This window comes from Leptosomus discolor, chromosome 15 (assembly GCF_034619465.1).
Source record: "Leptosomus discolor isolate bLepDis1 chromosome 15, bLepDis1.hap2, whole genome shotgun sequence".
In the NCBI taxonomy this organism is placed as follows: domain Eukaryota; kingdom Metazoa; phylum Chordata; class Aves; order Leptosomiformes; family Leptosomidae; genus Leptosomus; species Leptosomus discolor.
Genome location: NC_141405.1, coordinates 3,635,949 through 3,708,037, shown reverse-complemented (window position 1 = coordinate 3,708,037; position 72,089 = coordinate 3,635,949).

Here is a 72,089-nt window from a genome sequence, read left to right as displayed (position 1 = left end):
CCAGGTAGCAAAGCTGTGGAGAAGAACAGAACCCCCCCTGAGTCCCAGCTCAATACTCTGCTGACTGCCTCCTTCTTTCTGGCTAATCCTGTAACACATTTCCATGTTCTAATTTTTAATTAAGAAAGGTCCCAGCATTCCAAGGTCACAAAAGAAAGAAATGGAGAGGGAAATGCTTTGGAGGAGCATACAGTTATATTAAGAAGGAAGGTAAACACCAGTTTTCCTCTTCAGTCGTTCATTATTTGCATATTAAAAATTCTAAAATCCTTCTGTGAAGGCCCAAGTTATGTTTGGGACACAGTATTTTTCCTCTTTGTTGTGTTATAAATTGTGCTTGGTAATTAATTGCAGTAAACGGTAAGACTATTCCTCCTGGAAATTTTGCATTTACACTTGTCAAAACGTCATCTGTGAATTACGCATGCTGAGGAGCTGCCTAATTTTGCTTTGATGCTGTGTTTAATTCTGGCCCTGGGTAAGCTGCCTACTTGTGCCCCAGGGTCACAAGCAAGCACATGGGGAAAGGAAGGCACACATATGTAGACACTAGCGATGTCTGTGACAGAAAACTCAAAGAAACATTTGGAAACAGTGAAAGCGAGAAATCATTGTATAAAGATGCCTCTTCACCCATGGTGTACAGAACAAAAATGAATCACGAAACAAAACCTTGTTGAACAACCTGACATTGCTCATTAGCTCGTTTCATTTCGATCACAGTATTTCTGCTCTCCCAGTTCTCTCTTACGGGTAGAAGACAGCTCTAGCTGGCTCTGCACGGGTCTTACTAGGAGAGTGATAATTTAGTTCATAAATTTTGAATCCTTTACATGCTTAATGAGTTTAGATGTGCATATAGATATACACTACAAGAGCTCCTATGCATTCTTGCCTGCCATGGGGACAAATTGCTACTGCAATCATCCTGTCTGGGGAGCAGAGCACATCTGACTTCTCTCCTAAGCCCTGGCTTTGCATGAGGAATCATTCTCCATTCAGAACCTTTATTAGGCATCAGGCAGCTCTTTGCTCACCTTATTCTCGCTTTCTAGTTCCAACTTAGCGAAATTTGCAGCATTACAGGAGTTTTCCTGCTTTTCCTACCCCTGTTGTTCTCAGGTTCCTCAGCAAAGGTGGTGCCTCATCTCTTCCAGCTATCCTCTTTCTACTCCTCAGTACAGACCCCTCTGTAGCATTTCAAGAGGCTTCACAGTCCTTTTCCCCCGCTACTCTCATGGTGCTTCTGGTGAACAACTTTACACCAAGAAAAAAGGAATAACTAAAATAACGGGTTTGTCTGGAGCTGTTTAACACACAATACATTACATCACAAACCAGAAATATTAAGGGTCTCCTATCACCTGCACACAGCATTCATGGAATAATTGATTTCCATTTAACACCACTGTCACCCTTCGAAAAGTATTTAAAATCTCTAAGTCTTCTAGAAGCTAAAATGAGAGCTGTTTAGCCATTGAGCAGAAGACAATAAGCCTCTCTTCAGACCAAACCAGTAAATCCTTTAAGAAGTTAGAATACATTTATAAGAGAAAATAAAAAGTTATGGATGTTTCAGAGGTCAGGCAGAAATGCCCAAGAGAACCCCTCCATTTGATCCACAGAGGTCAATGTTTATATTTTTGCTATTTATGTATGAAATGTTATATGAACGAGGTGTATTATCTGACAATTTACTGCTGCATTTTGCCTGATTTTCTCTAAGAGGTGAGAAAATGTATATTCCAAAGGTCTGGCTCTACAGACAAGAAACTGGCATTGAAATCAATTGAAAGAGCTTTTGCTTTGTGACCAGGTTTCCTCCCGGGAGCTGCGGATCATTTTCATGGGTGGAAACAAAGAAAAAAAAAGAAGTGAGCCAGGAAGGAAGGAAACATGCCAGAGAAGCATGTTTTTCTGACTGAGGAGGTATGTGGGGATGATGCTTTCCCTGTTTCAAAACACTTTCTGTGAGGGCCAAAACTTGCCAGCAGTTGGACCGAGTGATGTGTTTGGTACCAGCTCTGTGTTTAACAAGCTGTAATCTACTGACTGCCCTCCTTGTTTACCCTAGTGATAGGACTGTTTGGGAAGCAGGAATGGCAAAGATCACAACAATGCTTTGGAAGACGACATTTGTGGAAGGATGAACAGCAAAAGAAGTTAAAGAGAAACAAAGCTTGATTTTTATTTTTTAAAAAGGCAAAACCCCCTCTGTATTAATGTTCATTGCAGAACAAGGTAAGACAACCTAAAACTTAGAAAAAGCAGGGACCCATCTCCAAATGCCAGTCAACTGTCGCTCTTCTACAGTAACGTTATCAGCTTCCAACTGCAATGTCAGTCAATTTAATCATCTTGGCTAGATGGGAGGACCAAGACCAAGACATCTTGGCTAGATGGGAAGTGTCCCCTTGGGATGTGGCCTTCTCTGCCGTAGAGTGCCCAAGGAAACGATGTGTCTCTGAAGTACTTAAAAACATGTTTTCTGCTCCTAGCATATCCTCAAGGAGAGTGGGGGGAGATTTAGGAAAACACTGACCTGATGCTACAGCAAGAAAACTATTAATTTTCTTTGTATACCCTGCCAGTTTTCTTCTGAGGATAGTTCTGCCCAAGCATGAAGGAGTTGCAGAGCTGGTGGTTAGGGTGCATTATACAATGGGGACATGGAAAATCTCTGGTGAGAGATTTTTTTCCCTCTAGCATAGCTGTTCTGGGAAAATGATGTAGATTTGTAGATGTGGCCTTATGTTTCAATCATAACAAACCTTACAAGGTCCAGAATGCTACAGAATTTGGATCAAACTGCAACAAAATAATCGGCAAGAAAGGAGCTCTTTCAGAAGCGAACAACAGAGCAACAGAGTTTTCTGTTATTATTTGGTCTGATCTTTTTTTATATGAGGATGTTCTTTATAAGGTTTTGGATTTTTTAAAATTTTGTTTTATAAAGCAAAAGAAAAAAAATCACATTGGACATCTAGATTTCTCCTTTAGAGCATTTCAAATCTCTACTTTCATGTTGCTAAACCAGAATAAAAATAATTATGACATAAAACAATTTGCAAACTTTTTAATTAACAAAACTGGAAAAAAAAAAAAAGTGAGGGAGAAAAAACCCCAAAATATCAAGAAAACTTGCAACAGGTTTTCTCTAAGCATGGGTGGAGTGGAAAAAGTGAGCCAAGATAATTACCCACACTTAGTCATAAGGAGCAGGAAACACAGTAAAAGAAAAAAACCTCTAATTGGAGCTGGTTTTCATATATATATTAAGGTGTTAATTTCCATCACATCATACAATGCAAGAACATATGACTTGAAGTACAGGATCCTTCACCTGCATTATGAAACGATTAAAAAAAAGAAAGTATATATGCAGCTGTTGATATACACATGCACGCGCTTCCATACACACACACAAACTTCTGCAATACTCCGTGTGCATGGAAAGTGTTTCTTTGCTTTCAGCCATAGGCTGCGAGCACTTCTACAGAGGAGTACAGGAAAGGCAAAAACCAAAGCTGCAAAACCATCAGGCTGGAAGCCAGTTGCAGAAGCTGACAGAAAAGAGGTCTCTATCTTGTTGTAGACCAGGTCTGACGAGGTGTCAGATAACCACAAATCCTCAAGGTAATTAAGAATGACCACAACAAATCCTAATGGAAAATTCATCTTTATGCCACAGGCTTCCTTTCTTCCAAAGAGCAGGGGAACAGAGGCTGGACATACTATGCCATTTGAGGGCTGGAGGTATGTATTCTCAGTATGCTCTGAAACAACTTCATTTCAAGGGAAATTTGACTGATCAATCTAGCTGGTTTTTCTTCAGTTTGAAATCATTAGTATGACAGAAGTGTGTGAGAATTTGAGCGGCCAAATCTACCTGCTGGTGTAAAGTGACGTAGTGTATCCAGCTAAGAGACTGGACCTATGGATCATCAGGAACCCCAGTGCCACAGCCTGCCTTTGCTAACTTTGGGTGTTGCCCTTGTTCATCTTTATGTCATGCCATGTCAGGGCTTTTAGAATTACACGTACTGATGGGTTTGTTGTTCTAAAGGGTGGTGATGTTACAGGCACAAGTTCTGCTGGAGCAGAATCTCCTTTCAGAGCTGCACAAGATGTCAAATGGAAAGTCACCTAAGAATTAGCATGGAAAAAAACAGAAGTAAGCAAACAAAAAACCTCATATATTTGTATTTGCAGTGAGAGTGTCTCTCCCCTCCCATTTCTGCTGTCATTGTTGTAGAATGGCATTCAATAACACTAAGTCATTAACCTCTAAAGAGGGAGAATGTTAATTTGGGTGGCAACATGGAAAGACGCCAGCAAAACTAGTATGGGTTAAGAAATAGATTTGACTAGGCAACATAATGTCAGAGACGATTCATAAAGTGTTCCATGAGTTCATGTCTCTTACCTTCTCCTCTTCCTCTATGCTCCATCTAAAAATAGCAAGTGCCTATCCACATCCCTGGGAAGTGGCAACACAGATACCTGTCAGTAATACCAGAAGTCTAGCTGTCTCCAAAAAGTCTAAGAAACACCCATTGACTCACAGGGCTCCCAGATGCCAATCAACCTAGGCAATTAGGTATCCTAATTTTCCTCCTGTCTACTCTAGCGAACTAATGTATAAAGGGAGGTGATTTCCACTGGAACTGTCTCATTCCTTATCTTTGACTTCCAAAAAAGGAAGATCACACCAATCCATAACTTGCTGAAAAGCTGATGAGATCCTCAAACCAACAAGCTACTCAGATACCCTTTGGACTTAAGACAATCACTTATGTAACAGCCACAAGAACTTCAATAGTGACATCTCTATCAAAAAATCAAAAGCATAAACACGCTAGGCCTGACAAGGTAAGAATTACTTACTCTTTAATTACTCTTTAACCTGACTTTCCATTATTCTCCAAGACCTAGCTGTGGCACCTAGTCTGATATATTCACTAGCAGATAAACAGATGAGGAATCACGCTAGATGCCATATGAGCTCTGTAATACTAAACCAGACCAGTCCTCCCCAGAATCACCTATCTAATCCAAGAAGAAGGGCTGCTAAAACAAGTTTGGAGGCGAGATGTTGAGATTTGGTCAGCCATGTGGCCAAGGACATAGTTTGAGAAGCTTATGTGATGCATTTTCATGTATTATAGTTTTATAATGTCATCTTAGTCATCTCCTTTCCTCCTATGAGTAAAGGTATTTACAACTCATCTACCGTCTACAACCAGAAGGAGTGCTCATGGGGCAGTTGATGCGCTCTCCAAAAAATACAGTAAGAACAGAGCCCAGCCCAGAAACACAGCCAGTAGTCTCTTGGCCACATGCTGAGGATTAGGCAGTTTCCACAAATCTTAATAATGTTTATGAGATTTATAGGTGAATGAGTTTTGATTAAAAATTATATAATGCACTACTAATACAGCTCTGCTTCAGAATTAAGTTCCCTTAGACCAGAGCAGTACTGGGCTTTCTCACTGTTCAAGTAAGAACCTAGAAGCTCACCTGATATTCGAAAAAATTCCCTTGCTATTATGGTAAATAGTTTTCATTCCTTAGATCAGCCATACAAAGCGATAAAAAGTTTTAATGATTTTGGCAGCAACTGAGACTGTGGTTTAGTGGTAACAGACTTCAGGGGTAAAACAGAACTCCCAACGCTTGCTCAGTACCAGCTTTCCAATGATGGCAAGAAGCAGATGCTTCAAAAGAAAGGGGCAAAAAACTTCCACACACTTTTTCCCACCACCAGGAGAGACATATTCTGATCTGCTATTACATTTCATACTGATGTTTAAATCTTTGTGATTCCTTTAGGCTGGAAGCTTGATTTCCCTTCCAATGAAATATATAGGAATTTATAGCTTGATGTTTTCCATAGAAATATCCAGTCCATTTAGGGATATCTGTATGCCCCAAATCAAGGTAATGAAACATTTAGCTAACAGTAAACATAGGGCTATGCTTTGTTTGTTTGACAGCACTTTTTGTGCCACATAGCCAAATCATCAACGTAATGATTTATGCATTTTGCTACTCACAAGTCAAAAACTGTGAACAGAAATGTCAGAGTACATGCCACCTTCTCCTGCCATGCCCAGCACTTGGGCCATCTGAGCTTTGTGATGCCACTTCCTCTTGCTGCTCCTCTGTTCATCAGAGGACTTGTGACAGTCTGGCTGGGGCAGGGCCTGAGTCCATCATTCATCCTCCTTACGAATCAGCTACGCCACCGTGGAATTTTTATTGGCCATAAATACTTTATTGGCTAGATTACTATGATTTAAAGTGTTGCACCTAGTAAATACTGTGTGCTATTTGCTTTAGCAATACCTGTGGAAAAGGGCAACCTGGGGACCCAGGCAATGCTGGGACTAGTGGAAGTAGGGGATCTGAATGACTAGAGGGGGGCCTGGATGAAGAACGATCTGAGGTTGGTCTTGGAGGGAGGTCCATGTAGTGAAGGGACTCTCCATTGGTGTGTGCTGCTACCATGTGTTGTAATGTTCCACTTCACTGACTGTCAAAGCTTTCGACAGCCTCGCCTGCTGACTTGTGACCAGGGGATCCCTTTCAACACAGGGAAAGTCTGCTGAGAGAAAGAAAGAAAGAAACACTTTTAAAAAGAAATAAATGGTAGTTGGTTTTCTGGTGGTCTCATTTTTATTGCCTGTGGATTTGTTGCTGGAGTCTCGCCTTCATTGTAGAGGTCAAAGCTGATGTTATCAGATGCAAGACATGGCTTATACCCGCTTCGACTATTGTCATAATAAATAATTGGAGGGGGAAAGGCATATTCATTAAAAGGTTTTCATAGTTTTGTAAAGGTATGTGGATTTCTGGCCCAAAGAGAAAGAAGAAAAGACCAATTTACTTCAGAAAGTGAACTGAGAATAAGTAAACAGGACAATATGCTAAGGACCATCTGTTTTCCTTTCCCTGCCAAATGTTTGCTCACAACAACTAGGAAAAAGTGACCAACAGGGACTGAGGTGGTTCATTTCAGACAAAACTGGCATGTTCAACTGAAAACCTATCTGAAATGGCAGCCCTCCTGTCCTACGTTTCCCTAGGGACCTTGCTGTCACTAACACGTTTCTGAGCCATGGGAGCTGAAGGGGTCCTGGCATGTTCTGCACTACTTGATATTTCACAAAGACAGTTTGCTTCTTACTTCTTGAGTAACCTGCCAGGAAAAAAAAAAAAAAAAGAAAAAGAAAAAGAAAAGAAACTTGAAATTACAAATAGAAAACTGGCTGAAACATTACAAAAGATGGCACCAAAAGACCCAGCTGTTAAAATACACAAACACAAATGGAAGAGGGCACAGAAATGATATCACCATGTCTGTTAGCGCATCTTCTTTAATGGAGAAAAGCTGTCAAGAAGGAAGTCAAACATGCTGTGATGCATCTGAGTTGGACAACTCTTATATTACAAAAGTTTTCTTGTGAGTCTTTGAGTGGGTTTTCTGGCCACTTTGTTCCTACATGAAGTACTCACTGCATGCTAGTGTCCCAGCAATTCAGGGACTCCTGAGCACGGGGACTTTGCAAAGTCTGTTTCTTCATTCACTGCCAACATCTCCCTCCACAGGTTGTCTGACACAAGACAGGAATATGTGGAGACAGGAGACAGCCTCTTTTTCTTCCTTACCAATCAAATTTAAAGATCACCCAGGTGCGCCACAAAAAGGTATGTTTTCATAAAAAAACCTCTGAGGCTAACAAGGTGAAAACAGCCTTCCCAAACCCAGCGAAGTTTGGGACAGCTCAGGCAGAAAATTGTCCTGGTATCCTAACTGTAAAACATGTGAAGCCCAGCAAAGGAAGGCTGAAAAGGAGAAAGAAAATCTTTGCTAAACAGAAAAGAACGGTGGTTTCGTTTGTACAAACACTGCCGCTGGCACTGCTGCAGTGCTGCATGGTACTTTGTCTGGCGCTCTGGGGGAGCAACAGTAAATGTTGCATGTGGGTACAGGTATAATCTAAAAGGAGAGAGGATACCTGTGAAAAGGTAATGCCTGAGGGTGGAATAATCAGAGCTGCCTGGAAGCACATCTGCATTAGGCAGAGAGCCTGCACTCTACTAACGGGAGGTATTAGTGTTACTTAGACACGATCAGAATCACATTGCATGTAAGTGCTTTTGCAAGAGACTTCTGTAAGATTCTTAAATGTGACATATACTAGAACATACAGTTGCAATATCCATTAAAAATAAAAATACCACAGTGCAGAGGTATTTCTAGGACTAGACAAGCACAAGCTTCATGAACTCCTTACGACACAATAAAAGAAGTAAATGCAAACTTTCTGCAATGCATAGAAGTAAAGGACTGCATTGTGAAATGATGATAAAATATTGCCATCTGTTGGCATCCTGTGCAAGAAGATCCACATACACTTGATGTTTATTTTGCTTGTGTATAGTGAGAGGAGAGATGGTATACCAGAATGCCAAAAAAAGAGTGATTTCAAAAGACAACTCTCTTTTTTTTTTTGCAACTTTCTTTTTTGGCTTTGGGTATTCATCTCCCTCCACTCCTTCCCAGCTATAGTATGTGGCCACACAGGTTTGGCCAAGTCCAGCATCTGGATATCCAGGGTTCAGGGTCTACACTTTGGAAGTTGTCTATCCAGAAAACAGCCCCTCAGAGAGAAGCATTTTGATATTATCATTAAAGACAAAATCAGATTGCTGTAAGCAGCTGGAACACTGAGGGGAGTTTTGGGAAGCTAAGATATTATCACCTCAAGTGAAATGGAAGGCAGCAGAAAGGACCTTCTTCCCCTGCTATTGTACAGGCTCCTTGAAGGAGAGCAGAAGGTAATTGGTTTTATTGAAAGGGGGGGAAATTTGGAGTGCCAGCGCACTCACCCATGCAATGAGGCAGGTTTCAGGAAAAACAATAAAACTGCCTGCTGTTTCTTCCAGTTCGAGATAGAGAAAACCCTTTTAGTCAGACATTCCACATGATCTCAGTGCCTGGTGTGCCAGGAAAGCGCATTTCATGCGACCGTGGGGATTTCCAGTGTTGCTAAGGGGCCTCTTGCTGGAGCTTGCAGAAGGATACCATGAGACACACGGTATCCTAAGGCCTTGACACTCATGTTGTAATTCTGAAAATATCAACAGCACAAGCCTTGTATCAGATCCACAAACTTCAGGGCTTGGTTACCAACCAAAATGACTCTTTAGTTCTATTAAAATATTGACCTTACTCTTGACAATATCCAGCTCGAAAGTTAAAGACAGGAGAACCAACCTGCAAAATACCATATAAAGCTTCGCACCTTGCCCACAGGAAAAACGCCTGAATGCCGTTGCTCTATCTCAGAAACCTTGAGCTGAATGGGCAACTGGTTCTGAAGCCTGCTTCCATGTTTATCCCAAGGACATATCTGTCCTCAGCCTCTTCATTTGACATCTCTAGCTAAGGGCTCCAAAATGTTGTTAACCATCACTTGCATTCACTCCTCCAGTATCAGCATAAACACTGTCTGCCTGAATTTTACAGCATCACCTTGCAAGAGAAAAATCAAATTTGAACAAAGGTTCCTATGGGAATAGGAAAGACAAAGGGTGTGCAAGCAAAATATCATTATCTTTCTAGCTAGAAAAGTGAAATTATGTTTTAATTGGAAAGAAAGACAAATTTTTCAACCTCGGAATCTGGCACTATTAGGAACAGAGATATTAGTTTGAGCAAAGTCACAGAAGAGGTTGATGGTGTCTTGTTTGTGGCTGGAAGCTATGAAAATAATGGGCAGGCAAAAAAAAAAAACCCACCAACAAAAGAAATCAGAATTGTAAAAATGTCTAAAATTCATATGAATTTTTTGCAAAACATTTAAAATAAGTGTTAGCTTCTTTTTTTTTTTTTTTTTTTCAAATATTTTGAGTTAGACAATCTGCTTCAGATAATCAGATTTTTGCACTGAGTGGTAAAAGAAAAATGCCTTGTAATTATTTTTCAGTGAAGAAAAGTTTTGTTCAATAAAAAGTTGATGTGCCTAAGTAAAATTTTAAACAAAATATTGATGGTGCAGACATGGACTTTATTCTAGGAAACTGAAAACATGAAAAGTTATCCTTTTGCAGTTTTGCAAAAAAATGTTTATTCTTATCAATTCTTGCAGCTATTTCCATAGATTTCATTCTAAGCAAAATTTGATGATTTCCCTCAGAAATACACAAAACCTAATCTCCTCCATCTGCTTTTAGTTTTAGCTAAAAGTATGTCTAAAACAAGAAGAGTGATGCTTCAGAAAAATATTCCTGCAAAAAAAAGAAAAAAACCTGAGTTCTGGATAAAATCCAAAGATGCCTGACAGTTTTCCCATCCCACAAAAGCTTGAGATTTCAAAAACATCTTTGCTCTGCATTAGGAATAAATAGTTTAGAGAAAAAGAAAAGACCCACCCAAGAACATATAATAGCCCAGTGGTGAAAGCTCTCACTTGGGACCTTGGGTATTCCAATTCAAATATTCTGACTGTCTGTTAGAGACGTCTCTCACTGTCAAAAGCCAGGAGCTATCCTGATCTGGGAAGCTTTGGTCCAAATGGATTCGTTCCTGCAAAAAGTTGTGGTTTGATGAATCATGATGAAAAAGTTTCCTTCAGAAATTTTCAACTTATTGTAGAACAAGTTACTTCGACTAAAAAGCTTCATGTACTGTAAGGACCACAAGCTGCCAGTACGAATGTGCCACCTAAAATTATTAGGATCTTCATTGTTTATCATCAGCAGAGTTTTATGGAGTAGGATAGTAAGAGCTCTGGTCTCTTTGTGGAGGTCTGTAGCCCTCCAGAGGCAGAGACAGCACCAGCTGAGTGCAGTCCTCAGTTAGGGTGTACTCCAGTGGAGAAAACACATTCTCTTCTAGCAAAGGTCTCAGCAGGCAGGATGGCTGATGTGGGCAGGAACTGGCACCGCTTTATAGGAGTTACGAGCTCACCTAAATACAGGTTCTGCTTAGTTTTTCAGTGAGGGACAGACCCTGCCACTGGGCACTCAGGGGGGGTCAAAGTGGTTCAAGATAACAGAACTGACAACCCGTCCCTAAATTCAATCTGTACAGGTAGAATTAGAACCTCAAAAAATTAGTATGCTTCTTTGAGCGAAACTTCGTCCAAGGGAAATGATCCAACTCCTATCACTGCTCCATTGTCAGCGGTTGAAACATTAATGGTGGCAAGCAAGAATTGGAGGTGAAATTACCATTTTTGACTGACACTTTGGCTTTTGGAAATCTGGAGTTTGGCTCTGTCACAAAAAGATCTCATCAGGCAAAGAATGCACCAGGGTGCGGCTGAACTTGCAGGTAACAGGCACTTTCTCCACCGCTTCCCTTTTATTTTTAGACACATTAGCTCAAATGTCACATTTGCTAGAAGACACAGGAGGCCGGGCTCTCCTATTAGCATTGAGACTGTCAACAGCGTTGTTTTTTTTTTTTCTTTTTTCTGCTTGCTTTGAAGTAAAACCAATAATTAAGAAGGAGGGCTGGCCACATAGGCTGAGGAATCCATATCTTGACTATTACTGTGTTACTACTGTGTTACTGCGTTACTACTAATAATAGTATATCTAAATTGTCTACAGAGATTTTTGTTGGAATTAGATCAGTGATCTAAAGAAGACTGAGTTCTTCTCAAATCCATTAGAGATTAAGTCATCTCTCTTCTTGTTGTTGAAAAACAACACGCAAAGAAGTCAAGCGCCTTGTCCAGCCTCGTCGTATGAGCTAGCAGCAGAGCTAGAAATGCGACTTGGGAGTTTTTGAGGCTAGATTCAGAATCACTTCCCATGCTACAATGCTGAAGGCTACAATGCTTAGATAACTCTCAGCTGTTTGGCTGCTGGCATGGGATCTAGAAGGCTCCATTATACTCCTTAAACAATTTCCAAGGGCAGAAAAGCCCCCTAGGACAGGATCCAACCCAACCAGCCAGTTCTTGGCTCCTGAAGGAATGCTGTGGCTCTGGCAGTATTTGACACTGAGCATTGCTCCCTTGTGCCCTACGCCCCCTCCCAGAACAAGCTGACAGCGCAGGGGAACGCTTGCATCCTGAAGAGCAACAAGGCGTATGCATGAAGGCTGCGCCAAGCTGCTAAGCACAGACAAGACAGTGTGTGGGCAGCAGCAAAAATTTGATGCCTGGGGAGCTCTAGTACCTGTGGAGTTCCAGCGTTCTGAGTGTCCATGGGCAGAGAAGAACTGAGGTTTAGGACGCTAGTTTGGGATGCAGGTGGAATATAAACAACTGAGCCCTATGGTGTATTTGATTCATTCCATTTTCTTCCTAATCTGATAGTTTCCACTACTACTTCCTCCAACTTGACATATTTTTAACCTTTAAAGTGAGAAAAGTCTAATCTTGTAGCTGTTGGAAGTGTCCCCTGTAGATGAAGGGACAGCTTCCAGGTAACTGAGCACACCTGGCACAGCTGTCTGGAGAAAGCATAGGTCGGGACTTCCACCCAGCATGACTGGGCAGACACTGGAGTGCTCTGTACACAGAAGGGGCAGGGATACTGACGCTTGCAGAGCAGAGCACGGTGCTGGTGATGGGAACACTGAGCTACCTTAAACCACATCAGTGGAACAGGTGTCAGCAGCTCAAGATACGTACAAAGTGTATTTTTTTGTTTATTTTGACATTTGCTTTATGACCCTTGCCAACTCCTTAACCCCTGCTTGATCTCAACAAGCTCCAGGCTGATCTCAGAGCTGCACGTTCATAAAGCTTCAGTGGAGATGACACCCATGTTTGAAATTAAAAATACAAATGGGGTTATTTCATTTTGCAAACCCCTCTCCCTGAGCAGACTGGCTCCTTGATGTTCTTAAAGAAGTGCGTGTGTGTGTTTGGGGGGGGGGGGGGGGATTCACTTGGTAAATTTTATGGTCAACTCAGTTTACCTAAATCATTCCTTTGTACAAAAACCTGGGAAAACATAGCAGAAAGTCAACTTCAGAGGATGTGGTTATCATGAGATAATCAGGCCCTGGGGAAATCAGACACACCTGGCTCTGCTGTGCCTTGTTGTGCCCTTGAAGAATGATTAACTCCAGAAGCCACACACCCCTTCCACCCCCAGTCCCTAGTGCAAAAATGAACCACTGTCCTCTGATTCCCTGTCATATTGCCCTTCACTGCACAAGTGACAGCCATCCACAAAAACCAGTACTGGGGAGATGCACGCGAAGTCACAAGCCCATATACATTTGCTTGACCAGCAAAACACTTCTTCACAAACATCTTATTTAAGCCAGAGCTTAGTGTAATGAGAAGCAGACATGGCTCATCTGGTTTCCAATATGATTCAAACTTCCACCATCTTGGGTGGACCCACCTGTATGTCAGACACCCACAGTTTGCAATCTATGCTGGAAATACAAGTGTTACCCTGAAGCAGGAGATGGGAGTGACAGCCTCTCCCTGGCTGAAATTTTGCATTGTGATCCTTCCATGTTTAAATTTAGGGTTCTGTAACATGAATGCATTATCTGGCTATCATTGGCCTAAAATGAAAACCAGACCAATGCAACTACAGCTCCCAGCTGAGCCATGCCTTCGGCTGAAACAAAACTGGACTGACTTGACTTCCTGATATGGACAGTGGAGAAAGGAATAAGAAGGGTTTTCTAGCAGACAAGGTCTGCAGACTATAAGGCTCTTGAAGCAACAACAGTTATACCAGGGTGGGTGGTGAAAAACATAGAATTAGGTCTAAATGGAGGGAAGGGAAGGGAAGGGAAGGGAAGGGAAGGGAAGGGAAGGGAAGGGAAGGGAAGGGAAGGGAAGGGAAGGGAAGGGAAGGGAAGGGAAGGGAAGGGAAGGGAAGGGAAGGGAAGGGAAGGGAAGGGAAGGGAAGGGAAGGGAAGGGAAGGGAAGGGAAGGGAAGGGAAGGGAAGGGAAGGGAAGGGAAGGGAGCAGGGAAACAGGAGTGGAGCATTTTGGGTATTTCGACAGTTGACCCATGTCTGCTTCTCCCAAGGAAAAGTCTTGGCTACCTGTAATACTGGTGCTGTTGGCACGATACACACCCTTCTTGCCTCTGGAAATCTGGAAAGTGGTCTTAAAGGAAAATATTTTCATTGGAAGTCATCAGTTGATACCTAAGCAAGGTGGAAGTAGATCTGACACCTTTTGCTTTGAGCCTCTTGGCAACTGCATCTCCTTCCTGTTTTTGTGCTCAACCCAACATGCCCCAACCAGTGACAGCCATGATGGCTCACCACGATCCCTTCTGCTCCCCTGACCCAGTCTCAGGAATTTTGTTCCCCTGCCTTTCAGTCAGGCAGCACAAAGAGATTAATTTGACTCTTCAACTTCGCATCTAGTGGAATTAATTTCAAATGTTGCTACATTTGGAAGAGAATGACACACAGTACATTGCACGTGAAGAGAAGATAAAGCCGGCTCAGCGGCAGAGCCCAGATACCTGACGTTGTTCGCTGAAGCGTGACTGGCATTTTCTTGCAAGACTCATCATGAAAGATGTTTTTCACAGGCCAGCCACCCTGAGTTTCCCCACCTCACATACTTCAACTGACATAGTGTACTTTGGAAGGTCGCCAGATTCTATTAATTAAACTATTATCTTCTCTCACTCCTTGTTGTTTTTTTTTTTAAACTTTGGTTTATTGAAAATCTCATAGCTCTGAGGAATCCATTGTTTATTTTAATTAGAAACACGGATTTGTCTGGAAAAATGTCCTCAACGCTAGCTTCCATAACCATGCTGTGGCTGGATTTTTGTAATATTCCCAGGTGAAAATGAAAATGTTGCTAGTTTGAAATTAAGGTCACAAAAGCATCTTTCATTTCAGCACAGGCCTTAAAAAAACCCCAAAAGTCTCCAGTTAAGACGAAACTGAAGATCAGCCTCATTAGACATACATTTATTAACTCAAATTCATTCATGGCTAGTCACCTCCAGGACACAAGGGTACAATCATTGCTATAAACTTAACAGGATTTCTTGTTATTTGACAGATACAATGAAAAAAAAAATGAAGGTAGTGCTTTACCCTGACTTTACAGTGAAGTATTTGCACACGCTCATGCTTCTGATATTTAGGATCTCGCTAAATGCATTACTAGCCATGAGACAAAAGCTATTGCTACTCCCTGGTCTTAGTTACTGTAGTTACTCTGTAATTAGACAGGTTACTCAGTTACTCTAAAATCTTAAGAGAATCTGCAGAAGCCCCCCTCTTCCTCACATGCCTGGGTTAGGAGCGCTGCTTCTTACTCACGGCTTCTCTCCAACCCACTTTGCACTTCAGGATTTCTTTATCCCACTTGCCAGGCACAAAAGAGGTGCACACATCCCAGGCCAATCCTAAAGGCTGTTTGGGGCTGTTAAAATGTTTGAGACGGATGCACAGAATTCAGGATGTCAGTAAAGGCAGCCCCTAACAGCACACTTGGAGATTAACCTGCTTGTCAGACAGGGAAGCCCCGTACCATACTGGCCTCTGGCTAGGTGCTTGTGTTTGCCTAATGAGCTGTCTAGTTTTTGGAACTGGCTTTAGAGCAGAATAGACAATTCCCTCATACCGGTTATCAATCACTTTATACAGTTTTTAATTCATCCTCTTAGGGAAGTTCATTTGGGGGTGAAACTATCACTACCTCCACGAGAACGTATTACGACTAACTTTTTTTTTTCCTCCCTTAAAAACATTGAACGTTGACGTAGGGAATTCTCTGAAAACCACAAATACACATTTGAAGAGTTTCATCTAGTCTTGGCTCAGCCTTAGCATTTCAATTACCAGAGAGAAGAAAGGAAGGAGCATGAATGAAAGATTGCCACTTAGGATCTTGCTACTTAGTAGAATGACTGATCCGTACTGAAAAGGGTTAGATCAGTTTCTCCGGGAAGAGACAAAGAAGTTGTAATTACTAGCCATAACGTCAGCTAAGAAAGGCAAGTTGGTTTTGTTTTGCATTTATTCCATAATATACACAAGCACAATAAGCTTCGCGTATTGTAAACTATCAGACCCTGTCTCTCCCTCCTCTTTCCCTTAGTGTGTGATGGAGTGTTCTGCCTGGGAAAGTGACTCTGTGATGCTGTTTTGAATTCTGCTGAAGGTTGGAGCAGAGGCAATTTTGCAAAGCAGGAGTTATTGTACGACCAACAAGCTTGCTCTCCACTTTCAGCTCTGTTTGCTGTCAGTTCTTTAGCTAAAACTCCTTCTCTTGAAACATGACTGTGATATTCATGGGAAGATTTCTGAGAAGACATTGCCTGTATTCTCTTTGACTACTGTAGTGCACATGTACAAGTAACTTAGACTTAGAAATATAATTGGACTCCCCATCAGAAACTTGCCCATGTATGTGAAGCCAATCTGCTCAAGGAAAAAAAAAACACTGACTATGTGCCTTTCGTACAGCTCTCCAAGAGAGTATCCTTGTTATCAGTGGAACAGAAAGATGAAGAGGGATGAATGCCCTGACTGCAGGAAGAAGCATCTTCAAGGTTTAGGTACCACTCACTTGGCTTATCCTCAGCCTAGAACAGGCTCTGAAACCCATCAAAGAAGTGTTAAAACTAGTCTTGAAGAACTGCTGCCAGCAGTAGCAATTTCATTTAGCATGATGAGAAAAGAAAGGAATTACAACCTATATTTCCATTGCAGCTCAGACCATCATGTGATATGATCAGCAAAGACATGCCTTGACCTCAGGGTCTCTACTCAGAGGTAAGTTTTGCATGGGAGGTGAAGCATGAAAAATTACACAAAACTGCCCACTCAAATTGTTGCAACCACAAATGCAATTGCTATTTGAAATAGTATCTTTCTGGATAAATACTCTAATAAAAACCCAGAAAAAAATACTGAAATGCAGTTACTACCACAGCACTGCACCAAACGCAATTTCAAGCCTCAGTGACGTACATCCTGGCTTCCTGGCTTCATTGGGTTTGAGACTCTATTAGACATGACTTTCAAGGACTTTCTAAATATGCTGGACTCTTCTGCTGACTCATCTCCAAACCAGACCAGGTGGGTTCCATTAACTTCAATTCAGGAAGTTAAAATATGGAGAACGTCTCCACAGTCAGCCAAATATTTTGGCAAGGAAAAGCCCTGGAAATGAGCCAGTTCAGGAAGCAGCTCAGGATAATAAGGTTTATATTTGTTGGTGAAGTAAAGGAAAACCCTAAGGTGCAGAGTGATGTGGGTGACTCAACCTGCTTACAATCTCCCACAACTGCAAAAGGCCCAAGCCAGTGTGTTTCAATTCATACCTAGTCCTGAATAGCTGGTTGATAACAAGATATTCAGGGTCTAGAACTTAGAGCAACCGTCAGACTGACAGTACTTTAAAAAGAAGATGGAAGAAAGTTGTTCATTTCCAACCACATTGCTGTGAATTTGATTCCAGCTAACTTTTGGGTTTTCCCATCATTTTTGAGAAAGATCCAATCGCTTTATTTTCATTTGAAAAACTGACTACTAAAAATGAGCAGCATTTTTTTTTCTTAAGTCGGTTGGCCAGATGGTAAAGAAGTCCAGTGAACTTCCTAGACAAAGAAGAAGAACTTGGAACGGTCTAGAAATAAATTTTGATTTTTTTTTTTAATTGAGGAGATATATGATAAGGTATTTTTCTGTTTCTTTGGAGAAAAAATAGAAGCTAGAATAGTCGGAGATGAAAGAATTGAGTGTGGGAGCCCAGATCTCTGATTTACTATTTCGTAGTCTTATTCTTACACCACAAAAATTTTGCAGAGCATTCCTCAAGAGCAAGCTATATTAGATTAGAGGTTGATGAAGAAGAATTGAGGACAAAGTTCCACTGCATCCTGGCTGGCCACCGGTCTGACAACCTTAAGTAACATCAGTTTCCACAACTAATGATATAAACGAGAGGGAAACAACTAGAACAGCTTATAAGTGCCTTTGACTTGACAACCCAAAAGGCAAAAGCTTTTGGCTTAAGTCCAGAGTGATCCTGGAAACCTCATTTTTTAATCCAGAGTGAGACATTTCAACTGGCTTGTAACTATGCTCCATTAATAAACCTAGATCTGCTAATATAAAATCCATTCTAGAGAAGAAATGGTAAAAATGGTAATGGTTATTTATGCCTTCCTAGAACATCACTGTGCCTTTTTAATGACAGGCTTACTTCTAAATGTACGGCTTTTCAGTGATTAGCATCTTGGGGTAAGCTGTAGGCATACAGGTAATTTTTCAGCTTTAAATTTTGCAGTTTATGGAGCTTTTCTTGCTTCCCTGTCTTTTGAAAGTGACTATTTAGGGAATCATTAGCTAAAAAGTACTAGAAATGCCACTGGTATTGCTTGTACTACTGCCTTTCAGCTCCCTGTAATTGGAAAGCTGGTGAATCCAGATCTACAAAGGACAGGCAGCCCTGTCTGACTTACCAGAAATACTTGTAGTGGCTAAAGCTGTGACACCTCATCCCATCCCAACCATCACTCACTCAGTTCCCAGGCACGAAGGAGTTCCACCTGAAGAGGGAGGCTGTGTGAAAAACCCCTCTAGTCATGCATCAAGTACTGCCCAGTTCCAAATTCAGCTGACACAGAGTAATTCCAGCTCTACCAGGTTCAAGTGAAAGACTTTTTCCACCTTTTCTCATCATCTTCTTCCTACAGACACATATGCCAAAACACTGGACAAGACTCTTTTTCATGTGAGACCTGGGGGCAATTCCTCCATTTTTGTCACTCGACCTAGATGCTTCCAACACACAGAGCCAGCTTCTAGCACTGCAAATCTTGAAACAATTTTCTTTTGCATTTCATCTCTTGAATGTAAAGAGGGTGAGTAATCCTTCGTAACAATTGAGACCAGCTTATATCCATAGCAAACAGAAACACAATCCCAGTAGCCGTGTACTTGCCATTTGACAAGATATGACATATCTGACACAGTATCTGCTGTTTTGTTCAGTCTGGCAGACTATCATTTCCTTGCAGAGTTTTCAGTAATAAATTTACAGACTCATTTAAAGCTATCCCTCAGGGTCTATCGAACAAGGAAAGCGGTGCCTTACTCATAAAGTTAAGGCCACTTGAAACAGAGCTGAGCTCCTGTGGAGCCAATGGATTTGAACTGCATCACTGTAAAGACAAAAACAAACAAACAAAATCCCCTGCTCTACAGAAAATTATGTATACATTGCATAGGAATAGCTGTTCGATAAAGATTAGCCTTTTCTTCACTCTAAACATGATACTCTTTCACCTACTTAGAGAATCAAAAGAGAAAAAAAAAACAATTTTCAAGAGAGATTACAGTGAAACCACAAATTCTGTCAGTTCCTTCACTCTTTAAATTCATTCCATGATTTACTTACTTTTATGGCAAAATCATCAGTGATTCACTGCTTACTCTGTTCCCAGAACAGAGATATCTAATGTTCTAGCATGACAAATTCCAAAGAGAAAACTATTTTAACTTGCTTTCTTTTTATGTAAGTCCTGTTCTCATCTCTCATAAACACAAGGACTGCTTTGGTAAAATTTAGATGAAAACAACAAATGGAGTTTTACTGTGGCAGAACTGGGTCTGATAAGCCTAGTTTTCCATTTATAGGGATGTAATCACATGCTATTCTTTATCACAGATTTGGGGCATATATCTGAAATCATGACAACAGGCGATGTCTTTAAAAGGAGAGGTGTAATAATTTCAAATAGTAATAATAATGACAGAGGACTCCTCATTTTTTTTATACATGGGAGTGACCTTTCAAAGACAGAGGGGATCATATGAGACCTTAATCTTCCCCAATATTGTAGGAATTTTAAAAATAGCTTCTTCTCCAGACTGAGACTTAACAGATTTGAAAAGCTCTCTGAATTTTTTCCTCCCCCAATAAAGCCTTCCAAAACTAGTTTACCAAGATAAATGCTGAGAAGCAAACAAAACTGTACAACCTTTCCTGTCATCTCTGTATCAGTTTCTAGAGTCAAAACGAGTATATTCTACAACCGGTCACAGCAGTCAAATACTGAGATATATGCCTGGCTGATTCGGCCAAAGGATTTGCTAATTAGTAATGCAGGAAGTGCACACCTAAATTGGGCATTCCGTGATGTGAGCGTATTTTCACTCTGTCTCTTTAAAATACTTATCAATTGGCAGCACTCTGAAATATTGATCTGGTGATAACAAATGGGAGTCTCTAACAATGCACTTCGTCTCACCCTGGGGTGGTGGGCAGTTTTCACACCGAGCTGGAGGGTCAGGCAGAAGTGTCCCATTCCTATGTGGTTCTTCACCTACTGGGGCCAACACAGCTTCAGGCTTGTTGTGATCTACACTTACTCTTGCCATACACATTTCTCTCCCAGGTATGTTACTTTCATTTCACAGAATTTACTTTCACTGTTGGTTTAGCTTTTAGCCTAACTCCTGGTTTTTCCAAGGCTGCCAGGGACCACTGACTAGATCCTCTACTGGTTTTCCCAGATCAAAATGTCATCTACACAAACCTTTGTACCTTCTATACCATCAAACAGTTGTTGTATTTTCCTTTGAACACCTCAGGTGTTGAACATAACCCAAAGGGCAGTCTGAGGAAACAGTGTCTCCCAAAGGGGGTGTTGAATGCACAGAAATGTGTGCTGTATTTTTCTAAGGGCACCTGCCAGAACCCTGCTGACACATCAAGCATAGAAAAATATTTGCCATCAGCCATCTCTTCCAGAATTTCTTTGCCTTTTTACAAGGTTATTTAGTTCATTTGGGTCTATATGTAAACAAAATGCTACACAATGTAAGCCTACCCTGACAGCACATTGATGGAGAAACAGCAAGCAACTGGAAAAACTGCCAGGCTCAGCTTTTGGTTCTCCTGTTCAGCAGGAGGAAACTGTCCCAGAAGCATCACTAAGGAGAGGTTGAGTCGTTTCGGGTCTCCAATCCTTTCCCCAAAGGCTGCCTCCAGGCTCTTCCTTAACTGCTGAGGCTTCTTGCCCTTCCAGTAATTCATTCCCTGAAAATCATTATCAATCATTATCACTATTTTCTACATTGTTATTGCAAATTGATTACTTTAAACTGTTTGTTAGCCTATACAATTCCTTGCTGGAAATAACTGACCAATAACAATGCTCAGTTTTGCCCATTTAACTTTTTCTTTTTTCTTTTTTATTCACAGCTTTTTTTTTTTTTTCCTCCCCCCAGTGTGACTACCGTTATTCCTGGCTCCAGCTTGGATTTGCAGCCAAACTAAAATGAGGAAATATCCTGTTGACTTTCAGGTCAATAATCTATTCACCTTCTGTTGTAACACTTTCTATCACCTTCACGAAGAATCTCTTCATATCATACATCCCCCAACTCATGTTCAGAATTAAATAGGACTGAAACCACAAAAGCAAAGGGTATTATTTGCACAAAGAAGTCAACCATCAAAAAGGCACATCAAAATAGAGAAAGGACTCTTACGTGGCTGGATGACTCAAGAGATCAGATATTGAAAGGCAATGAGAAAAATGACACCAAGAACTCAGAGGTTTATCTGAGAAGCACCAGTTAAAGAATGGATACATGAGAGGTCACGGCCTGAAGGCAACAGTTCTGAACTGGAAAAGACAACTCATACCATGAGGGAGCCCTTTTTACAGCAGAAGCAGCAGAGACCAAGGTGATAACAGCAAAGCTCTCCAGTTCCACTCTGTCGAACAAAGACTGGGATGCATTTATTTGCTCCTAGGTTGCACACAGTACAAGTACTCAAGCTTCCAACACAATAGGAATGGAAGTTACCCAGCTTTCCACCTACAGCTAACGTCTGCTGCAACTGCAACACTCCTCTCTATTCTGGACACAAACTCCAAAGAAGAATCAAGACTATAACATGTTTGCAATTGTCTTATTTTTGAAACATCTGTATTTTCCTTGGATATTAAAAGACATGTATTTTCTTTTGCAGGCAAATGCATGACATATGGCCTACTTTTTCCCTTCAGAAAAGGCATAATGCCATCACTGAGCCATGATTGCACAGTTGTTAAACAGCAGGGATTATCGGGCAGGACAATATTAAGTGGTATTTAACAGCAAGACCAAAGTTCCTTGTCAAATGCTTGACTTAGTGTTCCTTGATTGTTAGCATCCCAGCAATGAGACCTTTTGCACTGAACCATTTTTCATTTTGACAACAAACTACCGCAGCTATCCAACGTTGCCTTGCTGGAGCTGACAGCAAAGTATTTTTGTGGCAGAAATATTACTATGTAGTGGGGTTCAGGGCTGGAGGATAGACGGTTTTATCCCTTTCCTTTCAGAGTGCAATGGCATTCCAAGCAGTAGGTGTCCTGAGTCACTGCCTGGCTAATGTACTCAGTATGATCCTCTGTCTAGTCATAACAATGGTGGAAAAAAAAGAGAGAGAAAAAGAAAATCAGACCCTTGATATAATTGTTTAAATTACAGACTACCTTTTTTAGATGCATGTTAATGAAGACGTACGGTGGGAGACAAGGGGATAGGGAAGGAAGGTTGAATCACTGATTTAGGGGTGAATTTCCAAAAGGTTTTCAGAGAATCTGAAGTGCCTTTAAACCTCCACCAAAGCTGTTTTTATTAAAGCACTAAACCCAACAGTGCTTATGAAAGTTATAGTGTGATGTGAGCAAAAGGCAGGAAATAAAGGGAAAAAAAGAGGGAACTTAATGAAGGTTTAATCTTCAAGGGAATATGGACTTCAAGACTGTAAATCTAATGGAACGGTCCTATATTCTAATGTCAAAAGCTGCATCTTACGCCAGCAAATTTAACATTTTCAGTTGAGAAATCTAGTTTTAAAACCAGCTATTTATACCGTTAAAAGATGAGATGTGGTAGTTGGAGAAAGCTAAGAACCATGTTATTTTCAAGGGTCTTTCCTACTGACAGATTTATTAGGGAGTTTATCACTCCTTTTCCATCCTTTTCTGTATGTACATACTCCCCCTGTACTTCCAGGCTGGAAAATTTCCATGAAAAATCCTGAAAATTTGATTGTGAGGTACTCTGGAAACAGACACAAAAGCATACTGTTTTTCACTGTAAGAGAAACAAACTCAGGACTTTGCTGTCTCTATTTCTGACATTTATTTTTAAACTCCTACATTTCTTTAGTTTCCCTTTTATTCCTGTTTCTCTTTGAAAAGGAAAGCAATAGCTCACCTTAAATTCACACCTTGGGGTTCATTCTTTAAAAGTAATTCCAGTAAGATTCCCGGCGAAACAGTTGCATTAATCCTAGAATTTAATGCACAGTTTTATTTTTTTGCTTCACCTTACTTAAAAAGGACTTGTCTGGACCGGGCTGTCCAGAATGTTTGTGGTTTTGAGATAGCAGCTGGTGCCCATTCAAACTTTTCAGAAATACAAAAAAGATCTTATGAAAATCCCGTTAAACTGAAGTGCCAAGGAAAAGTTTTTTCCCCCTATTCTCCACAACTGTTGTATGTTCAGATAAATATTGGAAATGTTGGCTATCTCCGACAATATTATTGGACTGAGTCGTTGATTTCTGTATACAGTATGCTATCAGTTAGCACTCAAAACTTTCTTGCTGTTGGTTGGAAACTCCATCTGTGCTCTGAGCAAGCCATGTTCCCTGTGTTTCTTGATTTACCACAAAAGATTAAAATGCTGTGCCTCAAACTTACGAAAAAAGCAGAAGCTAAAAAGTAATCCAAGTATTATTCATCCTCATACATGCTTCAATTGATTCAATTGAGTGAAATTTTCTGAAGGTCTAATCAAATTCAATGTAAAAAAAATTGAAAAAAAATCCTATTATTTTGAGAAAGAAAATGAGGATAAAAATTTTCAACTGCCCTGAGAATATTGCCAAGCTCATAAATATGAAAAGCCTATTAATTGTGAATGATTAGCTTAGATGCTGTAACAGTTTTCTCTTTTCTCATGTATCCATTCACGTAAATCATCTGGTACAGTTCTTTATCTAACTTCACACTAACAGACAAACACTGAAGGAGTAACATAAACTGTAAAAAATAGCTCACACAATGCATTCATCCCCACTGCTGCTTTCAGTAAAATAAAGGAAAAGCATCGTCAATAAACAACAGACCCAATCCTATAATAAGGAACTAGAGAATAGAGTTTCTATGTTTTCATGTCTGTAAAATGACACTAGACTTGGCTGGGTATAATATGACTTGGAATTAAAGTAAAATAATCTGCACACACTTTAAAGCAGCAATAAAGCTTCCAAATTTGTACCTAAAATACAGATCATCAAATGAAATTCTACATGAATTCCTAGTGACTGACAGAAAGGACATTGGAGCATAATTTCAATATTACAAGAAGTGCTCCTTACGTCTGTATATCTCTTCCTGCTTTCACAAAAAAGTAATCTTTTTTGCCAGAATATTTGGCTTCCAAAGTGTAGTTCAGCTGCTATGAGAATGGTATAAAACAGTTTGTTCTCAAGTAATTAAAACATTTTAAATAAGATAGTTGCGCCAGCAATAATCATGCCTTTCTAAAAATGGATTAAAATTAACACCTTTGGTCCAAATATCTCTGAATGCTATGGTCTCTAATGGTATTCAAAGCAGTATCTGAATGCTGTAGTTAGTCTCTAATTTCTGTAATGAGCAAATCTAAAAAGCTGCATCTGGATAACCCTTAAATTAGGCATGGTTGAGGTCTAGAGCCTGATCAAGTGGTACACTTTGTGGTTCGGGCACCATCTGTATTCTCTCCACATCTCTCTTCTCTGCGGATGCGCTTGTTTTTAAATGCTCATCGCTTTCTATGCTGTGCGTACTCCTGGGGAGGCCCACCTGTGGTACTGCAGAGCCAAAGTGATGACCCTTCTGAAAGCTCTTCGAAATGCCAGCTCCTCAGCTTGTTTTATCATCCCCCACAGCTATTCCACCCAGAAACTCTCTGAACCTTGTAGCAAATCTCCCTACAGGAGGAGTGGTGTTCCTTATAGGACCGTGCCTAATTAATCACCAAAGAGACACAGAGCTTCCTGCCTCACTCCACCCTTGGCAAAGTTCATATCCAAAAGCTGAATGACCCATCAAGACTTTTAGATCTCTCTACCAGCAGTGGCTAAGTTAGAAGTAAAAATAATTCAGATGTGGCCTAAAATGAAAACTGATCTACTGGCGTTTCCTTCAGTGGATGGCGCTTCAATGGCTCAGGCAAAAAGGAGACACTGAATTTGTAACGGAGATGCTTTTGGCAAGCCTTCAGCTCCAGACACCTCAGGGCTTTGTCCAGCCTAAGAATGCAGAAATACAACATCGCACATGCAATTTTACAGGAATAATGAAAATCCTTCATTTTGCAAGCTGCATTTTCAAAAGAAAGTACAGTTAATCGCAGCACTCAGAAATTAGCTATTTTCTCCAACAGACACAAATCACCTCCACTGTTAGACCCGGCCGAGAAGCTGCTGCTTGAACGGTGTGTGGAAGGAAACACATCCGAACGCGCCAAGGCAATTTCAGTGAGGGCAGAGCCGAGGTGCGTGGCAGAGGATGTGCATGTGCCTGGCAGCTGCTGATCCATGAACATTTGCAGCCTTTACTGTCATTAAGATAACCAGTTCAGACTGGAAAAATACATTTAACAGGAAGGAACAGTGAAGAGCTGGTTGTCACATTGTGACGTACATGAGATTAAAAACGTGCTGTACTTTATTTACATATAAGCCTAAATCTACACCTGCAGGCACATAGGTATAACTCTATAAAGCCTTACTTGTGAGTGAATTCAAGAAAAAATGTAAATATCTTAAAGTGACTTTTCTATGCACTTCAGGTAATACTGATGACAAGCAAATGGCCTCGTTCTACACGGTCATATTCAGCACATGAATTCATCAGCCGGTTATTTTAAAGCACAGATTGTTCAATATTGCAAAATGAAAGTGCACCTCAGAAACTTAAGATAAACATGGAAAATCTATTACTTCACGAGTACCCTAACAACTGTCCCATCAATGCACCTTCTTCTTAGGAAAACCTCAAGATATCACAGTGACATTTATGACTTCAACAGTTTTTGATGAGGAAAAAAGAAATCAAGAAGGGTTATGTTCAGCAGGAGATCCATAAGCATTAACAAAACAGACGAACCATAAATCTGTGACGAGTGGTGTGTGATAGCTCGGTCTCTTCCGACATGCATTACAGCCCAGCATCCATTACCAAAGGGTCCTCTAAATGATTTCTAACTTCTGTCCCCACCCCAAGCTGTATTTTTCCCTGCTGTGCTTTGAAGCCACAAGTCTGGAGGGTTCTCAGTGTGAGCCGTGCCTATGTCAAAATCACTTCGCACCCACAGGAAAATTTTTTAGTATGAATTGCCCTTTAAAAAACTTTACCTTGATTTAGTGAGAATACCAAGTGGGGCCATAGTCAATGTGTTGTTTGTATGCATCGCAATGAATATTGTAACCTGAAGGATATCTGCTACCAAGGCAACACTAAGTACTAACTCACCTTTAAAAGCTTCCAAAGAAGCTCTTTATTCAAGGCAGAGTTTTCAAAATGAGCAAAGCAATGTTATCTACAAGCCGACATTCAAAATATATATAAATATACAAGCCTTTTAGATAAACACACTTCCAGGGAGTTTTTTGCTGCAAGTGATAAGTTACCCCACTCCAGGAGGGTCTGCTGTACTTTATTGCTTTTCAGGAGACACAAGTCAACAGTGAGAGTGGCGCAGTTTAGGCTGGGAGTCAGCCCAAAGAGAAGGGTGGTGGGGACACGACAATGTGCAGTCATGCAGTTCAACATAACATTGCGACACACTTTTATTTGCATTTGCTAAAGAAGTCTGTGGAGCTGCTCCTGTAATTTCAAATCCATCAGTTACCCTTGCACCATCACTTTGAGAAGGATGAAAACAGAAAAAGGATGGGGGGGGGGGGGGGGGGGGGCACAGAAAAGCAAGGATTTTATGGGCTGACAACCGATGGCTAAGCTACTGGTCTACTGGCTTTGAGTGCAGGATCCATTACAGATACCCAAACTACACTTTATTCATAAACTACATTTCAACAGCATTGCAGCTAGCAGGCTCTGCAGGAAACAATGGGAGTTGGTTCACCTCCAGAGAAGCTGTGGAAAGGTCTCCTGGAAAGCTGAGCGTGGCACAACCGCTCGTGTATATTATCTTCCAGCATAATCAGACTTTAAGCTCAGGGAGACTTTGCCTCCTGATGCAATTGGGAAATCACATCAGAAAAGAGATTAAAGTGCAGGTTCTCAGCCTCTTTTCTCTCCTGCCACTTTGGCCGAAGCAATCTCTTTGGATGACTGGATGTCACATAATACACTCACCAACTGGCTGAAAAAAATAAGCGGCTTTTGTGTACAATGGGACGTGTGTGTACAGACCTGCAAAACCACATAGATGGAAAACCAGCCAGCTATTCTTCAAACCTAAGTGAGTTCTTTCCTCACAAAATCTCTTTAAAGCCCTTTCCAAGCATTATTTAATTTTACCAAACTCTGCAACATAACCCTTTGCAATATCTCTATTTAGCAGTTGGAAAGACTGAGGGATGGCGAAATGAAATGTGCCACCTAAAGGGGATGAGGACAGAAGAGGTCTGGATTGCCATCTTGACCCACGTGCTCTAGCTGAGAGCTAAAAGTAACCCTCCAACCATGCATTTTCAAAGTATGAAAACTCAGTAAATAGGAACTACAAAGTGCTTCCAGTTTTCGAGGAAATGGTTATAACTGTGATTCTCTGTGTGCCCAGTGGGAGATACAAGAATATTTTTACCCATCTCAGCAGCTGATGAATTTTCCCACAGATCTTCTAGGGAATTCAGATGTCTTTCCAAAGCAATAAAACCTGAGATTTTTAATACTGACGAGTTTCTGTTTCTCTTAGAAAAATCTCCTTGGCTCTTTAACTCCCGTGGAAGGTTACCTTTAAGCAACGGACATTCATTCCTCAGGCAAAAAGGCAGTGTCCCTTTAAAAGCAGCATTTTTGGAAAGACCATGTGCCAGTTGCATTATCTCCCTTCGCTTTCGTCTGAGCTTTGATCTCACAGCTTTTCATCCTGGTGCTGGGAAAGACAGCACTTTGGTGCGTCCTGAGGACTGCGTCTGCCTGGAGCACATTGTTCCCTATCGGGCCACTGCAGGGCCATCTCTCAGCAAGCATCCTTGATCCGTCGAAGGCAGGGGCTCTCAGTGAGCCAGCCTGCTAACAGAACCTGTTAACGATGAACTCCTGGCATACGACAGGACAGAGATGTTTCACATTCCAGCCTTTGATGCCTTTCGGACCTTAGCTGACAGACATGGTGTCTTCAGACATGGTGTAGAAGGGACTTTACAGGCAACGGAACAGACTGAGAAAGCAACGTGGTCGTTTAACAAATTAAAGGAGGGGAAGTCTTATCCCAGACCATTTGGAAAGAGCTGGAAATTACGGTCATTCTTTTTGTATTTGTTCCCCTATGTTTTGTTTCCCCTTTGCAAAAGCACTGTTAGAAGAGAGGTGATTGTGGTTAAAGGTGTGAGCCAGACATTCACCATCCATGTCGGTACACTACGTTCCCTGTATGTCTCAAAGGCTGTTAAAGCCTTTCTCTACATTCAAGTACCTACTTCATTAATAAACCTCTGCAATGCATTGCCTTGAGATATGATGGAATCTACGTCATTGAAGATTAAAAACAATTAATAAACCTGCTTGACTAGGTGACCCCTAACGGTTCTTCCAGAACCATTTTCTATTATTTGCCATTTGCAAACACAATGTCTGGTTTAAAATCTTGCCGGTAGGAGACATGCGGTACTTTAGGAAAGCATTTGGGATTGTTACCTGCATCTATTCACCCATGTGAAAGAGAAAACAAGACTTACTTATCGTAACAAAAGAAACGCCTTGAGAGATCTTCTGTCACTTGTTAAAACAAAAAAGAAAAACGAAGAGCTAATTAGTCTCCTAACGACTTATTTTCTACCCTACCCCCCCACCTTATTTTAAATAAAACCTGATGATGCAAAGTATTCCTTGGCTTCTTGCTCTGTAACCAACCGGCTCTCTGTGGAAAGAGCTTCTTTTTTTATGGCTACGTATTAAAAGTAAACCAGCCCATGCCAGGTTTGGATAAAAGGCTATTTATTTTCAACCAATTTGATAGCTGCAGTTTTCGGTAATTGAATTTTCTGTGGTCAGAGAAGCAGTAATCTTAGAAACCAAATAAATATTTTTTAATAAAATGGAACACTGAGAAACCCTATAATAATGTCAAATATGTAGCCACTTATGGATGGATAAATATTTTAAGAAATTTACATCTCACCCAATGCTTTAGGTCTTAAGCTTCCCTGGAAATTTCAAACAACGCTATTTTATTTTGGGGAGGGGATGTGGGGGGAACGGAGTGTATTTAGATAAAGAGCTAAATACTAATCCTTCAGTTTGCAGCAATTATTTCCAATATTTATGTGGCAGTTGCTGGTTTAATCAAGAAAAGAAAAACCGAATAACAGTTTCTCAAACCCTTTCAATAGCATGTTCCAATTCATATGATGCAGGTTGTTCTGCAGTCACCCATGCTTGCACAAAAATGATTGACTCGGCCTGAATCACCCTTAAAAACCTCTGCAGAGTTAGAGATGTGTATTACTGCCTTGTCCCCACAACAGGCCATCATGAGGAACCTTTGGAAGAAAATCAGGTTTTGTTGAAGCCTCTTGTCTTCTGACAAGCAGCACATGGCATTTGAATGGAGACACTGCAAATTGTGGGGGCAGGGAGAGATTCTACTCAGAAATCCTTCAGCAAGCTGAGGACAGGGAAGAGAGGACGAGAAAGAACACAACGAGATACTCCCTTATGTCAGGACATTCACTCAGTACACTACAGCTAGAGGTCAATCTGAGTGTTTCCCTTAGCTCTTGTGCCAAAGCTTGTCTCTGAAGAGGCTGCTGCCTCCTAAACACAGACGAAGGTACCTATAAACAGTGCTTCAGTGAAGGAGACAGGCTGTGGAGGAAAGTTGCCTGTGCTCTCAGTGTGCTGGACCCCCAAGAAGTCTACACTTACGGGCCATCTAGACCAAGAGGCCTATGCCATCCCGAATCCTTACCCAGTTCCCTGCTGCCACCAGCCAGCAATGACTTTGTAAAATCCCTGATAACTTTGCCAAGCTCCTCTTCCAAACTGGGTGTGTTTTCCCTTGGTTAGGGGTCTCTGGCTTTCAGGACGTATTTATTTTCTAAAAAAGTGACAAACCATTATGGAAGAAACGAGTTCCAATGGGATGGGAAATAGAGAGAACTGCACAGACATTGCATTTCCTGCAAGAGGCAGTTGCGTTCCAGAGCTCGAAGCTCTTGTTCTCTTATGGTGACACCTGCTGGCAAATGCAGACTCCTGTCGCAACTTCTGGGAAAGGATCAATCACAAAATTAATTTGGATTAGTCAGTACAGATCAGGTTTTTTTTTGTGAAATGATACACAGGAAGGTGGAAGCAATCGGAGTTATTTAGCCAAAGCAAAAAAAAAAAAACAGAAGGAACATATATCAGGCCTTCAAATACATGACATGCTACTACGAAAGGGAAGAAATTGCTCTCCATATCTATGGGATAAGACATAATAAAGGACTGATGCACATACTACTAAAGCAACAAAGATTTGGATAAGATCCCTGTTTAGTAAAAGGTTCCTAACTGTGAAGCTAATGCTGTGAAAACTCCCTCACAGTAACTGGGCATGTGGAGCCTCACAGGTTCCAGTTATACTTTTTCTCCTTCCAGCCTGCATGCTTGTTCAAACCTGATTGATCCATTATTCAATTAGAACAGTCCTAGTTCAAATATAACCACCACTTTTCAGTCTGCGTCTTCTTTATTTTTTTTTTTTTTTTAATTTTATTTTAAATGTCAATGAAAACTGAAACCCAGGTGGTTTTCAGCATGACACTCTGTGGAAATCAGGTATGAAATTACCTGTTTATTAATGATGTGTCAGGAGAATGACACGCTAACAGCCAACTCCAGCACTGGCAGTGCTAATGTAGAAATAACAACCATGCATTATACACAATATGTATTCTACAGCACTGTAACTTTGCATCCCTAGAGACACAGCTGAAACCCATATGTTTTATCTCAAAATTTCAATCCCAGAGAGCAATGATTCCAAAATGGAAGTTAAACATATGCTTGGTCACTATTTTGCTGTACCACCTCCCAGGGATTCATGTGTGCCTGAACCACTGGCATCAGACGTGCAAAGATTTCCAATGTCACTAGTCAATGCTCCAGGCGTGGAAGAGCACTGATGGTGGGATGGGATTTTGCAAGGACATATCACATTGCTTAGCATTTCAGCAAGAATCACCATTAGCATCTGATCTGGCACAGACATGTAGCATTCTTGGTGTCACATATAAAGACTATTATTTCACGATTAAAAACTCCAATTTGTTTCCACAATACTGTCCACTACACCGAACACAGTGGAAATAAACCATATTTCACAGCAGATGTCAAAGTAAATCTTGTTCGACTACAAGATCCTTGAAAAATCTTCAGTATATTTTCCAGTGAGTTTATCTCCCTTACAATAATGTTCATATTTCCTTCTCTTTCCTTGTTCTGGAAAATTCTTGGGACAATACATAGGTCTGTCAGCATGGAACCAGAAGGACTAAGTTTGATGAGAACTATTACTGACAATGTATCATGTAAATAGCCACTGTGGACTGTTCTGTTACTGCCAAAGGGGAGCTTCTTTTTCACATTTGGAGAGTTTATCCTCCAAGTCTTAGTCTTCACAAGTACCTTGTAACATACAATATCAAGAACAATTACTAAGTTTTTCCAGGAGACAGGGTCTTTGTTACGGAGACTTCATTTTACAATATTTGCCTTGTTCAACAAGGAAAGATGTGTCTTAGAGCAGATTTGTTGGTGCAGCTCTGGGGCATCATGCAATATTTATATTCTGTTAATCTTATAGCTTTAAATGAAAGATGGAGGAGGCCAAATCCAACCTTCATATAAATGCCATTGATTTTGGGTTCTAACAGCATTGGATTTAGGCCAGTATTTTCCCTTGCCTCACTTTTTGCCTTTCAGAATATTTGTGGAAATGAGTAACAGGGTCATTTGGTATTCAGCCCTGGATATGAATTATAATCTTGGTATAAGCTACATTGAAATTTAAAAGGCAAATTTTTCACCTCAGAAACACACTTTTCCTCAATCAGCCAGAAAACCCAGTGTCAGATTCAGTCCATGGCTTGCACAAAAGCAAGGGAGCACACACACATTTGCAAACACAGACACACACTGGAGGTTTAGCAGGCCCCACTTCAAAACCAGAACAAAACAACAAAGTATTCCACGCTGAGTAGGGGGGACAGCTTGGAAACTGTTCAGAAATCTGAGGGGGCTCACAAAATTGGCATAATCAGGTACATAAATTTACATAATATCTGCATCAAAAATAGAAGCAGGCCACCTTTATGTTCTCCTGTATGTTTATTTAATAAGGGCTATAATGCAATTAAACGACTACACACATGTAACATTTTCTCTCTGAGCCATTTCCTGGAGTGACTGATTTCTGCCCCCTTCAGAGCACTGAGCACAATAAGGCAACAGAGGAGTCAGGCAGGACCTACTTCATCTGTCCTCAGCAGGCAGCCTAGCTGGGAGGTTGCCCTGTCCTGCAGGACACGAACTTACTGGGGAGACTGTGTAAGACCTCGAATGTTAAGGAACATGTTTCTATTTCTTGGATTTGATGAACTAGTAATCAGACAAGACCTACAGAAACATCATAATCCTGCTAGATTTAGTTGCCTTAAGATTCCTGGACATATTAAATCTCAGTCTTAATTGGTGCTTGACTCTGACCTCATCAGCCCCTGTTCAGACGATAAAAGTTTGAACTAGAGTGACTTAGCCTGGGTTTTAGACCAATGCTCAGAAGGGCAGGACTGGTCATACTACACAGCTGGAGCAAGAGACTGAGGTTCAGTGCTGAGTGAAAGTGTCCAAACCATCAGAAATGGCCCTCTATACCTCTGTCACGTAAATTTTCCTGTTTGAAACTGAATCCCTCCTCCAGCTATGTACAGAGTATCTTAACACATCCAGTCTTTTCTGCTAGGGCCTCTCTCTTCTCATCTCATAGCTCTACTTCCCTTTTATCTTAACTTCAGCTTCTTTCATCATCGTCAATCTAAAATATCGAGAAAAACCACGTATTTCCTTTGCAGCTTTTTAATAATGAAAATCCAAATGTCCCTTACTGAGCTGGAGGGCAAGGAGAGAATGTCAGATCTCTCTCTCAGCTCTGCTCTGAGGTTCTTCTCTATTCTTTACCTCCATGTGTCCGTCAGCACAGACACTTCCACGCACGGTCTACGAAATGTGGTCTTCCCTCCAAAGCATTCCTTCACCCTCTTATTCTGCATAACAAATAATGGCCTGAGTGTAGGGCAGCCTGAACACAGACTGGAGTTAATGCAGTGCTGGTATGCTCAGACACCAGTGTATCCTATCACCCTGTATTAAATTTGCAATTGATCCTACAAGCACGAGCCTCTTTCAGCTTGCACATGAGCTCAATGCCCAAACATGCATGATATAGGATTAGTAAGAGTTTTTCATTATGTTCTCTGAACAGAAATGGTCACGGTTTGTGGCGGTCCCCTTGAGGAAAACTTTTTTACCCAACCCCCCAAGTGAGCTCTGAATTCAATTCTGTAAAAACCAAACCATAATGCTCCTCGGAAGCACACAAAGGAAGGATTTTAAGCCAACATTTAGCTGGATGTATTGTTAACCAGGTACAGATTTTTCCCCTCACAAGGATGCACTACATGATCAAACAGGGACGCTTGGTATCAATTTAATTTGCCTAATATTGTCCTGTGTGTAACTTCTTCCCTTGTAAGGTCACAATTACAGCAGAAGCATCTCCTGGCTGTACGCAGAGATGTGCATAAAAGATGATGCTTTTTCAGAACAATTATTCCCCTTTTCCTCCACGGAAAAGATGATGAGTTGAAAGCTGCTTAATATGTTTTTTTAATTATTGTGTGCACTATTTTGAAGTAGCCTATGCAGTTGACTACAGAAATTGCTGGGCCATGGATTAAACAGACCTTCAGTGAACTTTCACTACTTTCCTTTGCTGAGCTTTCTGGCCTCCTCTAAAGGAACAATAGCATCTATTCCTCAGAGGGAGGAGGTGGATAAAAAGGGAAAAGCCAGCACCCAACTAATTTTAGCAAGCACAAAGGAGACTCCATGCCAGAAGAACATATGGCATTTTTAGTTCACCTTAAACTCTCCCCTTGGCATTTCAAGCCCTATTAATAAACAAAACAAACTTGTTTCAGAAAACAGATGAGTAAACATCTTTGATGGCTGTACTCTATTACTGATTCACCTTCCTTCCTCTCACCCACCACCCCAGGCCTCCACTCTTTGACTCTGAATATTTTTATCATTAAGGCAACAGTGCTGGGACATGTTGTGGTAAATTTTCAAAAACAAAACATGTGGCAAGGTCAAACAGCATTTCCTCAGCAGCATGAGCCCTCACCGTTCACTCTCTCCTCAGAACAAAACCCCCTGTATCGTAATGGGGAGGAAAAGAGAGCAGGGAGAGAGAGGGAGAGTCAGGCTGGCACCAGAAATATAATTTAGTGTGCAGGTATTTGATTTGATAAAAAACCTACCTTAATTTAAAAAAAATACATATATGTATGTATATATGTATATATATAATAGGTTCCTGACAAGGTTGTAATTCATTGAGAGGGGCCAGGCCTACAGTTTGGGTTTGACATGTCACTCCAACCTAAACCATGACTGGTTTTACGTGATCCCCTAAGAGGGTAGCATGTTGCAGCTGGCAAAAAAATAAACAAACCTGAGCTCTGTGCTAACAGATTTTTTTTTCTTTTTGATTTATGCCATGAGCAAAGGAAAAACAGTGACATACTTGTGAATCTAGGTTTCATTTGGTCCCTCCATGCTTGCAGCCAACAGCGTCCTGCTAAGGAGACAGACAGTGTGAAACCCGTAACAGGCAGGCCCAGAACAGGCAGGACGGGGAAGCAGATGAACGGTAGCTCCGAGGGTTTTTTTTTTTTTTGCAACAGCACCTCATGGGCACATGCACGACCCTCTTTTCCTTTTTTTTTTTTTTCTTTCTTCTTAGTTCCCAGGGAAATCTGTGCCTCTGCTGAGGAGAACCTGGCATGATTCACGTGCAGAAGTCGAGTCTAAAAACTTAGGGGTTTATTTTAAAACTTCTCCCTTGTTCTGAAGAGTTAGAAAACCAAAGATACTCTTCCGTAAAATAGTACTTTCTGCTCTTGGGTGCTCTTGTCTACCTGAGTGGGTTTTTTCCAAATACTGTTTTCAGAAACAAACATATTTAGAACTTCCCCCATCTTCACTCTCCACTGCCAGGGCTGCATTAGGAGTACTACTTCAGGCAAAGCAGAGTCTAGGGAGCCTGGAAACTCCTCAGTGAACTCAATTCTACCTGTCCTTTCCTGTCAGAGGTGTTTTGTGCCAGCATGACTGAACATACTGCAGAGAGGTCAGTAGTGATAGGGAGAAGACACTAAACCAAGTCCACCTCTTGGCTCCCAAGCACAGCAAGCAGACTGCCCCAGCTCACACATAACCCCAGTCCCAGTACTGGGGCTGTCGCTTTTATAACTGGTGTGTGGGAAATTACTTAATTCCCCACAGCGGACCCAGCCCTGTTTCTGCACAAATCCTTGAGCTCCAGGCAAGGCTCTGTGGTTTCTCCTATTGTTTTCAGTTTGTTTTTCTTTCCAGCAGAAACATAAAGCTACAGTGCTGGATTTGCGAGTACAGATGACAAATGCAGAGCATCAGACCAGCATGTTGCTTTTCACCTTGAACATGTTAAATGTTTTAGCTGGATACCTAAAGAAACAAGGCTTAAGTGCTAGTGTTGTATGGATTTCTTCTCCATTCCCTTCTATCCCAAAAGTTTTTAATCATTGTCTAATTTCAAGCAAATCTATCAAAGGAGTAAAGACCTTAAAGATGAAACAGGGAACTGGATAGGGGAAACGTGAAGAGGAGCCTCCCCCGCCCCCAAGGCAGCAGAAAACACACTGAAGGGAGGAAAAGAGAGGGAGAGATGTTGAAAAGTCGCTTTCTTTAAACCCTCTGCACACAAAACTACTTGTTTATTACTATGAGAATTTTTACACCCATCTCTCTGCTTCCAAGATCCAGCAGCTGAGTCCTAGAAACACATGGAGTTTTAGCTTTATATTCTCTGGTCCATAAAGCTAAACACACACTTAGAAGTTCTGGGTCTGAAATCCGGCATCACGCTGTACCCTTTCAGAAACAGAACCCAAAGTAACATTTCAGCCCAGTTAGTTTCCACGACAACATCCAAATATAAATGTCTGTGGCACAGCACAGAAAAAGTGTGTCAGTGTTACTGTTTTCATGATGAAAGATAGAAATTAGTCCATAGGCTTCAGACCCTTAAATAGGAGGATTTTCTTTTTACGGTGTGTTGCCATACCAACGCTGTGCAATCCTCCTACTCTCGGAGAACAGCGTGCACATGCACATGCACACAGACAAACAGCCAAACGGATTTTTTTTTCCCAGCACTTTTGTCCTTATTGCAGACATGAGCACTGATTTGCAGAACAGCAGCAGCAGCTTGGGTTCACGTGCCTAGGCTTTATATTATAGAAGTCTAATATAACAGTGTGTCAAATGTTTGCTTTGGCGATACTGATTCCTCAAATCCCCTTTTTATACTAATATTTAAAATGGGAAAAGGCTTTAAAAGAATGGGCGCAAATTATCGGTTCAAAAGTTTTATTAGGCTTCCAGCTGAGCATTTTTTATGCTAAGAATGGGGATTTGAAAAAAGCCAGTGTTTTGGCTGTTTTATTGGGGTTTATTTCCTCTAAGACGCTGCTACTGCAGTCCTGTAGGGCTGGGAGGAGCAGCAGGAGGGACAGTGGGCAACAAATGATCTTTTTCTCCTGTAAATCCCAGGAACTGCGATTACTTACAGATCATAAAGACTGACCTCTAACTATCCCAATTATGAACGCTAAGGAAAATTCAGCTCAGCAGAAACGAGATGGACTTCCCAAAAGTAACAGCCACCACTAAAAATACTCCTTTTTTATTTTGATAAAATATTTAGGAAATTCCGGGCAAACGTTTTGTTGAAAACTCACAGTTTATAAAATTTCGCCCAGCTCAGTTGTTAAGCTCAGGGCGATGGGAGTGAGACGTCTGTGCAGATGGATGGTTGAAGAGGCAGAACTAGCCTGTCTGGATTTTAAGGTATTTACACAAGGGCAGTTCATGGTGTCACGGTGACAATTCCCCTGAATTAAGCTCCCTTATCACTTTCAAGGGTTTATCAGCTCACAACCAGTCCTGCGCCTGTGCAGCAATGCTGGCTCATGTTCAGCTGCTGTAGAGCACAGGCAGAGCACAATGTGCTTGTACCTGTCTCGGCAGAGCAAGAGAAAGAACCCTCAGGCCAGTCCAGGCGGCAGGTTACTGGGAATGGCCAGGGCAGTCCATGTCGTCAACAGTGAGGCTGCTCTGAGCTTGGCAGGGGTCTGGCATTGAGCTGTTTAATGTGGTGATGAGTGCAAGTGTCATCCAGCTGCACCGGGGATCCTGGGAAAAACAGCTGGGGGTGGGGGCAGCACCCAGAACCCAGCCTGCTTCGGGTCCCTGTTTGCCAAAGAAAAAAAAAAGCCTGATGGAGAGGAGGCTGGATAGCAGACTTGTGGGTAGCATGAGCCCTGCAAGCTGTGGGGTTTTGCCACTGGTATGAAACACCTACAATACAGAAAGCACCATCTATGCATTAACACACTTGTGGCATTATCTGGCTCTTGTTTTTCTTGCCACTTCTCTTCTAAACCCGTGGATTTGAGTGCGCTTAACAGCAGCCTATCTTGCTGCTACTCTACTCAGCTCTAAGCTTCTCTCCAGTTTTCCCTCGACTGCCAAGTTAGAGCAAAGAGCAAAACACACAGCCAAGCACTCCTGCAGAAGTACAGGCAGAAGAGCTATTGATTTGTGGGGCAGAAGAATAAAAAGCCCCATTATCTCCCCTAGCACGGAGCTCTGCTGTGCTTTAGACACAGGCACTGGTAAGTGTATCAAACAGCTCTTCATCTGGATGCTAAGTCTGGAAGCACCAAAAGGAATTGCACTGCCGTAATCATCCATCCTTACGTGCCAAGAAACTTCCATTCCCCAACCCATGACAAAGAAGCCCTCTTTGGTGGATAATAATAACCTGGAGATCATGGACTTTAAAACTTTCATTAGGGAAGTGAGTTAATCAAGAGGAAAAAAAAAAAAAAGAGGTTAACACAGTCATGTTTCACTACAGGATTATAGTGTCAAACCACAGGAAGTTGTCTCTGGTGGTTTGCTGATCTCTGTGGTCTGACTGAACTGAAATTATTAGGAACAGTAACGCCAATGCTAGCAGTATTATCACATATCTTTCTCCTCATCTGTAACCTTAAAGACTAGTTGTAGGACCTGATCCTGCAGTGTCTGAAACAGATCTGACCCTGCTATCAATGAAGTGAAATTTCCATTTACTCAGCAATGGAGAATCACGTCTTCACACAAGGGGATTAACAGCACTGGATTCACTGGAGTTACCTACTGAATTGCAGCGAGAGTGCTGCATACTTGCAATGACAGGATTTCAGCTGTAGGTATCAGGCTGTAGGATCTAGGATGTAGGTTGGTATGGATGTGAAAGAGGTTACCTGGTACTCATGAGCAAAAAAGGAAATAATTTAGGATTTCAGGTTTTAGAAACCCAAAATCTACCACACTCTTCAAATATTAAAGAGCAGACTGCATTCTTAATCCCTTACCTTACAATGGCACTTGTTGGTGCCAATTCAATGTACTTTACAAAGGAGTTCATTTCCATTAATTCATTTTGCAGACAGTAAAACCAAGCCACATGAAAGAGGTACAAAGATCAGAGTCAGCATTGACAGAGCACACTGAGAGAGTAAATGAAAGAAGAAAACTTGAAGAGCAAATTATACATGTTTTTAAAATTCAACAAGCAGTTTTAAATTATTTAAGGCACTGCTTTCCTAACAAGGATTAGAAATTTTATTTCAAATACATCATTTTAGCATGATGATACCTTTTTAAATGAAGGGTTTCTGTTGCTGCTCCTGTTATTCTGCCTGTACTAAAAGATGACTTTCAACTATCTTGTCTATCATTTTTAAAGAGAAAAAAATACCAAGCCTGAAAGAACAAAGATGACACTTCAAAGCCTTCAGCAGAGAAGGAAGTGCTTTCTAGCAAAAATCATACACTTTTGTCAATGAAACCTTTGTCAGCCAGTTCCTCTCTTGCCTTGGCTGCTGTATGGTTAAAGATATAAAAGCAACTGAAGACAGAAGAGAAAGAGAATCCCTGAGAGAATGAAAAAAGTCATGTCCCAGCAAAGTCCTCTCTTTGCCCTCAGTGTTTATCTGACACACTGTTATTGATAGCTCTTTTTCCAACTCCCCTGACTAAGGCAGCACATATACCTTTTATTGCACTGAAGTTGATTTAAACCACCCTGGCAATTCGTGAGGCTGTTTTTCACTTACATAAGGAAGTTCTTGAGAGGATTTTGAAGCAATGCAGTACAGTAGTTTAAACCACGGCCATTTTAAAAAGAACTGCATTTCCTCAGGCTGTCCATAATTTTTCATTTTCCTAAAAATACCAGAGAACTTTGCAACTTTGGTAGGAAGAAGGCAGGTACATGCAATGGGCTTTGGATCACTCCAAAGCATCACTGTAAGTTCATTCCTTTTGACTCTCAGGCTCTCCAGTCTTACTGTGGCCAACTGAGATTTCTCTTCCCAGCCATCTGGATTTTTCTGGGAAACAACTTTCAATTTGTTCAGCCACTAAAATGATTTTGGGACCTCCATTGTATTTTATAGCATTTTCTGGGTAACGTCCTGTGCAGTTGTCTTGTACCACTTGCCATACCACAAGTGTTCATAAACCTTTTTAGTGCCCCTTTTCAGTGCCCACCCGCCCCCCCCCCCCCCGCCCAAGAACTCACCAATTACCCATGTTGGCAACGGTCCCCCTCTCCTGGAGTCCTGCAGCAACATGTTAGTTAAGGTTTGGTTGGCTTTAACAATATTCAGTTGACTTTCTTCTGATAGCTAATACCCCTAACAAGTTTCCCCTCAATAACAAGTTGCTTTTGACCTCAACACACCTGGAGACTTCACCCTTATATTTCACCTCTGACTTATCCCAATCTAGTTGACATTTTGCAATTATCAGCAATTTGTTAGCTTTATTTTTGTTAGCACCCAATTATGCAAATAATAAGACTCTAACAGAACTGCTGCTATCGGGCTGCAAATTTGTAGAAAAGTGTTTCACGCATGAATGACTGCAATAGCCTGGGTCCACTTGGTACGAGGAGGAAATGAGAAGTCAGAGAATACTTATCCCACGCAATCTCTACTGGGGTGGTAGAAGGACACTTAATACTTTTTTCATTAACTCTTACGAGAACCTGCAGCCTAGACGTAGCCTGTTTCATGAAACTGGATTCTTTAACATTCAACTTTCCTGTACTTCAAGTTTGTACCCCGGCGATACACCCTCAGCATTTCTCCAGTGACAAGGGAGGGATAAGACCTGAGACACCAGCAAATGCCAACAAAGAAAACACGTTTTCGAAAACCACTCATTCAAGAGAATGAACTTGATCTGGAGCAGTTTCACCATGTGGAAGGAGAAACACCAAATTTCTTAATGCAGACAGTGAGCTGTCATAGGGGATAGAGCAGAGCTGTACCTGGGATGTGTCTACATCGGCTTTTGTGCTGGAATATACTGTTTTCTCTTTTTCTTTACAGGCTCTTTGCAGATTACTATACTGAAAATAGGACAGCTGATCCCATCACATCCTGCCCTCTATATGTCAAAAGGGTTTTTAACCCACAGCATTTCACATGCACCAAAGTTATATACAAAAACCACTGAAAAAAAAAAGCATGCTGGGCCCCATTTCCCTACCTTTCTTCACCCACAGCAGCACTCAGCTCTATTTGACGTGTTAAGTTCCCTATCCTCCCAACAGCAAACAAGTCCTTTCCCAGTCTTGCGACCTCATCCGCTTCCCTGTCAAAAGATTAAGGCACATTTTCAAATGCTCAGGGCTATTCTTAGACTGCACTAGAGACATGTGGGGAGGAAAATAGCTAGTGTACTTTCTTCATAATGTAATAATTAATCTCTGTGTCTAGAAAAACCACTCAGATTTGAATGTCACATCACATAATTACCCTGGGTAAAGCTGGATCAGTCTGAGATGTCACTGTCCAAATCACCTCCCTCCGGAAAGGGGCTGCAGTGACTCTTGTGGCTGAGAATGCATAACCACAGGATGCAGGACGTGGGTTCTTATCATTGCCACTGGGAGATGCTCTCTTTCAAGTGTCCTGAAAACAGGAACAAAAGCAGTGGAATCAGAAAACAGATGCAAATACTGTGTTGAAATGTGCTGAGGCCAATAGCACTGTGCTGTGGGCTGAGACCCTGGCTTAAGCTCTGAAGAGGGTGGGAGGTCCTGTGTGGTGCTTGGATCCACTTTTACAGGGTGAGGTGTCTGCTGAAGGGCAAGCTGAGCCACAGCTCCACTGGAGACATAGCTCTGTACACCTTCCACCTAACATGGCTATTCCCCCTGCCACTATACATCTAACTGACCCATTTTCACTAGCACAGACAATTCTTCACCTTGTCCCGCTGTAACGGTTTCTGGAACAAAATAGTCCCTGAATCCACATGGGGTATATGCACAAAAGACAAAATTCAATACAGACATAAAAGGAACACGGTGCCAATGATTATAAGCAGTCATTTTAGAGCTTTTTAATACCACCTTTTTCAAATTTGGATAGTTGAAAGATGAAGGTACACTAAAGATTCAGGACCTGGCTTCTGGAAGTTGTGGGTGTAAAGAGTATGCACAAATGCACACACACACACACACAATTGCTTCGTGACTTGTCTGTACCCTGGGCATAAATAGTTCTTACAGACGCTCACTCAGAGCAGGGGTTTTTTTGCCCACAAGACAGCCAAGCCCCTGTGCAAATGGCTAATCCACAAGTGCGCTGTGCTGTTGTGGCAACTGCCTCAGTAATGGGGAATACACATCCCTGTCTGCCCCTCTGAATGTCACTGTATGAATAACTTTCTGAAAGATAGGGTCCTAAACAGGGTAAATCTTTAAATATGGCGTCTTACGACACGATGGACACAGGCATAGGAACAGCACGAATGGGTTTTACAACCCTCATCTAACTGCTGCTCCTCATCTGGACACCAGTAAATTTGGCATCCTATCTTGTTCGCTCCTTCCTCTCCAGGAACTCAATAACAACTTATATTTTCATCAGGTTCCATCTGAAAGCTCAACACCAGTCACCAGGCAAGGAGGGGAACGAAGAGAATTAAAACAAAGCAAAAACCCAGGCAAAACAAATCCCAGAATACCAAATTAACACAATAAAGACATCATCTTTTTTTTTTTTTTTCCTTTTTTCCCCCTCCTACAGAACGAAGCATTAGAATATTCAAACACAAAGTGAGAAAAGGCAACTCAAGACAGCCCTTCCCTGGATCACCCTTGATGATCTGCCCACTTTGCCAAACACTGAATTTGCTTCCAGCCATGCCTGGCAACTCTCCACCCATGAGTATGTGCCTCTGAATGCACAATGGTTATTGCATGTCACACTCATGGGCATTTGGCCCATGTAGCACTCTGTTTCCCAATCTATAAGTACATGAAATATAAGACTAAGTAAAATCTGAGACATTGTGGAAACTGATGAGGGCTTGAATGAGGTCCTGGAATAAAACTTCAGCCCCTCCCCACCCAGAGCAGTATTTTTAGGAAGTTGATTGAGAAATGTTTTCCTTGCTCCATTTCCATGTTTACTGGGATACAACATTGTTACACTCGATTGCATCAGAAAACATGGAAACAGCTCTACAAATTGATCCGACCACAAGATCTCAAAGGAATTTTCTACTTGTCTCCAAGGAGTTTACCCAGCATAAACAATGTCAAATAAATACAAGGCAGCCCTGAGAGAGTTCGTGTTTCTCCAATAAACTTCATAAATATCACAATATAGGTAAATCTGTTAGGTAACTTTGGATGGATTTTATGATGGCATAATTCTCACAAGACATTGGATATAGCTGTTCATAAAATTACAGAATATGTTGGACATCAAATTGAAATTTGCTGTATTTTAGGAGGAGATCATATAACTGAAATAATGATGGGAGCAAAAGAAGGATAATATGCACAGTTCTCCTCCCAGGGGCTTTAAGTGCCCAAGCCACTTCAGGAGACGTAACTGCACTCTAGTTTAGTATTTCCTAATGGTTAGTAGGCACCTAAATCCTTCTGAGGTTCTCAACTCATTCATGCCAGAACAGAATTCAAAGTATTTGATCAGCACGATAATGGGAAACATAGCAGCTTGAAAATTTTTAGCTTGAAATTGGGATCTCTTCAATAATAGAAAGTATGAAAATGTACAAGCATTAATTTCATACATTTGAGTTTCCTTTGCATATAATCAATTGGAAACCGACTCAGCTGCATGGGAAAATTGTTCTGTCTCAGCCAAAAGATCATTGTTGTCATACAGGTAAACGAATTTTTCCCAGGCTAAACATACCCTTTAACTCCTACCTCGCTCTCTCTGTTTCATTTCTTGTCTTCCCTATTGTTACAGTTCCTTAGTACAGAAGCTGGCTGAAACTGGACTTCCCTTTCCAGAAAAAAGCCACCTTCATTATAAAATAATGATGCAAATTATTCTGACAGGGACAAAAACAGTAAAATGGCAACAACAAACCTAATATAAATTAATTTGTGTGGAGGGATTTCCAAGCCCTGTTAAGTCTTTTTTGTTTGAAATTTTAAAGTTTTATTTTATTTCAGTTTCTTGTCTTCAATAGAGAGCAAAAAAAAAAAAATACTGTGAGGCTTCAAGGTGGGCAGCCAGGAAGCTGTCATTTTGATTTCCCCACTGGTGAATTGAATTTTTTTGGCAAAACTGTAGTATTCTCCAGGACGAATTTTGATTTTGCAAAGAGCCATTTTCTATCAGAAAATTATTCTGATGGAAAACTGCCCAGCAGACCTATTCAGTGCATGTGGTAATATTAAATAAGCAGTTACAGTCTTTCAGGTAGACTTGTTCTAAGACTGCTTTTGCCATTAGAGTGAACGAGCAGTCTTCCCCGTCATGCCCCAGTAAACCTCAGAATCAAGAGGCTTAGTAACAGAAATTCATTGCCTAATATAAGAGGAAATTTGGTCCTGATTGTGAAGTCCACTAGATTTGAAATTCTGCAAAAAAAAAAGTAGTTCATTCAAAAACCGGCTGGCCACACAGTAAAAAATAGGGTAACAGCATCTGTTTGTTACTGCGTTGTAACCCAGGACCTGAAATCACTCAATTCACAAGCTCCTCATCACTGAGTAAATATTCTTATCAGTATCCTCCCCATTTCAAGGCTAAGGACGCTGAGCCAGAGATCTGCTGTTGGGGCCAAAGCTGCAGCGGTTCAGTCACAACACTGCGAGCGGAACCCACAAATCCTGCCACCCAGCCCTCCGCCCTCCCCTCTAACCACGAGACCACACTCTGCGGGTACGAACGGCTGCTCCGAGGAGTCCGAGCTGGAAGGGGTTGGCTGATCACACGGCAGCCAAGCCGTTCCCAGAGTTTCCCCATGAGAATGATGTCTGAGCAGGCACAGACTCTGGCAGCAATGTTCAATTGTTGCTAAAGGCTGGCACACAGGGATAATTAGAGAATATAACACATATATAAAAAGAACTTGTTCCCTCCTCCACCCTGTACGTGGCAGACTGTCTGTATAGACGCTGAGATTAACTTTTTCACCTGAATTAGGACAAAGTGTTTTGCTATTCTCCTTCTCTCCTCTCCTTCCCTCCCCCTAGCTCCCCTCCACCCCTTCTGCTGTCCTTATTTTAATCTACAAAACAGTAATGGGTCTGCAGGCGTTCTGCCAGGGTACAGCTCGCATTCACCTGGCAAATGCCGGGATCCTTCTCCTGGCTCCAATTAAAAACCAAGACCAAAAGGAGGAGCCAGGAGGTCATTTTTGAGCCAAGGCATCCGCCCAGGGTGTCCAGACTTTATAGGAATGAAATTTATGGGAACTAAAGACTTCCATCACTCTCTTGCACTTTCTCTTGATCCAGAAGATGTTTTTATCACCCTTGATATCAGAGTTAAAATGTTTTAAAAGGCTGAAATTATGAGTATTGTTAGTATTACTTTCTTTGCTTAATAAATAAAATGGAAATTGTATGAGAAAATACACTGAGGCCAAGTGCATTTCAATGCATTAACAAGTTTTACTTCTGGTGTAACAGCTAAGTGGGAAGTGTTAAGAGGGACTTCAGCACACAAAGTCTCTGGGGCTCTCCAATGAAGCAGCAAGCCATCCATCAACTCATCCCTGCTAACCGTCTTTCTCGCAATAAACCAATCACAATTTAATTGTCCACTTTGCAAGTTTCATTGAGGAACCTGGTAGCTGTTATTCGCACACTAAGTGCTTCTTCAAATCCAACATAAATTCACCAGCAAGTACTCCCAGCAGCTGGTGTGTGAGGAATACTTTTTCTCAGCCATATGCGCAGCTATAACTTCAATCCCACCCTATAGCCAACTGTGCTATCAACAGCGCCTGTCAGCCACTGCTGCCCCTTCAGACTGGCTTCTTCCACCCAGTGGTCCAGCACTGGTCTCTACTCTGGCATCGTGCCTTATGAACTTAGTGTTGGCATTTGCCAGCCTGCCTCACGCTCCTCTTTTCTTCCCCACTCAACCCCTCAAATTATAATTTCAGCATTCTTCTAGGGTGAAAGATGGGAACAGAGCCTTGAATACATCTCAGTGACCTGACATGTTCTATTAAATGAAACTTTACTCATGCAGGTTAGGTAAAGTCCTGACGAACTTCATTTACATTTCAATAAAAGTAAGATGGGAATTCATCCCACTGACTGACATGGGAACAGCTACTAAAGCAGTATGAATAAAGCAGCACTTCTTCAAATTGCAGCCTCCTTGGGGCAGGGAAACATGCCAAATTCTGCCATTGTTGAATGACTTGGATCACTTGGCAGGGGTGTGAATGGGGGCAACCTAGATCTTCTATCTACCACATGCTATTGTAGTCCATCCACTCTGAGGTACTTGCCTTATTACCATCTCAATTCAGACCGTGGGTAATCATATCTAGCAGTAGAATACCAATGCATGAACTAAAGATTAATGATGATAGGGTTCTTGGAAACAATTTTTTTAGCCAAGCATCACACTTGCAAATGACTCACTGGAAGTTAGTAAACACTGGTCATTAGCCAGCAGTTACAATGCAAACGAAGGCAACTGACTTTAGGGATTGTTCTCTCCACTCAGGGGGAATTAGAGATACTCGTTGGAATGCAATTACAAAACCAAGGCTGTGGATGGGATCAGCTCATCGTATATCAAAGCTACTGTTGAGCAATACAAAGCATCACTCTGGCACGTAGGACCCAGCAGTTGCTCAGTTCAGATCACTTAGCTCTTTTGTGGGGATGGAGACCAGAAAATGAAGAGAAAGTTGAGTATGGCTCCGTATCTGGGGCCTCAGGAACCATTCTAAGCAGATGAATAAAGATAAATTCACAGGAGTTTTGTCCTCCCTCTTGTCACAGATTTTTGCCTATTGATTATCTGGAGTTATCCTCTTGTTCTGCAGTGACATGCATTCTCAAGTGGATGGTTTTGCTGCAAACCTGCCCTTCCAACACAGCCACCCTTCCAGCAATTTGAAAACATCTCTTGCAGATTTCCTACATCAAATACTACATCATCAGGCTTCATTCCCTCCTGAAGAATGACTGACAGAACATCTTTTATCAATGAGAGTTTTATCTTAACCTTTCATCCATATGCCACTGTACCCTTCATTTCAATGGACTCATACAACCTGATCAAAGTTTTCAATAACCTTATGAATTCACTGTCATTATGCCACTTCATCTCAAGCCAGAATCTAACTGCTGGGATTGGTTAGAGATATCAATAAAGAATCTGGGGAAAAAATCCCCAAACATACATTATCATTTCATTTTTTCACTGTTGTTTGGATTGAATACTATAGATTTTAGCTACAAGTGAAAGCTGCCCTTTTGTACATCATTATGGTTCGGAGTGCTTATGAACCCAATCTTAGAATTCAGTTCAAAATCTAGAGACATTTTTATTAGACTGTCCTCTCAGTGGGGTTTTCTGCTTGTAGTACTGACGGCGAAGAACTAATTTCACCCATCTCCTGAAATTCTCTTTGTTACTTTTTGCATGTCTCACACTGCAAACAGTCACACTCCCAACATGATGATGAGGGGAGGTAGGAAGATGTGGGGGGAGAGTAAGTGACTCACTGTGCATCCAGACTGCCAGATTTGAGCAAAGAAGGTGTCAGACATCACCTAATAGTGGAAATCAGGAAACCTAGATAAGATAAGCGCAAAGGGACTTGGTAACTATGAAGGCTGCAACAGCCTAGAAGTCAAAAGACGGTATAAGGACACAAAGTTAAACAAAACAAAACAAAACTTGCCAATGTTAAGCAAACCAGCAGAACAAGACAGAGCTACCAGATGATGCCTGGAAGTTCTGCATTGCTCAGTTAATTCTGCTCATGGAACCTTTCCCAGTTCCTTTCCATACTGGCTCGGAGCGATCGTTCCTTATCTGGTTGGCAGTTTATTTTATCCATTTTGTAAAAGAATTACAGAATAGGTGAAAAAAAGTTGGCCATTTAGAGCCTCCCCAAGTCACAGCTGTCAGTCTGCAGGGCTGCTATTGCCACTGAGAGCGGAAGACAGGACCACAGGGGAGAGGACTGCTGACGTCATGAAGAAAATATGTCAATATAGGATGCCAAAACCAAGCTTCTGACCACTTGTGGTCATTCAGGATCCCAGGGCACATTTTGCAAGAGCATGGGTGTTAGCCCTGGTACACTGTCCAAATCCAATCTTGGCTATTTATATTCCACCTCCCTAAAATACTGCTTGGAGTTTCAACTGGAAAAGTTAATTTTGCTTTTCTGTCTGGAACTGTGCAATGATGCAGGTCCAACAGTGGCATGTGCAATGCCAGCAGAACGGTGTCCCAGCGGCTGGTAAGTCCTGGGAAGATAGTTTCCTTTATCATCTTACATCAGCACTTTAACACCCACAGACTGAAAATACTTAAAAAAATTAAGAAGTGAGTGATTTCAATTCCAGACTGTTTTCAGGAAGCTCAAATGCATTAACCATGCTTAACAGCCACGGCTCACTAACGTCAATACTGGTTTTTTCCCCATAATGCTCAAAGAGATATTGCCCATCGAGACCTGGGGTTCCAGATTCGAGCCCTGCATTCCCCTGTTCCTCTACCGCAAGAGTTGACCATCTGATTTGCAAGATCAGGAGTCCAAGCACAAGCAATATACTGGACATTGGTTAATTAATTTGCTCTCTCCTCATCACCCATCATTAATTTTGAGCAGAAACAACAATGTGGTTGGTGAAGAAGAGAGTTTTGACAGAGGACATGAACATTTGTCAAAATGAGAGGTGAACTCCAGTGTCCACCAGTATTTCTTGTTCCAAGGAGCCCTATTGACAAAATAAGCCAGCGAGAATGTGGGGACTAAGAGCGCAGGTACATCTTGGGAAGCAGATTGCCAGCTTCTAGGATTTTCCACTGGTTTTAGCACAGCAAAGTAAACCCTCAGCACTGTGCTTTTTTCCACCATTAACTCTTAAGTTTTTCAATGGTGCAGAATTTAATACTCCATCACAGGAAGCAGAATCATGGGCAAAATTATATTCTTTTTATCTTTCAGAAACAATAAACAGTTAAACAGCTAAAAATGGAAGCTATTCAAACAACCAAAAGCTACAGTTGAATATAGCGAAGCCAGCTTACTCTGAGACGTGATATAATTCTGCTCAGATCTGGAAAAGAGATAGAAGGAGAAAGGCGTATCTGCCAAAGTTAATATTTGCACAAAAATGGTGAGTCATATAAACTGGGATTTCCTCTTCTAGCCACTTACGGCGTATCGACTGAGTCTCAATCGAATTTGATGCAATAACTTTAATCTGATAGTGAAAAATATTCAGCTCAGGTAAGAAAGGCCTGGATTCCTCCTCTGTATCTAGCTTCTGAAATGAGTAAGAAATAATCTTGTCATCCAGGATTCCATCACTTGCTACTGCTCGACTGTTTCATGACGTACCCACTTTCTCCCTGATCCTCAGTTATCCTCCAGAAATGTAGTATAGAACCAATACACTGGTTACTGGCCAGTATCTTAAAAAAGGAGCTTCAGAAATAACCCAACTAAAACATGCTGTTATATTTCCCCCTCTCCCCCGAGAATATACGACAAAAAGGCCCTACTTTTCCTTTTCTTGACCATTTTCTTCAGCAGGTTTGTTTGTTTGAGAAGGGAATTTTAAAAAGCTATGGAAGTTTTATAGGAATTCATCACCAGAAACTATTGCTTTTCACATTATTTTGCCACAAAACCCTGAACAATTTGGATGAAACAGAAAAATTGAATAGTTCCTTACAAAAAGTCAGCTTGTTTGGAGAGCCACACTGAATAGTGTGACATTCTTCAGCAATTTTACTAAACATCAAGAAATCCTTCACTGTAGTGTTTCAATGCAAAGCCAGTGTCAGTAGCTGCTAAAAACCCTCCACCAACTAGAAAGGCAGGTGTAACAACACATCTAGTCATGCGAGAAACAAGTGTAAAGCATTTCACATCCAATAGCAGTTTAACCTCATTTATGGTAACGTCTAGCAGTCTTCATTAGAAACCCATTTATCATTGACTTCAAGACATGAACTATTAAAAGGCAAAGAGAAGAGATTTTCCCAGTCAAAATACGTGAAGAACATTCTAAAAACATTATTCATATGCAATTGTTATTTTGTCTGAGACAAAAATACTCTGAGTGCATTTGGTACAGGTATGCATGCAAAAATATGCACAGACTGTTTCACTGACTACGTATAAACCCAATACTTGATAACTGCCCACCATCTGGTGACACAGATCATCGAGAAATATGTTGAGTATCAGAAGTTTCCAAGCTAACCCCAATGAGAGCTTCACCAAGTTCCTGCAGAACAGCAGATCCCAACATCTTCTTCCCTGGCATCCAAGAGCCCTGAATGGCTTCTCTGAGGTAAGGAAAGTGAGCCGATGTCTGCAATAGCCCTAAAAATCCACCTAGTGTATCACCCTGCTTTGCTTTCTCAGAATTTCCCACCCTGTTTCTGAGTGCCCCATATTTCTGTGTAAAACTTCTCCTGCGTTAGTCTGAAATAGCCGTCAGTTTGGTGGGTTGCTCTTTGCACCTCATGCCACTACCTGCAGGCATGGTCTGAGGGAATGGAGTGCGCTGCCAGCAAGTTTGCTGACGACACGGACCTGGGAGGTCCCCCACGTCCCAGTCTAGGTTGGGAAAGCAGTTAGAGACCAGCGTAGGGGAAAGGGACCTGGGGGTCCTGGTGGGCAGAAGGATGACCATGAGCCAGAGATGTGCCAGCAACGTGCCCTCATGGCCAAGAACGCCAATGGCATCCTGGGGTGGATTAGAAGGGGTGCAGTCAGTAGGTCAAAAGAGGTTCTCCTCCCCCTCTCCTCTGCCCTGGTGAGACCCCATCTGGAATAGTGTGTCCAGTTCTGGGCCCCTCAGTTCCAGAAGGACAGGGAACTGCTGGAAAGAGTCCAGCGCAGAGCCACAAAGGTGATTGAGGGGGTGGAACATCTCCCTGATGAAAGGCTGAGGGAGCTGGGTCTCTTCAGCTTGGAGGAGACTGAGGGGTGACTTAATCAATGTTTATAAATATGTAAAGGGCGAGTGTCAGGAGGATGGAGCCGGGCTCTTCTCGGCCAATGACAGGACAAGTGGCAAGGGTGCAAGCTGGAGCACAGGAGGTTCCACATTAACATAAGGAAAAACCTTTTCCCTGTGAGGGTGACAGAGCCCTGGAACAGGCTGCCCAGTGAGGTGGTGGGGTCTCCTTCTCTGGAGACATTCAAAACCCGCCTGGACGTGTTCCTGGGTGACCTGCTCTGGGTGGTCCTGCTCTGGCAGGGGGGTTGGACTAGATGATCTTTCGAGGTCCCTTCCGACCCCTAACGTTCTGTGTGATTCTGTGAAAAGGGGTGGGCAGCAGCTGTTCCTTGGCTGACATGGTGGAGTGATAGAAAAGCCAAGCTCACAAAAGAGCCAGTTTCCTAAAAATTGTATTTTTGTGGGCCCCAGGGAATAAATGGGTCCATTTCCAATAAAGTAAGATAAGACAAGAAAAATTAGGGAAACCTATTAGCTTACAGAGCTCTTTTTTTCATGTTCCACCATTAAAGTTCTCAGTTTAAAGTTCCCAAATAAAACCAGAAAGCATCCCAGAAAAATCAATAGCCCAAACTTCTTCCTGTTTCGTACAATGCCCTTGAAGTTCTAAGCTGTTTAAATTAAAGGAAGGGACTCCAGAGCAATCTAAGTTTGCTCCGTGCTCGGTTTTGCCAAGGTAGTCAACAGCTTCTAGCTGTCAGAGAGGTGACACATTAAGAGGATCCATCTAACAGGGTGGTGGAATCTACCTGGAGATGTTAAAAACGTTTAAGAACAGAGCAGGCAAACATCCAAGTCCAGATGCAGTTCATCCTGACTCAGTGCAGGAAGTCCAACGACACGATCTATTTAGCTCCCTTCTGGCTCCAAAATTCTATGATTTTATTATCATTGAATGTGTTTTATTCAGACTCCAGCAGTCCAGCAGAAGTTACCAAGCTTCCCCTGTTCCTCGTGCAGTTAACAGGATGCTTTAAAAGAAAAGGCCTTTTTATTCAGCCACATACGTAGAAGGGAATTATAAATAAACAATTAACATTCAAAGAAAATCACTGCTGTAAGCGAAGAACATGTTTCAAACAAAACCACGACAGCTCCCCTTTACTGGGGATGGTAGTTGTAAGACAGCTGGATGAAAGAAAAATAAGCTGAATCACTTTTTATTCTCTTCCCAATAGACTGGAAGACATGCTTCACTGGGCTTAGCTGGTTTGCCTCTGCGAGGAAGCCAGGCCTTCATGGGAAAGTGCTGGGCACGGTTCACTTTTGCCTGCCACCACCTCCGCGCCACTCGCCAGAGCCCGTGCCAAGCAGTAGTACTGCGCTCTCCAGAAACAACACGCCGCAGCAGCACCGCAGGAAGGAGCACACGGCAACACCCTCTGCGGGGCTGGAAAAAGTGAGGAGCGACGAGGTGACCGACAAGCGTCAGCGATGAGCGAGAAAAGAAAGAGGTCATGGCAGTGGGGAAATCTGTTCCCGGCATCTCTCTCCTCTGTGAGAAGAGGGAATGTAAGAATTGGCTTTTCCAGATGATCTCTCTGTCACTTTCTCACACCTCGTGTGCTGAGGGCGAAAGCAATACAGCAACGCTTGTCGTTTCTATCAGGACACTTGACAAGAAATCACCTTTGTGAACCCAAGGAACGCAAATCTGGCCATGTCGGTTCAGAGGCGACTTCTGGAATTTAGGGTCTAAACAGACACAGCCACATAAAATGAAAGACTAACAGCCGGCCGTGAGGCGCTGAGGAAGAAGCGTCCTTCCCTGGGTTCAGGGTCTGACTGTGCACTACCTTCTTCATTAATATTTCAGATTCTCCAGAAGTATGGAGGATTTTAGTGCTCAGGTTGCTGCTCTTGGCACTTCATGAACACTGGGGCAGATTTTTTTTTTTAAAAAAAGCATATTATGCATTTAATCATGTTGATATGGAAAGAGCAGGATTTATTAAAAGCACCTATAGAAGTTCCAGGCCTTGCTCCCATTAGCTTCCAGTGGTGACTCACAACCTGGTTTTAGGAACTGGATGGAAAAAACCCTTTGGGACCTTATCTGCATCTTCAAGCAGATTTTACAAATTTGACCTGCTGTTCCTGTACAGTCCTTAAGAACAACGAGGCGACTTCTTTGGGGATCCTCAGGAATGACAGTAATTCACTTAATAATCAAGGGATCCCCTCGCCTGTGGGACACGCGGTTCCCAGACATCGACCTTCCAGCCCTTACTCAAACACACACCTATTTCTGATGTTCTTTTTGTTTACATTCTTGTAAAAATCCACTGGGCTCTTACTATTTCATTAGCTGTCTAGACTGTCCCCTGGGTAAATACAAGGTACTTGAAAATGGGACTGAACACACAGGAGAAAATACAAAAAACCCCATAAACAGCCAGAGGAAAATACTCAAGATGCTGCTTCTGCCGACCTGACCCTCCAAAGCCTCTGGTCAGGTATTTAAAGCACGACTTGGTGTCGTCCCCCGCGAGAAGCAGCAGGTTGCTCTGAGGGGCTGCTCAAGGATGAAGTTACTAAACCAGCTCCATCACAAACACCCACCGAGGCAGCCACGAAGCGCGGCGGCCGCCGGGCAACACCCGCCCCGCGGCGCAGCGCCGGTGCCGCCGCCGGTCCCGCCTCTCGCCCGCCTTCTCCCTCACGGCGCTTCCCTCCCTCCCGCTCCAGCCCCGGGGGCCGCCATTGCCCCCCGCGCCGCGCGCCCCCCCGGCGGGAAGTGAAACCCCGGAAGTTCCTCGGGGTGGCGCGTGACGTCTCGCCCTCCTGGCGCACGGACCAATGGGGGGAAGGCACCTTGTTGCTGCGGCAACGGCGGGGCCCGCTGCGGCCTGGGGGTGCGAGGGCCGCCCCGCAGCGGCGGCGGCGGCGGAGGGGGGGGGGGGGGGGGGGGGCGGCCGGCCTCGTCCTTCCGAACTAGTGCTGATGCGTAGTAAAACATTATAGATCTAGAACATTTGATCTATGTTGTAGAAAACGTCTTGTTAACCCTTTTTACCCTTTTTAAAGCATTCATTTCTATTTTATTTGCTCTTTTTTTTATGTCATTCATTTTCGTGAACACATGGGAATGAGAAATAAGGGAACAAGCAACACTGTAAGAGAATATATAACAAATTAAATTTCTCTCTCTTTAGCAGCTCACACACCAAAAGGTGTAGGGCGACCTTCTGGCTGAATGCTGTATAGAAACGCAGCCATAAATAAGTATATGTGTGTGCGTATGCATACACACATACATAGATATGCATACGGCTACAGCATAATTTTATTCCAGTGGGGCAACTTTTGCTTCAATAAATAAAATGTTATGAAGGGAGGGTGGTCAGCTTGTTTGGAAGAACAACACTGAACGGGTGCGACTCAGCTTTCCCTGGCTTTTTAACAGCTATGAACTGCTTGATATTTTTGGCTCGGCTCTATTATTATAATTTTTTTTTCCTTTTAAAAAATATGAGGCAGTAGGCTTCCTCCCAAGACACACTCAGGTGGGGCCGCTTCTAACTGCTGACTTTCCCCTGGGGCACCTCATTTTGTTAAAAAAAAAAGGGGGGGGGGGGGTGTGGAAAAAAAAGAAAGATCTCCCCCATGACACACTCAATAAAGCTCAGATGGCTCCTCTGCTCCCTGCCCTGTCCCTCCAGGTCAGGAGCCCCGTTGCATGCGCTGGTGTAGTCCCTCAAAGTGGTTTAAAAAGGTTGCAGATGGAGGAGCACTGACATTTATCACTTGCAAATGAGGGCCCTCCGTCAGCTCCGAAGGAAGAGTTACATTCTGTAATCCTCGTTCCAGGGTACTTTTCTACTTACTTTATGCTAGGAGTCTCGGTGAAAATGAACGAGGTGTGCTCAGTTTTACTGCCACAGGGTCTGAGTGACTCCCAGAGGGTGACTGAAAGCCCCAGGAATCTTGAAAGTGTTGTTTTAGTTTGCACATGTCACCTGAAACGAGCAGGGTTTGACCACTGCTCTTCCATGTCACCATGAGGATTTGTTTTCCTGATGTTGGGCCTTTTTCATACGAGAGTTTTGTTGCATGGATTGTTCCACCTAAAAGCTGGACCAGCCTGTCCGTTTCTAGCTTGCTTTAAGTCAGACAAAACTTTAACTCTGCAGCAAGTTTTGCCTGAATAAAAATGATAAAACCATTTGAGATAAGTCCATCTTTAGGGAGCAGGCCCTGTTTCTGCTGCAGCCTGTACTTTTTCATTGAGAACTAGTGCCGACTGCGTAGTAAAACATAATAGATCAAGAACATTTGATCTATGTTGTAGAAAACATTTTGTTAACCTTTTTTAAAGCATCATTTGTATTTTATTTGCTCTTTTTTCGTGTCATTCGTTTTCCTGAACAGATGGGAATGAGAAATAAGGGAACAAGCAGCACTGTAAGAGAATGTATAACAATGCCCACTATTTGAGTGTGTGTCTGAATATAATCAGAATTAGGCAATTCAGGAAGAGTCACCAGATATAAAGGAATCAGTTATTCCTAATCAGAAACTGAAGTGGAAGTTGAAAATGCTAATTAAAAAAGAAAGAAGTAGAAACAAAGATTTTTCATTAATTCTCAAGACTTTTCCAGAAAGTATTCCTGAGAGAGTTTCTAGCCAACAGAATCAAGAATTAAGATTTTCACCCCTAATTCGCTTGGAGTATTTTGCCGTCTGCTTTGACCTAAGTTAACCCAACAATATTCAGAGGGGCTTAAAGAAGCAGCAAATGTGGAGGTGTCCTAAGTCAGAGTGGCTGAAACTTTCAATTTTTTTCTGTTGCAACCAAATAAGATGAAAGAAAATACATGGGACAGCTTCTGTTGTGTGGTTTATCTTTTAGTCTGGAAGTCAGGAGACTGCACTGCAGACATTTCTGTCTAGCATAGAGCATAGCATAATTAAAATAATATTCAGGTTTCTGTCTCTACAGGCACTATGGGCTACGGTGTTACTCATCGATGGTTAGATCCAGCCAAGCTTAGCTTCTTCTGAAGCACTAATGGCTAAATTGGAAAGAAGCCAACCTGGCCTGCATTTCACCCAGTTTGACCATTGATTGCTTTAACACAAAATATTAGAAACATAATGGCCATGTCAACATGTTTCTCCTTCACAGGAATATTCTGTCAGTCCCGTTTGTCCAGGGCACATCCCTTAAATTCTACAGCCAAACAAAACCTTCCTGTTTTCTAATCTCATGAGCACCTTTCCCATTTGGTCCTCTCTGTGGTTATGTGAAGAACTTCTCCTCTAGCAGAGGTTTGCTTAAAAGAATGGACTTTCCCTGCAGGGTCTGGGAAGGAAGTCTTAGGGATCATCAGAGCTTACTGACACTCTAGGTGCCCTCTTGGTGCACTTTCTTTATGTGCTCAATAACAGACAAGATTTGAAGGCAGGAATCCATTTTTCACCAGCTTGGTTTGAGAAGCTGCCTTCAGGGCTGCATACTGTTTGCTGAGGGCTTTTCGGGCTTCCTCTGAGGTGTGGGAAGTGATTCATTTCTGAAGATGATGTAAACCTTTTCCTATTACAAACTCCCTGTTTTTGCAGAAGCTTAAAACACTAGTGATTGCTTTCATCTTTTCTGAACCTCTCCATTCAACACATTATTATCTTGGAGGCCTGTGACCTTCTGTACCAAAAGTCTTACATTTGTTACCAGGTATTGGGATATATATGGCATGTAAGTGATAGAATCGAAGGCAAAATGCGTATGGTTTGCTGTATCCTTCTGGACTGAGCATTAATAGCTAGTTTGCTTGGAGCTGCAGGGGTCTTAATGGCTCAGGTGATTCTTCCTGCATCTGTAGTTTTCATTAAAATGTCTCTAATCTGTTTACAAAGGAAGTAACTGTTTCGGTCCACTGTTGAGATCTGGAAACCAAGCAGAGAGCTTCACACAGACTAAAATTTTTAGGTACTCCAAGGAGCCTTCTGGATCCACTTTCTCCCTTTTGACTGCACAGAAACTGTGTAGCCTGAAAAGCTGCTTTCCTAAAGCACCCCCCTAACTGAGGGGCTTCAATGTAGGCAGTGTGAGTCCCCCCACCCCCTTGAAGGGTTGCCCAAGGCTGCCCAGCAGGCCAGTGCTGGAAACAAGCTTAGATCTTGTGGTCCCAGGTTCCTTCAAAATGAAAATAACTTGTCCTGCCATTGAGCTGAGGGGAGAGAGAGAATAGGAGAAAGGAGGAGAGAAAGCACCAGCAGCTTCATTCATGGGGGGGATGCAGGCAGTGCCAAGGATCGTTATGAAAATTCTTCCTTTTCATACGATACTAAACTCTCTGCTTGGCAGGTCCCCTGATGCAGTCAGTGTTTTTAGTGAAAATACACGAGGTACTGAATTCTTTAACCTCAGTTCATTTCTCATTATGTGACTCTGTTAATAGTCCTGGGAAATACACAAAAACCCCAAACCTATGTCTGTGCTTCAGCGGGGATCTCTGACTTGATGTTTAGGGTGGCTTTTGTCAGTGAGTCTACTGGAGAAGAGGAAAAAACACTTTTCAAAGGGAAGAGGGATCAGGAAGAGTTGATTTTTCTGAAATTAATTAGGCATTGAAATCAAGGCCAGGATTTGGACCTCATCTCCCTAGATATATCTACCGTGCAACTATCTCTTTAAACTTCAGGGGTTTGAGCTTCGAATCTTTACAGGAGTGCTACTTATCAGCTCTGGATTTGATTCAGTTCCTTCCAAATTCAAGACTTTATTCACTGACAGTGAATCAGCAAAGAGAAGGTTGACACAGCTTAAGTGTGGAGTTTGCTCCCAAGAAGTTACTGCCCATGAGGTGGGGCCACAATAAGTGAGAAAGTAGGTGTTTCTGGTCTGTCACAAATATAAGTGACCTGAAAGGAGGCATGGAAGTGCAACAGACTTCCAATACTCTGCAAATAGTGTTGAGCAAAACAAATTTGAAGGTGTTTCAAATACACCTGCTTTACCTCGTTGTTGCACTGGGCTAGGAGCAGGCTCACAGTCAGCTCTGCTGTCTGAAGTCACCGATGAAAACTGTGCAACTGCAATAAATTTATTGCTTATGATCATGAGCAGAGCTGCAGGAGACTGGATGGTGATTTATGGTGTTGCAGCTATAAATTTTATTCCTATCTCCTGGCCTGGGTGTATTTCATCTAGAAAGCAATATTTGATTAATAAAGAATGATTTTTTTTCAAAAAGCCAGTTGATCATAACTGTTTTACCACATCAGCCGCAAAGTAGAAAAATCATTTAAATCTCATGGTGAATGTTGTATTATTGCACATGAACAGTCTATAAGACAGAACTTTTGAACAGAAATTCTTAGTCCATAATTTTAGTTGACAAATAGCAATCAGAATATAGCCATGGCCAATTCCCAGAAAGATAGAGAATGAAATTTAATTCCATCAATAATGTGCCAGACATTATGTGCCCTGTTTTTAAACAGCCGTGTCCTGGGAGACCGGATGCCTCTGGTCATGTAGAACTTGATGTATTATGATCAGAGTGCCTGATTTATAGTCCAATGGCACACACATACCCAAGGGAGAATGAAGCCTCTGTTGAGTGGAACACTGGTGGTGGACTGAAAAGATCATGTTGTAAATGCATCAGAGTGGTACAGGTTGAGAGAGTTGCCTGTTGCATGGAAGTGTGAAAAATGAAGAAAAGAGGTACAATGGTTTGCTCAGTGTCAGGCAAGAAGTATGTGGCACTGATGGAAAATGACCCCAAATATTATATGTCCAGTCCCTGTGTCTTCATCACTACTCTGACTAAAAACACTAGCACTGTAGAATCGCTGAGGGACACGTTAGTTCGGTCCTGTCTCCAACAGAATCAGTGGTACTGGAGCATCTGTACGGACCTCTGCTCCTGCTGGCTCTCACAGACGATTGGTTTGAGCCAATACAAACTAACCAGAAGTTTCAAGCCTTGCTCACTCTTTTTTTTTTTCCCTCCTCATTCTCATTTTAGTTTTGAGCATGACGGCTGTAGGCTGGGGTTTAAGGCCATTCATGGCTGTACTCACAGCACCTCAAGGCAACCTCTATTTGTGCATATCTACAGAAGAAGAAGAAAAAAAGTTCCATTTTCCAAAAATTCCTCCCACTTCCTCTTCCCTGCCTGTGCCCCTAACCACTGCTGTATATGCAGTTAATTGAAATGGTGTTTGTTTTATCTTGAATAACCTTGTAATTGATTGAGGTGGTGGACAGCAAGACTCCAGAGTCATTTACATACCTGTGCATAAAGCAGTAATTTCTAGGAGGCTTTTCCACTGCCTTTTTTTTTTCCCCCTAAAGAACTATACTCCCCTGTATGTGCATGTTTGCATGTGTCTATAGCTCTCTCTATAGATATTCACATTCATCTAGATCTCCCCACAGTCCATTCACTCTGGCTGTGACTGTCCATTTGCTGCTCGTTGAGATCTTATGTTACCTGGGGTGGTAAGACTCCTGGCACTCTTCCCTCCAAAAGAAAAACAGCCTGATTGGGGAGTGCTTGCTTCGTACAAGGCCTCGATTGTGTGCGAGTGCCGAAAAAGTAACAAATGCAGTTTAATTACGTTGGATGCTTGGTGGCTGGTTTGCAAATCTTTTATTTGTTTTGAGAAGTGCCCCAGCAGCAGCACTAAATTTTGTGTGCATTTAGGGAGCCTAATATGCCACTTATGCTGGGGGAGGGAAGACGGTCTAATTAACTGGGCTGCTGTCAAGCTAATAAACTAATGGAGAGCTTAAACAAATAAAAAAATAAAGGAAGTAGACATGATGGGGGAAAAATAAAGTGACTAGACATGAAGTCTTACGACATGCATTTCCACCTTCCATGAAAAGGTGTCCTTGGGCACCCAGAATTTTGCGGATGAAGTTTTATGTATCGTAATTCAAGTCCCCATTTTAGGAGGCAAAGGTTTAGCAGATCTATCCAGGAATGAGTTACGAGAGAGGAGCTTTTCCCATCCTGCCCAGAAACCAATTCCAGCTCATCAGGGTTGTTCATTTTGGAAAAGAGTCAGATTTGCATTCATGGGACAGAGGGGAGTGGAAAGCAATCAATGTTTAAATCTTCTCTTTGCCAGGCCGAGATGTTACATAAGGTTGAGGAAAATGTTTTATTATCCCAACTAAGCCTGAAGTGTCAGATACTGACAGCATTTCAGAGACAGGATACTGGGCCTGATGGTCCAATAGTCTGACTCAGGCTGACAGATTTTCTGTTCCGCCCTCTCAGATTATTAGTTGTTCTTTTTTGGTCCATTAGGTATGAGGTGATTTTAAACTAAAAAGGTTAAAGAAGCATACGCATTAGTTTGGGACTGGGCTAAAAGAAACCTCCCAGTTCTGGTCATTAAGGAGCACCCGACCAATATAAATCTTTTCTCATCTGATTTCTCCAAGTGTCTAGCTGCCGTGATCTCATCAGCTGAGGTGGTACCCTGCTGAGTGTCTGTGGAGTACCTGGGGTCAAGCTGATTTGGTTCGCATTGTCTCTTCCAAGTCCTTCTTTGCACACGTTTCAGGTTCCGTAGTGCTCTTATATGAGACTTCAGAGTAGCATATGCCCATGTGTTACCGAAGTTTTCAGCTCATAACAGTTAGGTGGTTAGTGGCTGTTCTACCTGCCTTTTTCAAGGTTTATCTCAACTCTAGAGTTTTCATAAGGAGTCAAGGGGCTTTCAAATGCTTCTGAACAGTCGCTTGTCTGACCCAGTGTTAACAAAATACACGGTGCTCCATGTTCTTCCTCAGGAAAGTATTTGCAAATCAATATCTGTGTTCTCTGCCACCTTCACTTATCAAACACAGAGGTTCATGCTAAATAAGTCAAGGGAGCTAATGCCAGGTCAGAACTTGAAAAACATCCTTTCAAACCCTAGAGAAAAGCAGTTTTGCATTTGGAGATCTACAGAAGGTGACAGGTGGTCCCAGCCAGCGTGGGACATGTGTGACTGGGATCGCGTGAAGATGCGTGATGCCTCAGCTCTGGAGCTGAGCCAGGCTCAGCTGGGAGCAGGCAGGCGGTATTCTAGATCTTCTTGCAAAAGCATTTGAACTGTCTGCTCTTTTCCCTTTCACTTTCAGGATGAAATGTCAGCTCAGAGGCCAGTGATATTTCTTCACTGGATTTGACAGCGCCTCATGAGTGTGACAGCAAGTCAAAGAAGCAGAAAGATTTCATGATCTCAAAACAAAAAAATAAAACCACATTTTAAGTACTTATTTTCTTTTTGGAGATCTCTGCATTGACTAGTAGTTTCCTTTAAACTTGGAAAGTTTTGAAACAGAGTGAGGTTGTTGGTTACATTCTTACAGCACTCCTCATACATTCTCCACGGTGTTGCAGACAGATTTTGCAGCACATTACAGTCATGGCTACAGTCTGCCCTAAATTACATCCTCTGCAACCTTCCTGAACCCAAGGATTTCCTTCAGCAGCATGTGGTTCCCAGTGTTCTCATGAAGTCTCAAGGGGGAGGCAGCAGTCACACACAGAGCTGCTCAAAAGATTTTGAAGAAAATATTTTCTGAAGAGAAATCAAAGTCAACATTTTCCAGGAGGAAGCTTGATTTTGTCTGTTTATTGTCATTCCTAAGGTACTTCAGGTTGTTTTTGATTAATAAATCTGAATTAATTGTTTTGGCTCTAGAATCGGAATTTGATTGCCTTCAGTTAATGCTGTGCTATAAGGTGCTAAAATACTGCACAGATGACTGAGGGAAATATGTTGCTACAACGGAGGAGAAGCAAACTTTCCATTTCACTCAAGACAAAAGCTTTCATCTTTCTCAAAGGAAGCCTCTGGATACTTTCTTCCCTCAAAAGCTGAGCTGTTTCAACCTCACATCCCACCATAAGAGATGGGGAAGAGCTGGATCTGTGTGCATTACCCGCTCATTGCATGGTGTCGTTTACCATAATTACGCTGCTCGTTATTGTTCATGAGGAGCAATTTCAGTTGTAGCCTTGGGTCGCTGTTCTCATCCTCTGCTGGTCCATCCATGCTGAATTCTCCAGCAGATGGGACATCTGATATTTTTTTCATCCCTCTGTCTACTCAGCTGAAATACAGTAGCCTGTATCAAGGGAAATGGGCTTTGGTGAGGTTTTTTTAACTCACTGAGGAAGTTTTAGCCGTGAGGATTGCCTGTGACCAAGCGTTTACTCACGCTGCAGCAGTGTTCAGACTGCATGATTTCCTCAAGAGGGATGATGAATATTCAGACTAAAGTGAGTTGGGAACTCTCTATTGTAATCCACAAGCAATAACAAAACCCAAACCAAAACAAAAATCAAAACCATCTTCAGTGAAGATAATTTACATTTTTTTCTGATTAAAAAATTGTAAAGGGAATTTATAAACTCATTTTAATCAGGAGATTTGAGATTTCTTACTGGGAATTATTGCTGGACCACGCTGATGGAAAGACTTGGGTGGTTAAGAATGCCTACAGGAATAATTGTCTGTTCGTGTGTTATATTTCGTTAACAAATCCTTCTGAAGGCAGTCTCAGTCTCTAAATTGCTTGAAAACTCTTCATTCCAAATATTCATCGCTTGTGGATGGATCTGGACTTCAGATCAGATGAGAAGATATGATTAAGCAGTAGAATAGTGAACAATGAAAACCAAGTACATTTCCATAATCTGTTGATCTGACACATAACCCCTCTGTTGAAGTCCAATAGCCTTTCCCTAGTCAGTAACTCAGTCCTTTTATCAACATTTTTAGAACATCTGAAACATTTGACTAACTCTGCTTTTTAGTATAACATATCCAGGTGACATAAATTGACTTCAGTCGTAGCAGCAAGATGTTCACAAGGTGGTTTTGGTAAGTTGTGCCATATTGTGCTTCTCACCTCTTCCTTATCGTGAGCTTATTTTACATCACCTTTCTGTTTTCTCAGTTTGGACTGGGGAAGGCCTGGTTGGAAGGGAAGCTTTTAAGCTGAAGTGAACAGCACAGTGAATTTGAGGAGCAGTTTTGTGTGTGTCTGAAGAAATACAGCAAATGACTACAAGAGGTTTTAGCATGTTAGAATAAAATACATAAACTCCAATACATCTACCAAATGTAAGTCTCAGGCTTGATTCCTCTCAGTGTTCTTTTCTTTTTTTTAGAAGAAAAATAATATTTGAAGTGCGTATCTCAGCACTCCTGAAATCAGTGGATATGCTCTACTTTGAGGCACTCTCAGATACAACATTATCTACATGACAGATTCAGGGCAATTAGTAAAAAGTCGTTAAAAAAAATGCATTCAGAGTTTTTCTTCTTCCCCTCCCCTTTTTTTTTTTTTTACATTTATTTAAACATGTAAAAAATGAATTGTGCACAGATCCAGGATGGAGTTTCCAGTCTGAAAATAAAGATCAGCATTTGGTATTGCAGTTAGCCACAGATAAAGTTCAAATTTGTAACACTTCATTTAGCAGAGTATTAACCCCTTGGGAAGTGAATGGGAGCCCTTCAGTGAACAAAACTCCTCAGTGTAGAGCAGGTAAATATATATCCACACGAGTTTTGCCCCTGCATGTTACAATGGCGTGAAGGTGACCAGCCCGGCTCCAATACGTTTGTTTAACTTGCTTGGAATTAATCAGAGCACTCTGGGATTAATAATTACTTAATCAAATAATCGCTTCGTGACTCCAACACTATCTTTTTTTTCTTCCAGCAGCCTGGAAATAAGACCCGTGAATATGTAAATTGGAACTGATTAGAGGATTAGGTTTCACTCTATTTTTTTTTTTATTATTTGGAATAAAAACACCCTGCAGATCCCTCTAAGCCAAGCTATGTCTCTGAATTACAACACTAGCGCCTGTCGGCTGTGATAATTTCACTTCATTAAGTTCCAGATATAAATAGAGAAAGTTTCTTATTTTTTTTCCATGCACCACCTTTAATAAGCATGGACTGAAAACACAGGGGTTATTGATCCACACAGCTATTGGGTCTTTGCGAGTCTAGTGTAACAGTGAAAGAAGACCAAACACCTTCTACCTGTTCGCTTCTGCAGCCAGGGACAATTCATCTCTGTTGAATCCATTTTAAAGCTTTTTCAGAAACTGCCAGAAAAGCGTTACAAGAATGAAAGTGTCAGCGGCGCCATTCACAGCAATGCAAACCAAACAGGTTTGATAGGCCTGTGACAGTGAGAAATGTCCTGAGCAGGACTCAGCCAGGATTTCAAGGTTTGATATATTCTGTTAAGCACTTGGTGACCCCCAAATAACTTGGCTTACAGTGCTAAGCGACCCTAGTGTCCACCAGTCGACAGGGGAGGCGCGTGCTAAGTATCCCTGAAAATCTTCCTGGCAAAATGACGTTGTTTATGCACTCTCTTGTCTGGTAACGGACAAGACTGTGGTTTTAAAAGGTCTTGTCCGTAGCCCAGAACATGGCCCACAGTTGAGTTTTTAACCATGGGTTAAAACGTATCTACTAAGTAAGAGAGGTTTAGCATTTTAGATTATTATACATGCTTGTCTGTAAATCCAGCAGTGGGATCCCTGCTGCAGAGGAGGGAGCTCACAACCTCATCAGCAAAGTGACCATTCCTTTATTTCATACTTATGGCTTGATGCTAGGACTTATAAGGCTAGAAGCACTTTACTGAAGCTCAGAAAAGAACTCTGCAGCAGAAAAGAACCATTATTTTCACAGAATTTAATTATTATGTTCTTTCTTTTCATAAATTTGGGAATGGTTAATAGGTGAGGGCACAGAATAAAAGGAAGTTCCTAATTTTGCACTAAAAAGAAAGCTCCCTTTGCCATAAATCAAAAAGAAACTTGGAAGTGGGGGATCGCTGGGGCTACAAGTAGCTCCTAAGGACAAAAGTCCACAGATCTGTTTAGATGTTAAGTTAAAATTAGTTTGGAGGGTCTCATCTTTATCCCAGTTAAATGTCACTAAAATTCTGTAGGGAATTTGGACATGGCCACATGTGGGTAACAGCCTTTCTCTGCTCAGGGAAGGATGCCGAGTTACAAAGGTTGTTGCAGGTCAGTGATGAAAATTGCATTGGTAAATCTGTTTTTTTTCTCAATGGGGTGAATGCCAAATTCAAATACAGAGAGCGCAGCAACTGAAAACCTAGGCATGCAGGCAAAGCCACTTAGGAAAAAAATCCTGTACAGAGTCTACCTCCACCAGTCCTGGCTCCAGCAGGTAGTTCTAGTAATCCTTTCTTTTACACAAGCGTTAATTTTATTCAGAAACATTAAACAGACTTGGGAACAAAAGGTGCTGGGGGGTGGAAAAGGGATCCAAAACCTTCCAGCTTGTGGTCAGCAAGAGGGACTCTAGGCTGCTTTGTGAAACATTTTTCCTCTGTTTATAAGTTCGTTCTCTTTGAGGGGAGTGCAGAGAGAGAAGGGGGCACAGGGGACAAAACCTTCTGCACCCTGACCAAAGACAAGAAAGAGGAAAGACCATTCACTTCAGTGGATTAATGTGGCTATTTGTGAGGTCTCTGGTGGTTTACCTACAGGGCCAGGGCCAGACAGAACCAGACAGCAGGAGAGCAGAAAGGACTGAAAGCTGCCAGAGGAGCTGACGAACCCTGCTCGTGTGTTTAGCGCAGAGTCTCGGTGCAGCCGGAGCCACACCATGCTGCTGCTGGGTCCCCAGGGCGGCTGCTGCCAGCACTGTGCTGTGTCGGGCTGAGAGGCAGCTTAGGGTGAGGGCTGCACGTCTGCATGAGGCAATGGGAAAGCTGGACATGTGGGCTCAATCTTCCCGGAATTTCCCTGCATATCAGTGGATTTGCAGGTACCAATTCACCTCTGTAAGGAAATAATAAAGAGCTGCCTCCCCTCAAAGGTTCTGAAACTCAGTTTTTCTTTCCCTCTTCTAAATGAGTTTTGGGAAGGTTGACAGCTTTGAGAAAGAATGGTGCTAACTGAGGAGTGGGGAATGTATACTGGTTGTGCAGAGGGGACTCTTATGTGGGAGACTGGAAACATTAAAATGAGATCTCTTAGTTTGTGCTGAAGGAACCAAACAATACCTAAAGCAGCGCCCATGTCTTTAAAGCCATGAGCAATTAAAATTAATACATACTGCTAATAACGACAATTTCCAGCCTGAACCCATAAGAACTGATCCTATTCTCGAGACGGCACACTGAAATAACTAACCTCCACCATAGATACTCTGAGACTTGATGATATTTATTTCCATGGCCTGCTGAAAGTCAGAATAATTCTACCAGCTGAAACCAGCAAGATCACTCTAATCCCAGCCTGGAGTTTAGCTGGCAGTGTACAGTGGGAATGCCGTAGAGCCTCAAGATATCTACAGCCATGCCTGTGTGGTCAATGGTAGGGGATAGAGGGCATCCTGCCTCCCTGTTGGAACATTCCATGGTCTGAAACCGGTTGCAAGCCTACCACGGCCCAGGGCAGGTGCTGAGCTTGTTTCAGCTGCATATGCAAAAACGGAACAGCATGGTGTCTTCCTGCACGGTGACTGCGAGGAGAGACAGTCAAGTCCTGTGAAGGAGAAATTGAGTGAAATACTTGGCTGGATGCTCATATTATATAAAGTCAAGCTCGAAAGCTTTAAGTTTTTTTTAATAATGTCACACATGTGAGGCTTGTTAAGTGTTACTGACTACTAGAGTGATTCTTAAGGAATTAGGGGGGCTTGCAACTCTAGAGTAGAAACTTAGCCACTACAGCTAATTCTCCTAAGTACCTTGTGGATTGTGTGTGTTTTGCAGACATTTTCTGAAGAACCGGGACAGTGATTTCCTGGAAAAAAATAAAAAGATAAAAAAGAAAAAAAAAAAAAAGCATTGCTGTGAAACTGTAATGTTGCTCAGAGAAACCTTGATGTTTTAAACAGTATTCCCAGGTACTTTAAGGCTAGGTGTGCTTGAAATTGAAGTCTAGGAATGAGAGAACACAAACTTCATTTATTCAGGAGCAACTGGAAAACGTGAATGTGTTTCCATGGAGATGGGGTTATTTCCTTTCCCACAATTCAAATCTGTTCCACAGGTCCTGTTTCATTCTGGTCACCCTAATGTTTTGTTGAGGAGAATTTTTTGGATTTTGATCTCAAGAGTTGGCCAAGCTCCAGGCAGAACAATGAAAAAGTCATACATCACTTTAATAGATATAACAAGAAGAAAAAAAAGAAGGCAGAGAAATGGAGGTACTGAAATATGGCAGTCCCAGCACATCCATCAAACACGGAATACTCTTCTTGAGTACAGGAGAACACACCAATTAAAAAAAGTTTAGACCTGCTATGGTGTTATAAAGGCTCTGATGCCTGAGATGCCATCCACAGTTATGTATAAAAAGCATATTTTGATATTTTCTCCAAAGCATGGTGCTAGGGAGTGTTCTGTGTGCCTTAACTACTATCACATAACATTAAGCTTACAAAGCTTAGAGTTACCTCATCTAGCTCAGGGCTGTGTGGATGTGGGATCCCTCCGAGCTACCTTCAGCCGTCAAAACTATGGCCAGCTAGACCACGTCAGAAGTGCCTAGGGAAAGACAGATGTTTCAAGGGAGTAACTCGGCCCTGTCTGAGATATTATCTTCAGAAGATGGTGACAAAGACCTTAGAATCATAGAATGGTTTGTGTTGGAAGGGACCTTTAAGATGGAGGACTCATGTAGGTGTCAAATGAAACCTGAGGATAAAATAGCTTCCTGAACTGGGTGGAAGGAGAAAATGCATGTGTATTTGGTCCTATAAAGTCAAGTAGATTACAAAGCAATAGTGATACTCCTTCTACAGTGCCCATCACCTTAGTGAGCAGTCATGTTACATTGCTGATAGGCTGTGCAGCGTGGGTTGTTCAGGCACGACTTATTAAGTTTTGTGCGTTATTTACACATAGTCTGCAAAACTTGGGTGGGTCTGGCTGCTTTGACCACTTGCAGCTTTAGTGATATCAGTAGAGGTCTGTAGCAGGTGCCTAGAAAGATGGTTTGGTTCCTGTAGTATGTTCATACCATGCCCCTTTCAGCAAATCTAAAATGGGTTTGTAATAATTTTTAGCAATGTACAGGGGACCAGAAATTACAGAGTTTATGTGGAGAATATTTTTCATTGAAGACTTTTTTTTTTTCATCTCTGCTCTAAAAGTACAGTGTACACAACCTTTCTCCTCAAAAACTGATAAATGGTTTAGCCATTATTTAAAGTTTGGGAAAAGGCAGCTACAGAAATAACATTTTAATGTATTCCAGATTAGACTTCATGCTATATTTGTAATAAAGACTTGTTTCCAACATTGGTTGGCAGATCACTCATACGGACAATTATCCAAATAGCTATTAGGATACGATTGCGCTCATTTCCAGGCAATGCAAGATTGCCAGAACTCAGCTTGGCTGGTGGTTGGATTTTGGTTTGACTTTTGGAGAAAACCACAAGAATTTGTCAGTCGTCTTGGCCGTAAGGGAGTCTTCTTGTCTTGAGGCTATTCTTTTTCCTCTTCAAATATAGAAGGCAAAACATGCTCTTGTTTGGTTTGGGTTCCTTTTTATTTATTTCGTTATCTCTCACCTTAGTGGCATCAGGAGGAGAAGGCTCAGATGTGACTAGGTTAGGAGGTGGGAGACCTCTCCCATCATTCATAGAAAAGAGCAGGGTCAGTATGGGAAGAGCACATGTATTTGTGAGGGTGAAAACTGAAAAGAAAATCAAAGGTCATGAATATCTTTTACTGGGGGAAGGGAACTTAAGGGAGGGAATACTTAATGCCAAGCTAAATCAGTGTTAGTTGGGAATGGAGAGTCCCTCTCTTTATGCATTATGCTAATGTGTCGTTTGGCAGATCTGAATCATGCTGGCTAGTTTAGTCAAGAGCTTGAGTCGAAGAACACCAACTCCCTCAGAAGGAAAAAGATCTCTTTGTGCCAGGGAACATGTTCTGTGGTGAGATGATGTAATTGTTTAAGTCACAGTTGCAGTGATCAGGAAGCTTTTTCATGTTGAAAGATAGGTAGGCCCACAATGGTCCATGAAACTTCAAGTAAATCCAACTGTTGCCTTTTCTAGAGCTTAGAACAGAAACAAGTTCAGTATTTATTGCCAGTCTAGTGTGGCTGCTGCTTAAACCAGCAGACAGAGCTTGGGGGGTGGTGTGTCGCTCTGTCCCAAGACTTATAATAGTTCATTTCAAGACCCTAAATAAGGTACTTCAGTGATGATGCTTAGTGTTCTTCCCTTTGTAAAATGGAGATAATAAGTCTGGAACCAAATCATAAGCACTGCATTGTTGAAATGAAATTTATGAAAGGTGATGTGCTCCTCGTGGTGACTTGATAAAGGATCCAAAGCTCCTTTGCTCTTCTCTGTTTCTGTAATCAGATAAAAGGCTTTGGATAAACGCATCACATTAGCTGCTAGGAGGTGCCAGGAGTTCTGAAAAAGTAGCTTTCCAAACTCTCTTTCTCAAGAAGAGGAGAAGGTCCAGCACTAAAGCATCTTTTTTCTTATTTACTTGTCATGAGTAACAACATATACCGTGTCGTAGCTGAACAGCGAACCACTGCTTCAAACACAGAAGCTGACAAACACGGTGGCAGTGAGGCTAGTGAAAATGAAAACATTTATAGGACAAGACTGTCACAGGCCCTTTGTTAAAAATAATCTCAAGATCATCTCTGAGCTCCTGTTGGGTCTGCCTGTAAAGACTTTTCCGTGGGGTGAATATTGCAACATTTAATGGGTAGAAATCCTGCCTCGCTGGCTGTGCTCCAAAACAATGACTGCACCGAAAGGGCTGAGGCATATCCTACCAATGGAGCAGAAAATTGCTTCAAGGCTAATAGCAGTAACACCTTGGCGAAGCAAACACTGTAATTAGCAATAAAGCAGCCCCCGTGCCCAATAGGTCTATTGTGCCCCGTATATGATTTTGCTTTTTGGTGCGAAGGGGAAACGTGTGTGTGAGCGAGAATGAGTGTGTAGAGGTAATCCCCGTCCAGTATGTTAATGATGAATGTGCTGCAGTTGGCATAAAGTGGAACACGTGCCAAGATGAGGCCCTCTTGTTCCTTCCAATCCCCCACCTACATTCTCCCAAACACCACATTATATTTTTAGCATTTTTATTTTCTTGGAAAAATATATAAACTGCAGTTATAAAATGTGTTTAAACAAATGAAATGGAGCTAGCAGGTGTACAAAACGTCCTAAAACGCTTCCCATGGCTGCAGTTAAGAAAAAAAAAAAGTAAACTTAAACAGTTCCATAGTGGAAAAAAACCCCCTCTAGGTAGAGTATATAAATGTCATTTTTTCACACTGCACAGTCACTTTCATTTTTGACTCCTAGAATCTTTTTTGTTTTGGATCTTCATTTCTCACACAGATTAAAGGGGTTAGTTCTCCTGTTGCCATCTGTGGGGAAACAGTATGCCAGAGGTACCACTATTTTAAATTCCGAGATCCCCAGCACATCACGTGGAAAGGTAATCTGCAAAGCTGTGAATGTGTTCTGTTACTTACTATTTTTGTCATCTCCATGTTGAATCTGGAGAAGACTTAGGTTCAGTCTAGAGATTATTTATATTCAGGATTTAATTTTTGTAGAATAGGGTTGCATTTACAAGCTTAATCAAAACTGAAGGACTGCTGGCAGTGCACATAAAAATATAAGCATATATATATAGATTTGTATATATGTATGTATACATATAGGGAAGATGTCCGTCCAAAATAATTTATAATCAAAATACACCATTAGCCAAGAGACAGGAGGCTGTGCAAAAAAAGAAAATAATTCATTCCAAGTAGAGCTGGAAATAGGGTTTTGTATTGTACTTGTGCTGCCTGATTTGGTGGAAGTCCTATAGGAAAGGCACTATTTGCGAGGTTAAAATTGAATTATTTCTAACTTCTCTTTGCCCTCTGTTTGCCCAGTGGATTTGATAGCTTGAATTTTGGGTAAGACCTGTCACTAGCTCCTTGTAACAATTGTGGAGCCATTTTGGCATAGGGAGGGAAGAGGTAGGCTTCTGTTCGACAATGAAAAGTGACATTTTTATGTCTGATGCTGAACATTTCTCTCTGCCCACCTAAACTCTGGTAAAATTTTTGAATGATGAGGACTGTTGAAAAGGTTTGGAGATGTCTTTCTCATCTATTTTCCTAAAACAGTTCCCATCTCAGAATCTTTTTTATCTTATTTTCATCTCATTTTTGTTTCTGTCTTTTTCAAAATATGGGGAATTGGTTTTATCTGTGTGTGTGCAATTTGAGTTCTGTCCACTTGAAACTGAGATCAGGATAACATCAAGATATTTTGCTATCCTGGAGATGGCTTTCGTTGTCATGCTGTCCTTTTAGAAGTTAGTTCTAAGAAGGACTGTACTACAGAAAGAAATATGTAGGGAACCCACGCCCTTGAGGTAAGAGATACTCAAAGCAGATTTCTTGATTCCAGCAATATATTCGATCCTATTTGGCATCCTTCTTGATTTGCCTTTGCTACAGCCTGCTAAAACTCACTTATTCCAGGAAGCCACATTCTAGAAATAAAGCCCCCATCCATTTTTAAAATTTCTCTTTGTAGCCTTCAGCTAGGCAGTGTGGTTCTGTACCAGTCCAATAGCCGACTTTCTTTCCAGCAATCAAGGATAACAAAATACATTATTTTTAAATTAAACAAACCATTTTTTTCCATGGGAAATTACTCAGAGTGCAGTAAAATGTGTCACGTTCATATTTCCAATCTTTCTGAAGCAGTTTGGTTTTCTAAGTAAGTTTTTTTAATGCATAAGTTTCATGCAAGATCAAAATTTATTGAAACACATTTTCCCATCCCTGCTCATTTGTTTAAACCTAAGATATCTTATTTAACTCTGATAGGAATGTTGTATCAACTATTTTTACAGGAATAAAGTTCACAATCATTATATGAATTATTAAATAAAAGTGGTTTTGAGTAATTAATTTTTTCAAATGAATACTAAGTT